Raw genomic sequence first — 72,089 nt, 5'->3', positions numbered from 1 at the left:
ATCGGTTAAATTTACTTTAAGGTTTATACTATGGAAAATCGTTTAATCGGTTTTGGTTTTGAAATTACTAGAATGAGAATTAGATTAGATTATGAAAATGTTAGAAAATATTCTGATTTAAGAATGAATTTGCAAGATAGGAACGTTTAGTACTTTTTAGAAGAGTAAACGAATGTATTCGTTTGCATTAAGCAAAGAAAACAACTTTAAACTTTGTACAAATTATAAAGATGAAATAAATGACGGAACCTCTAATTAATTGGCTTTGAACATGACAAAACCCTTCCGGGAGAATTGCCCTTAATCAAATTAAAACTCTTTCGAGATAATAATTTGCCTAAGTGTTCAACAAAGTTTCCTTGTAAAGATTTTGGATTAAATACGTTTTAATGAAAACACCAGCAGTCACTTTAGTGGATTGGTTACCATAAGTGCTGCATAAAAATCTATCGAATAGAACGGACTTTATTAAATGAAATATAAATTGATACAAGTTTACAGAGAACATGGAGCATGGAAACATTCGACGGCTTGCAAGTGAACGGGTTGATCAATCCTTTCCTTGGGTTTCGTTAGAGTTTGTCAGGCTCAGGGGCGGATCCTCTACTCAATCTTCTCGTTGAATCTTCGTAATAGAGACTGGGTCGGTCTACTACCAAAATGAAAACTAAACTGGAACAATGTCTAAACGCTACTAAACTTGTTATTATTGAATAAACAATGTGTGTACAGCATATTGCTTTTTACAGAATCGAAATCTAACTTCTGAATCACTTGATTCAGAATTTCTGCATAAATTCTACACTAATCTCTTTTTTCTACATATCTTCAACTCTCCATCAACTCTTTATTTATATATGTTGAAGAGTCTTGATTGAAGTGTCGTGTCCGTTGTGAAGGATCGTGTCCGTTGCGAAAGGACGTCTTTATCCACCCGAACGATCGCGTTTCGTCAAAAACGAAAGTGTGTAACTAGGCTTCTAAAATCTCCTGCTCGTACCGAGAATGGGGGAGCATCAATTGGTCTTTAAATGAAGGAAGGAAAATCTGGGGAACGCGTGTTGCGACCGTGAATTTGGGGGCCGCGGTCGCGGCACGGAACGTTTTTCGGTTTTTCCAGCTTTCGTTCGCGTCCTCGATTTGGCGTTATTAATTTCTGTCGTCTTCGACTCCTTTTGTAGGGTTTTTCTTCTGTTTTTGAGCTCTTTTCGTTCCTATTTGGATCTTACCAAATATTTATGTACCTTACAAGAAAGAAACATATTCGAGAGTAAAAGCTTCCTAAACAGTTATAAATAGCATAAATTCGTAGCAATATTGATGTAATTAACGATGATATTTTAGGTATATTTTGGGCTTAACAAATCTCCACACTTAATCTTTTGCTAGTCCCGAGCAAAATTTCTCTGAATTTATTCTCTAACTAATCTCTTTATAAAAATAAAACATATATCTCTGTATTACCTTTTGAATTAGTTAAGCCGAAAAGACTTACTTCGCATGGCAAATTTATACGCAAAACATCAAACTAACTTAGTATAAATACGATATATCATTCGTCTTGTATTTCCAATTTTGAATTGAAGCATTCGGGATGATATAAACACGCATGTTATTGAGTCTTTCGTCTCAAGGCATTTCAAAGCACAAAATTTCGTTTCCCAAACCTAAACTAATATGTGAGATATATTAAATTTAAATAAGTACTTGGGTTAATTTATTTGCTTAGTTACGCCCGAGATAAGGGTGGTCTTGATCGTAACTTTATACGTATTTTATTGCTTTGTGTTTGCTTAAGAGGTACCGACCATGCCATGGGTGGACGCAATCATTACTTTAAACTTATACACGCTTATAATTTTTGCTTTAAACGTTCCTTTCATACCTCGATTGTGATAAGGGTGGTCGCAACCGTGGCCAAAAGTAAACGGTACTTAATTATTCTTCCCTTTCATACCTCGATTGTGATAAGGTTGGTCTCAATCATGGCCAAAAGTTAAGAATTCAACTAATTGATTAATTAATATGAATTATAAAATTGAATTGTAAATTGGGAAAAAGAAAGATAGCACATTCATCCTATGTTGACTTAAAATTCAACATGTATTATGGCTAAAGTTTCCTTAAAAACTTCAATTGGTGTTAATGTAAGACGAAATCAAACCGAGCTAAAATTGTTAGTTCAATTTAATGCCTATAAACCTAATTGAAAACTTAAAATAAGATTTATTGTATCATGAATTGCATGATAAAAAATAGAGATTGAAATAAAGAATTTATTAACTTAAATACATTCACTCGAGACAATTTTACTTAAAATAGTATCGGAGATTTGAAAAAAAATTTGAAAAATATTACCCGTATAGAAATATTATTTCTAACGATAATGATAACCTAAAAATAATCATAAGTTAAAATATTTTTAAACATGTGAAAATATAAAGTTTTATAAAAATAATGTTAAATAAATTGTGTTGCAATATATGTTGCATTAACCTAAAACAAGTGTTGCTTTTGAAAATGTTGCTTAAAAATTATTTATTCTTATTAGTTGCATAAAAATTTATTCGTTGCAAAAATAAAATGATATATGCAATATCTCCTCCCACACTTAAATTGGACCATGTCCTCATGGGTGCAAAAATAAGGGAGAAAACATAAAAAAATAAATACGAAATAAGGCATATGAAACAAAGAATTGAAATTGTAGCAAATTAAATATTCAACATAAAATAAAAAATAAAAAAAAACGGAAAATTGTACCAAACAAAGGAAAATGAAAATTGTACCAAATTATAACAAGATAGAAATAAAATGAAAGAAAACAACCTATTCTTGAGGTGGGGAATCCGGAGGTGTAAGTGAAGTCTCCACATTTCGGCGTCGGAAAAAGGAAAGCATCCGATGCCGAGTCGATCGATGCTCACGCCTCAAAAGGTTGAGGTTGTCATTCACCACCATATTGTTTTCCACCAAATCATCAATTCTCAAGTTCATTTGATGATTGTTGGAATTCATTTGGTTCAAAATCCGCCGCAAATCCACCAGATCATCCGTTTGAGGTGCTTGGGGTTGTGGTTGAGCTTGGGGTTCATCTTCTTCTCCTACCGCCTCTCCGCCGCCTTCGGTACCTGCAAATTGAGAACTTGAAGCGCCACCACCTATAGTGCCACGAAGGTGGGCAATACGGGAGGCATAAGAAATAAAGACGGGGGGACCTTGTGGTAGCAATAAATGAGCTCGCTCAAGAGCCGAGATATCCAAAAGTGGAACATACCCACGGTAGGTGGACATGTCAAAATCAGCCAATTCACCCCGAGCTCCCAACACAATAGCAGTGATAAAATTACAAAGAGGGATCTGAATGGTAGTAGCCCTCGAAGCACGGAACAAATTATCGAACAACATACCAATGCTATCAATCCTCAAACCTTTAAACAAGCTATCCAAAACATATAAATCCCGAACTTGAACCTTTGAACTCTCAACACGGCCAAACAATGAGAAACTCAAAAATTTGTGAAAGAAGAACACACAATTGTCCTTAATCAACTTGCTTGATGTGTTCTTGGAATTAAAATAGTCTTGGTCCAAAAGGAATTGCCAAACCGCATCATTATCAAAATCTTTAGGCTTATCATAAAAATTAGAGGTAGGGAAACCAAACATATTTCCCATTGCATCATAATCAATGGTGTATGTGATACCATTATTCCTAAAAGAGATTGAGGTTTTCTTCTTATTCATGGTCAAAGTGACCAAAAATTCCACCACATATTCATTAATACGCGAAAAACGCATATTAACGATTTCTTGCCAACCTAATGCCTCAATAAAAGCATCAATTCGAGTAGAGAAATTCAATGTTCTTACCGAATGGAAGTCTAAGAAGTGCATATCCACAAATTGGCGGTCGGCTTGTGAAAAATGTTTGAAACGAGTGGCTTCTTCCTCTGAAGCGATGTCAAAATAAGCTCCACATTGAACCCGAAGGCGATTAGCTTCCGTAACAGCGGGCTTGTTACCAACACGCTTAGTCCTAACCATGGTGATGGTGTTTAGTGTTTTTAGGGTTTGAGAAGAAGAAGAAGAAGAAGGAATTGAGAGAAAGAGTAAAGCTTGAAGATGAGTTTGGGGTTTGGAATATGGAAGTGATTGAATAGAAAAGAGGATAGAAATTGGAGTGAATAGATTGGGAAGAGTAAAAGTAGGTTTTTGGGGAAGAGTTTGGAGTAAGGGATTGGGTAAAAATAGAGGTGATGTGAGGTTTGTGTAAGAGGTAGGGTTATATAGGGTGATTAGGTGATTGTATAGGTAGAATAGGAATAGGAATAGGCAAAAATTTTGGCAAAATCAGAATCAATAGGGCATAAATCACGCGTGTCGCGACCGCGAATAGCAAAGCCGCGGCACGCGATTTTCAGAGAATTTTTCTACTAAAATTCGTCCAAGTTTGCTGCTCATACCAAGAATTATTAATTCTCGGTAGAGAATTAGTCAAAATGGCCTATTTGGGTGCCTTTTTACATGGTTTGTGCAAATTTGTTGATGATTTGGTTCCTGAACTTAATATAAAGTGTCCCTGCACTTAAAAACTAAAATAAATGACATTAATTGCAAGGAAACTCAAAGGTTTAACCTTAATAAATTGAATTAAATTGTAATAAATTGGTTTATGAATAATTAATGAAACTTAAATGTCATTGATGCATATAAGTTAAGAGAATCATATTAAGTGCATAATAAGTGCATATAAATATATATTAATTATAGGAACTTAGTCAATTGAATGAATTAATGTTTTAAACTCAATGAATGAAGTTTGTGAAAATTGGATTAAGTGTGAATATATGTGTTAATTAAGAAAACCATGATTTGTTCAATATTATAGATTTTATATAGATTTAACCATGATTATATAAGAAATGTAATAAAACATATATCTAACCTTGTAAAAAAATAGTAAATGAACTAAAATAGATAATTCAACTTACTTGTGGCATTGTCATATAAACAAGAGACGCATGCTAAAGCTACATTCAGATGGGCTTATAGATCCAATTGATCCTGAATCATTGGAAATATGCGAATCATGTTTAAAAGGTAAAATGACAAAGACACCCTTTAACAATAAAGGTGAGCGTGTATCAGACACTCTAGGACTCATTCATTCAGATGTATGTGGTCCTATGTCGGTCCAAGCAAGAGGAGGATTCAGATACTTCATAAGCTTCATAGATGACCATACTCGATATGGTTACATCTACTTGATGAGGCACAAATCAGAAGCTTTTGACAAGTTTCAAATGCTTCAAGAATGAAGTGGAAAATCAATTAGGAAAGAAAATAAAGACGCTTCGATCCGATCGAGGTGGCGAATATCTTTCTGATGATTTTCTGAATTATCTAACTGAATGTGGGATATGCTCACAATGGACACCTCCCTATACACCACAACACACAACACACAAAATATTTACAAAAAGAAAACCTATAAACCTAAACTATTCTATATACTCATCCCTATCAAGTGGGATATTTCTGGCCTTAATACGATCAATTTGAAACTGCACGAAAGTTTCACGTTCCGGTGCAGACAAAAAGTGAGGCCCTGCTCGAAAGACACGTTTTACAAGTCCTTCGTGCTCGAGAAACTCATAGTCAATTGTCGGGAAGAATTCATCATCACTCTAGGGAACATCAATGGTACCCTTTGTACCAAGAATTATTCCACAGATTATATTGTCGAACCCAATCTTTTTATCCTTGGATCGAGAAGCGGCGACAAGACCCTCCATCAGAATCTTTGAAGAATCTACTGCATTTCCCTGGAATATATCTCCAAGGACATAAAGATCTGTGTTACGGACCACACTACTGAATGTGCGCCCAAATAAACTGTGACATAGGAATTTGTGCAAATACAGCATGGAGTTGGAGCGAAAAGAGTGATTATAGGCGAGTTTTGAATTGAATCGCCAGAAACCAGTGAGCATTCTCCAAATGTCCGAGGATGTCATGTCTCGTCCAGGATGACGTTTGATTGTATCCCTCGGGGGAAAACCAAACCAAGCATGCAACTCAGGATAGCCGAAAAGTAAGGATTTCGCCTTCCCGATGAAAACTGAGACGTACTCGTCGTTTATTAGTGAAACGCACGGTACAGAAGAATTCGAGTATCTAGTCGCCTATTATTGGAAATCGCATTTGGGCGAATTTTGTCCACCCTAGGCGTTCCATGTAGCGGCTCATGTCATCTGTCATGCCTAATTGGCTATTAAGAAATTCATCCAAAAGATTTTGTAACGGTGATTCCAATAACGCCTACCTTCATCGTGATTGAAGATAGGAAAAGGCGCCCCATATCGCTTGGATAAGTCTGGGCGTTTATTGCTTGAGGCAGCCTTGTGCCTTGAAGTTTTGTATTTGGTAGGCATGGTGGTTGTTTGAAAAAAAACAAAGTTTCTGTTACTAAATAAAAATGGTGTTTTGAAGAAATCAGAGTTCTGATAAAGATTAAAAGAATTGTAACAGAACTTGAATCCTCTAGGATTAATTTATAAGAGTTTTAGATGAAAGGAAGTGTCGTTTTAATCATGAAAAGGTATAAAATGACACCTTTCGGAAATGAAAAAACTTAAGGTTTCAGTTGTCAAGAGGTTTGTCGAAAGGTTTAGGTTGATTCAGACCTGAGTGTGCAGGAATTACGCGTGTCGCGACCGAGAATAGCAAAGCCGCGGTCGCGACACGCTGATTTCCTTGCGGAAATCAGGCATCGTAAGCCATGTCCTGATTCACGGTAGAGAATTTATAATTCTCGGTAAGTTCAGAGAAAATCTAACCTATTTGGACAAATCTGAAAAATAGAATCCTCGGCAGAGAATTCCAAATTCTCGGCAGAGAATTGCCTGAAACTTCAATTTCATTCTAATTTCCTAAAATTAACTCTAAAATCATGAAATAAACATATTTTATGCATATAAATCATAACATAAAGTTATCTAATCACAAAAATTGGCATTTGAAAAATAAAATAAAATTAAATTAAATTAAATTAAATAAAATGAAAAAAATATAAAAAGAAAACAAAATAAACTGTGATCGAAAAACTGAGTGATTTATACGTTAGAAAATCTTGTTACGAACGAAATCTCTAGTTGTGAAATATTTTCGTAATAGATTTTACATCGATTACCATTAACTTTGAAACGAATTCCGTTTAGACCTTCCAGTTCTAAAGAACCATAATCGAATGTTTTGACGACTAAATATGGTCCTATCCATCTGGACTTAAGTTTTTCTGGAAATAAACGAAGTCGTGAATTAAATAACAGCACTTTATCCCCAACATTAAAGTGTTTGACTTTAATTTTGGCGTCGTGCCATTTTTCACTTTTTCTTTATAAATTTTTGCATTTTCATAAGATAGATGGCGTAACTCATTTAAATCGAGCAAACGTTTCTTACCTGCTTGTCGTAAATCAAAGTTAAGTTCCCTAATAGCCCAATAGGCTTTATGTTCTAATTCGACAGGCAAATGACATGCCTTTCCATATACTAAACGGTATGGAGTCATTCCTATTGGTGTTTTAAATGCAGTACGGTATGCCCATAACGCATTATTTAGTTTACAAGACCAATCTTTTCTTGAGGATGAAACTGTTTTCTCTAGAATCCATTTGAGTTCTCTATTTGATATCTCCGCCTGACCATTTGACTGAGGATGGTATGGCGTTGATACGCGGTGGCGTACTCCATATTTTTTCATAAGCGTTTCAAAACTTCGGTTTATAAAATGAGCACCACCATCACTAACGATGACTCTTGGACAACCAAATCTACAAAATATATCGTCAAGAAAATTAACAACTTTAGAATCGCTCGTCGGGGTTGCAATTGCTTCAACCCACTTTGAAACATAATCAACGGCGACTAATATGTAAGTTTTACCATTAGAAGGGGGAAAAGGTCCCATGAAATCTATTCCCCACATATCGAAGACTTCAACTTCTAATATGGTTGTAAGGGGCATCTCATCTTTCCTTCCTAGATTTCCTGTTCTTTGGCACTTATCACAACGAGTAATAAATGAACGGACGTCTTTAAACATCATAGGCCAAAAGAAACCACATTCAAATATTCTAGTTGTTGTTTTGGTAGCTCCATTATGTCCTCCATAAGAGCTAGAATGACATTCCGACATTATGGATTCATATTCATTTTCACCAACGCATCTCCTAATTATCCCGTCACCACAAGTTTTGAACAGAAAATGATCTTCCCAAAAATATTGTTTAATGTCGAAGAAAAATTTCTTGTTTTGTTGGAAATTTAATCCTTCCGGAACAATATTGGCTGCAAGATAATTAGCAATATCTGCATACCAGTGTGACATGACGCTTTTCATTTAATAGAGATGTTCATCAGGGAAATCATCTCGTATACCGTTAGTTTCACCTATGGGACCGTTCTCATCTTCAAGTCTCGATAGATGATCGGCGACAAGGTTTTCTACTCCCTTTTTGTCTTTTATTTCTATATCAAATTCTTGTAACAATAAAACCCATCTAATTAGACGTGGTTTTGCATCCTTCTTAGCAAATAAATATCTTAATGCTGCATGATCAGTGTAAATAATAAATTTCGAACCTAACAAGTATAACCTAAACTTATCACATGCAAAAACTACATCTAACATTTCTTTCTCAGTGGTGGTGTAGTTTAATTGTGCACCAGAAAGTGTGTGACTAGCATAATAAATGACATGAAGTTTCTTATCCTTCCTTTGTCCTAAAACACATCCGACAGCTAAGTCACTTGTGTCACACATAATTTCAAATGGTAAATCCCAATCAGGTTTAGCAATAACAGGTGCACTGACTAAAGCTGTTTTTAATGTTTCGAAAGCTTTAACGCAATCTTCATTAAAATCAAAGGTAGAATCTTTCATGAGTAGATTAGTGAGTGGTTTGGAAATTACAGAAAAATTCTTAATAAATCTTCTGTAAAAACCGGCATGTCCTAAAAATGATCTTACTCCATTAACAGTAGTTGGAGGGGGTAGTTTCTCTATTACTGAAGTTTTTGCTCTGTCCACTTCTAATCCTTTTTCAGATATTTTGTGACCTAAAACAATTCTTTCGTCAACCATGAAATGACATTTTTCCCAGTTTAATACCAAATTTGTTTCTTCACACCTAGACAAAACTTTATCCAAGTTTTCTAGGCACGAATCAAAAGAATCTCCATAAACTGAAAAATCATCCATAAAAACTTCCATGATATCTTCAATGAAATCATTAAAAATTGCAGTCATACAACGTTGAAATGTTGCAGGTGCGTTACATAGACCAAAGGGCATTCTCCTATATGCAAATGTTCCGTAAGGACATGTGAAGGTTGTTTTATCTTGGTCATCCGGGTAAATATATATTTGAAAGAATCCGGAGTAACCATCTAGAAAACAGTAGAAATCGTGACCAGCTATCCTTTCGATCATTTGATCAATGAAAGGAAGAGGAAAATGATCTTTCCTAGTTGCTTTATTTAAATTTCTATAATCTATACAAATCCTCCAACCAGTGGTGGTTCGTGTAGGTATTAATTCACCTTCTTCATTCCTTACAATTGTTATGCCTCCCTTTTTAGGTACACAATGGATTGGACTAACCCATTCACTATCCGAGATAGGGTAGATGATTCCATTGTCCAGAAGTTTAGTAATCTCATTTTTTACTACTTCTTTCATATTCGGATTTAGGCGTCTTTGCCTATCCGCTTTAGGTGGCTTATCTTCTTCTAAGTGAATTCTGTGCATTACGATGCTCGGATTAATACCTTTTAAGTCTGATATTTGCCAACCCATACTTCCTATCCTATTTCTAACAACTTCTTTCAATTTCTCTTCTTGGACTTGTGTTAATTTGTTAGAGATAATAATAGGTAGAGAATCGCCTTCGCCTAAGAAAGCGTACCTCAAATGACTTAATAATTCTTTAAGTTCTAATTTAGGTGGAACTATAATTGAAGGTGGAACTGGTCCATCTTCTCGAATTAAAGGTTCTGGTTCCTTATCTTCTAGTTCCTCACTCATTATAGGTTCTATTATTTCTTCTTTTTGAACAATGTCATTTACACATTCTTCAATTAAATCAAGTTTCATACATCTCATCGCTTGATTCATATCAAACTCAATCTTATCATCGCCTATTCTTAAAACTACTTTCCCTTCCGACACATCAACTAGAGCACGTCCCGTGTTCATGAACGGTCTACCAAAGATTAGAAGACAATTTACGTCATAAGCAAAATCTAAAATAACGAAATCGGTAGGAAAAATAAATTTGTCAACTTTAACTAAAACATCATCAATTATACCGTATGGTCTTTTAGTGGTTTGATCCGCTTATTGCAAAACCATATTGGTACGTTTGATGTCTTCTTCTAAGCCTAACTTATTAAAAATAGATAATGGCATCAAGTTAATGCTTGCTCCTAAATCACAAAGACAACTGGGAAATTCAATATCTCCCAATTTACACGGAATGGTAAAACATCCGGGATCCTTGAGTTTTGTGGGCAAATTACTTGACAGAATTGAACTACAATCTTCAGTTAGCGAAATGGATGAAATTCCTTCCCAACTGATTTTCTTCGAAATTAAATCTTTGAGGAATTTACCATAATTGGGAATTTGTGTAATCGCATCCATAAATGTTAAATTAATATGCAAATTCTTAAGTTTGTCTAAAAATGTTAAAAGTTGTTTGTCATATTCCTTATTGCGGACTTTGTGTGGAAAAGGTGGTTTGGGTACAAAAGTTTTTGTACTAGAGTCAATTGGTGCATCTTTTTGTTTTAATGTATCTTCTTTGGGCTTTGATAAATCAGTTCCAGGTAAAGTTGAATTTCCGGGCATTTCCGGGCCTGAGTAATTTTTCCCTGAACGAAGAGTGATAGCCTTAACATGCTCTTTCGGATTTTCTTCCGTATGGCTTGGAAGACTTCCCTCTTTGCGGGATGGAATTGATTTAGCGAGTTGTCCAATTTGAATCTCCAAATTATGGATGCTGGATGATTGGTTTTTAATAAGCTGATCGAATTTATTCTCGATCCGTTTAAAACCATCGTCGTGATTACTTATTTTTTCGCTCATAGCATCAATAAATTTGTCGATTTTAGAAGATAAAGTGCTAATCGTATCTCTTGATTGATTTTGATAATTAGCAGTACAATTTTGATTACCAGTAGCATTATTATTATTATCTCTCCAGTTAAAGTTAGGATGATTTCTCCATCCAGGATTATATGTATTGGAATAAGGGTTATTATTTTGGTTTTGCCCTTGGACAAAATTTACCTGTTCAATTTCACTCATACCTTCGTAATCCACATCTGTTTGGATTGGCTTACCATTAGAATCACACGGTGCTATAAACCTATCAATTTTGTGCGATAAGGAAGAAAATTGGGCTTGCAACATCGCTACTGGATCAAGATTCATTATACCTTTAACTGATGAAGTAGTTGAGGATGATGGTTTCGCTGATGGTACGTGTCCACGTTCCGCGGTCCACATACTGCTGTTGATTGCCATTTCCTCCAAAAGTTCTCTTGCTTGGGCAGATGTTTTCTTCATGAATAACCCTCCAGACATAGCGTCCAATGAACCTCTAGTTGTAGGATTTAGTCCATTATAAAATGTTTGCATTAAAAGTTCAGCGGGCAATTGGTGGTGTGGGCATAAATGTTGAAGTTCTTTAAAACATTCCCAAGCCTCATAAAGAGTTTCATTATCATTTTGAGAAAAAGATGTTAACTCTTTAATGACTCTTGCGGTTTTTGCTAAAGGAAAAATTTTTGATAAAAATGCTTGGGCTAATTGCTCCCAAGTCTCAATTGATGCGGCTGGCATAGAAGTTAACCATTCTTTGGCTCGATCCTTCAAAGTAAAAGGAAAAAGGCGAAGTTTGATTGCTTCTGCAGTTACATCAGTAATTTTAAAAGTGTCACAAATTTCTAAGAAATTTGTCAAATGGGTATTAGGATTTTCGTTAGGTAACCCGTAAAACGTTACATTATTTTGCAACATATTAAGCAACACATGCTTAATTTCAAAATGATGTGCATTAATTTGGGGTCTAACTATATTGTTTGTTACACCGGCCACTCCTGGCCTAGCGTAATCCATAAGTGTGGCCATAACTTCTAGCTCGGTAATTTTAGTTTTTATTGGGGTTTTGTTTTTCTTTTTCTTTTCTTTCTTGTTCTTTTTAAGAGTTCTTTCAATTTCTGGGTCAATAGGATCTGGTGACGTGCCCGAACTTCAAGAACTGCGCATGAACTTGAAATTTTGCACGAACCGATACTACCTAAAAAAACAGAATTTGAAAAATAAATATGTTAGTAATAGAAAATAAATAAAATATAAAAGTTTGAATAAGTATGAATAAACCTAGATTCGTAATAAAACACGAAAAATTTAAAATTTTGTCAAAAATTTAGGTGTTCCCCGGCAACGGCGCCAAAAACTTGTTGAGCGATTTTCACAAGTGCACGGTATACGCTTGTAGTAATAAAAGATATCGATCCCACAGGGAACGTTTTTTTAACAAAACTTATTTACAATCGGTTAAATTTACTTTAAGGTTTATACTATGGAAAATCGTTTAATCGGTTTTGGTTTTGAAATTACTAGAATGAGAATTAGATTAGATTATGAAAATGTTAGAAAATATTCTGATTTAAGAATGAATTTGCAAGATAGGAACGTTTAGTACTTTTTAGAAGAGTAAACGAATGTATTCGTTTGCATTAAGCAAAGAAAACAACTTTAAACTTTGTACAAATTAGAAAGATGAAATAAATGACGGAACCTCTAATTAATTGGCTTTGAACATGACAAAACCCTTCTGGGATAATTGCCCTTAATCAAATTAAAACTCTTTCGAGATAATAATTTGCCTAAGTGTTCAACAAAGTTTTCTTGTAAAGATTTTGGATTAAATACGTTTTAATGAAAACACCAGCAGTCACTTTAGTGGATTGGTTACCATAAGTGCTGCATAAAAATCTATCGAATAGAACGGACTTTATTAGATGAAATATAAATTGATACAAGTTTACAGAGAACATGGAGCATGGAAACATTCGACGGCTTGCAAGTGAACGGGTTGATCAATCCTTTCCTTGGGTTTCGTTAGAGTTTGTCAGGCTCAGGGGCAGATCCTCTACTCAATCTTCTCGTTGAATCTTCATAATAGAGACTGGGTCGGTCTACTACCAAAATGAAAACTAAACTGGAACAATGTCTAAACGCTACTAAACTTGTTATTATTGAATAAACAATGTGTGTACAGCATATTGCTTTTTACAGAATCGAAATCTAACTTCTGAATCACTTGATTCGGAATTTCTGCATAAATTCTACACTAATCTCTTTTTTCTACATATCTTCAACTCTCCATCAACTCTTTATTTATAGATGTTGAAGAGTCTTGATTGAAGTGTCGTGTCCGTTGTGAAGGATCGTGTCCGTTGCGAAAGGACGTCTTTATCCACCCGAACGATCGCGTTTAGTCGAAAACGAAAGTGTGTAACTAGGCTTCTAAAATCTCCTGCTCGTACCGAGAATCTTAAATTCTCTACCGAGAATGGGGGAGCATCAATTGGTCTTTAAACGAAGGAAGGAAAAGATGGGGAACGCGTGTCGCGACCGTGAATTTGGAGGCCGCGGTCGCGGCACGGAACGTTTTTCGGTTTTTTTAGCTTTCGTTCGCGTCCTCGATTTGGCGTTATTAATTTTTGTCGTCTTCGACTCCTTTTGTAGGGTTTTTCTTCTGTTTTTGAGCTCTTTTCGTTCCTATTTGGATCTTACCAAATATTTATGTACCTTACAAGAAAGAAACATATTCGAGAGTAAAAGCTTCCTAAACAGTTATAAATAGAATAAATTCGTAGCAATATTGATGTAATTAACGATGATATTTTAGGTATATTTTGGGCTTAATAGTCCACCATCATCTTGGGAAGAGGAAGTCGGAACCCTCTCTCTACGTGACTACAATATACGGTTAGAAAGCCACTTGGCGGACAGGAGGGACGTTGATGAGCCGCTGCTAATTGAGTCTCATAGTTATTGATCCATAGGAAGCGAATCACCAGATCCGCTAGATCCGCGGCACTCATACGAGACGAAGTGGACTCCGCCCGGGGATTCTTTTTCCTAGGTTGGGCAGAAGAAGAGGCCATTGTCCCCGAAAAACGCCTAAAATCTACGACCGGAGCAATACCGGTGGCCGAAGTAGAAAGAATTTGACTCCTAGTGGAACGGGTTCGGTAGCGATTACACGCCGAGTTACGCAACTCAGCTAAATCGGAGCTAACTGTGTCCTCAGAGGAAGATGAATTTCCCGATGATGAAGTGGTCCAACTAAAACTAACTACAATTTCAGGAGGAGGGGTCAAATTAAAAAGTTCAGAGGTTGATATAGAGGATGACGAAGAACTCCTAAACATTCAGAAAAAAATAGAATGAGAAAAGATGAACTTACATGTAAGCGAAAGCTTTGAAGGAACCCTGAAACTCCCAGAAAAAGCTTCGAGCAATGAAAAAGTAAATGGAGACGAAATGGGAAAGAGAGAGAAAGAGAAGGAAGAAGAAGGCGTCTTCTCTTTCCTTGGACAGTGCGCCCGTTACACGTGTCACTTTGCGATTGGCATCGAACGAAGTGCTTATTAATGCAGGTAGTCATGACGGCGCGTAGAAGCTCAAAAGCCCTAAAGGACTTTAAGGGAACTTTGGGGGGGCTTCTGATAACATTGAGATATTATCCCGAGGACCAAAAGGGATATTCACCTAAAGAACGCCGCTGTAGATACCGAGTCGGAGGACCTGTGACGAAAACCTGTAAACAAGACAGTCGAAGCGGGTGATTCCGGAAGTTTTAAAAACAAAAATATATAATAAGAAGAGAAGAGTTAATGTGAGTCGCGGACGTCAAGTGGACGGCTCGCGAGTGCTCAGTGACGTCGTGCGAGCACCTAGCGGCAGCCGACGCGTGTCCAACGTCAGTTGGACGCACGTCCGGCAGCGCGTGGCGCACGCTCGACGACCGTTGGGCGCGCAAGCCCGGCAGCACGAAGCACACACTCGACGACCGGGGGGCGCATGCACCCGACAGCGTGAGGCGCACGCCCGATGGCTGCTGGGCGAGCGCGCTCGGCGGCCACCGGACGAGCGCCTAACAATGTCGGGCGGACACCCGACGATCATTGGGCGAACGCCCAATGTCCGTTGGGCGCACGCCCAACGACGTTGGGTGGACGCCCAACCACCTTTGGGCGACGCCCAATTTTATTTGGGCGTCGCCCAGAGTTCCGGGGATCCGTTGCCTATTTAAGACACGGATCCCAATGCATTAAGGAGGACTTTTTGGGAGGAGCTTCTCACTCTAGACATTTTTAGAGAGAGAAAATCTTTTTTTTTTGGGAAAAAACATTTTTTTCCTAAAAATTCCAAATTTCCTAAAAGTTAAAATTTTACCAAAAACACAAAAACACCTGAAAAGCACGATTCGTGGGATCAACCGACTTCAACCGTCAATACCGAACTTGAGGTATTATCTGAGGACTAGACTCGTTTTATTTTATTTAATTTATTTCTTTTATTTATTTATTTTTATGTGATAGTTTTATTTATTAGTTATTTATTTATTTTATCACGTTTTATTTAATTTCGCGTATTTATTTAATTTTCGTCTTGTATTTGATAAACGTTCGGTTTTGTTTTTAAATCAAAAACCTCGTTTTAATATCCCAATACGAACCGTGATCCGATTAAAATGTAGTCCGGGTATTAAAAACGTTGTAATTATAAGTTTTTGAAAAGATGTTTTCGAAAAACGTTTTAAAATAAAAACGTCGTTTTAGGAAACTCCGTTATAGACTATGATCCATTTTTGGTAGTTCGGAGATCCAAAACGATTGAATTAGACTTAATTTAAAGCTTTTGAATGAATCTGGAAAGTCTTGGAGTGCTGCTGTAATTCTACATTTTCTGCCACTAACAGCATATTGGCGACGGATTTTCCGTCGGTAATCTGCTGGAATCCGAAAAACACCATTTTTTACCCATTTTCTCAACTTTTTGGCATTTCAATCCCTTATATACATATGTATAATTATGTAATATGTTGGTAAAAATTATTTTTGAGACATTTGCTTAATGATTATCTATATACTTATTTATTTTGTATATTTGATTATGATTTTCATTGATTTGGTTTTGTATATACATATATATAGTTTTTGGGTTATTTGGGTTATATTAGTTATTATTAGATGAAACTATTTCGGGATAAATGTTGTTTTCCTATTTGGGAGTTTTGCCCGTTATTTTCACATATTTAGAGTAAAAATGTATTATAGTTAGTATTTTCATTATTATTCCATATATGTTTGTTACATAATATTTTTACTTATTCTTATTTTATCTATAGATATATCATTATTTTTGGCTAAAAATGTATATATATATATATATATATATATATATTCTTTTCCTTATTCTTTAGATACTTAGGTGTATATATTTTAAATCGGTTTTCATTGGGTAAATTTTGGTTTAGTTGGTTTATTGTTGTGATTATGATAATATTAAAGGTTAATTGAGTGAAAGGGGAAAATAAAACACAAAAAGAGAGTTTAATTTGCTTATTTAAATTTAAAGTTTTCTAGATATTCTTAAAGTGTAAATAATGTTTTCTTGACCTCTTTAAACCATTTCTTAAAATCATCACGTTTTAAAACCTTAATCCGTTCCAACGACGTATTAAGTGAGCCTTGTAATTAAAATCGTTTTTATTGTAAACAATAGAGTTTTGAATCGTTTTCTTAAATGGTTTGTACAAAATAAATTGACTTGTATGCTTAACCACGTTTTCTTATTAAGGCTTTTATCTCAACATTTTCAAACGCTCGAGTCGTTCCAACGGCGATTCGAGTGAACGTCATCAAACGGGGTTTTGAAACGTACCTAAATCGTTCCAACGGCGATTAAGGTACGAACCATGTAAATAAACTCGTTTTTTGGGAAGTGAGTTTAGTTTAGAAGTTAGTGTGCAATACGAAGCATAAATCACATTGTAAACGAATCAATTTTTCCTTCTTCCCCTCTCTCTCCTATCTTTTATAAATTCATGCAAAATGTGTGATTCTTTACCAAAGTGGCTTTCAATAATATATGCTCAAAACGGTTTTCAAAATGAGAAAGAAAAGGTTTCAAATGAATTTTAAACTTAAAGAAATATGCGATTAGTCCGTTATCGCCTAACACGCTGAGTAGGAGGCCGGTGGTTCATAACCGGGCGATGTTGGGGTGCCTAGTAGCCTTTCTCCGGAAAGGAGCTAGCCTTCTCGGCTCGTACCTAAGTTTCCCGAACCCTCACCGGTCTCCCGCAAGGGATCGGTGTTCATTTTCCCATTCGTGGGTGGCGACTCTTCCATACTCCGAGCTCCGGTCCTGCCGAGCAGCTTGATTCCATGATTGGTTGCTTTCGGCGCCAATCACCGCTTACGTCGCCATGAGGTGTCCACCCTCCGGTCCGCCCGGGAGATTCGGTCGCGGCACCTCGTCTAATAAGTGGCGACTCTGCTGGGGAAGCGAGAAATTTGATTTCGGAAGGCGTGTATTAAGCCCTTAACGGGGACGGATCGTATTATTTCTTTTCGTATGCATTCATACGCATTATTGCAAACCTTTTGGGTAATTTCCGTGAAACCTCTAGCGAGAGTCCATTCGTCGCTCAAAAGAGGCTAGTGTAAGTTCCCCCTTACAGTAAGGCGCCAAAGGGTCCCCATCCATTCGTTAGGGGCGAATTTGTGCGGTCCTGTGAGGTCCCGCGATCAGCCGTGTCAGCATATAGTAGCCTTAGAAGTTGCCATAGGATTACCCGTTACCATTTTTGATGTGATAAATGAATCAGTTCGTGTTTTCAAATCGCCATGATACATGTCTAATCCTAAAATAGATAAAGAAAATGAAACGATACGTTAATATATGCTCTCGAACCGATGTACAAACTACCCAAAAATATCGAAACGATTCGAACTAAAGACGACTTAGTCATCTCGTATGAATGAACTTGTGCGACCCGCCTGGTCCCTTTTCGTGTCCCGAAGAAGGCACATGTTCAGGAAATACGTTGTGACGTAAGCATGTATTAGTACGAATCAGTTTAGCATTAAGGATAGTTATATCTCGATTCAAAAGACTATATTAACGGTAACCGTTATTCACATTCTTTAAATAGGTTGGGATAAAGCGAAATTATGACGAAACGAAAACGAAGAACATTTCTGTTTCGAATGACCCCGCTGTAACGTAAAGAGTTTCGCAAACGTAGCCCGTCCCTTCCGAATAAAAGATGAGCTCTTGCGTTATGCCTTGTGTCATTCTTAAGAGAAATGGACGTGTCCGCAAAAGTGACTAAGAAAAATAAAAGCAAAATGAACTAAACGACCAAAATCATTATGTATCTACGATATATGTCAATCCTGAGAGTAGTTAAAGAAAATAAACCAATGTCGTTGCATACGTGCCTCGAACGGGTGTATGTCCCGTTTAAAATCACGAAGCCGAATTAAGATAAAACGCATAATTGCGCCATATGGACGAGACTATAGGTTTGAACTAACGACTCGATCATTTCGACCGTTACCAAAACTACAAGAAATATGGCCCGATGTGCATGTTTGCTTAACTCGTGCCTAAATGAAAAAGAACGATGATATCCTTGCTTCGAATAAACATGCGATTCAACGAAACGTTGATTTTTCTATAACCACACTAATGTGATATATCCCGTAGATTGGAAGGAATAAAGAGTTGTTGATAGCCAAAAGATTACCGGACGCTCAAATAAGACTCGCCGTCTTTTCACGTAGCCGAAACGAGCAAACGGATTCTTAACGCTAAAAACAAAAACGTTACGCGATGAGTCCGTTCCTTAAATTCAAAAGTGATTCCATCACAAAATAAACACGTGGTTACGTCTCTCGATAGATCCAAAAGATCCTGTTGTAATCCAAAAATCGAGACACGAATCCACACGAATAAAAGGGAACGAGTCATTGTCAATAACGAATGATTGGACTAAAAGAATAACTCGTACCACGTCTAAAATCCGAGGCGCGCTCAAAGGGAGTCAAAACCCGAACTAATGCGTCTCGCAAAATGACAAAAGATGAGTTATTCCGAAAGGACAATCCAACTTGGTCGATATCTTAGTCACTGAACGTTGATACGTCAAAACGAACTGTATTGTCTGATGGATGATTTACTTTTCCGCAATAATCGACGGCATTACGCGTCCCCTGGACCGCAATGTGAGCCCAAAACCAAAATCCTAAGAAAGAGACTTAGACCATCGAGTGTGTAGAGGAATAAGGGTGGAAGAGAGATGTTGTGATACGTGTAATTAGACTAACGTTTGTTCTTCTTATCTTATATATCCGTAAATAAACGCACACACCACAAATCATGCATATAAAACCATGCATACATACTAATGGATACTGTTCGCGCAGACGTCACCATTAAGCGATTGTGGTTCCGGGAGAGCAGTCGGCTAGTTAAGCAGTTTGATCAGTTACAGATTGACAGTTCCGAATCGACAATTGTGGCTTCTGATTCGTCTTCATCCGGGTATACTCCTTCTTTCGTCAGTATGTCTGCAACCGACGAAAAAGTGGCCGGATTGGAAAACTCTGTGAACAACATTAATGAGCAGTTAGCGGTAATAGCGGCCCAGATAGCTAAGCTAGCAATGAAAGATGATAAGAGTGGCAGTAAGCACGCTGAGAATGAGGTGAACGATGGCCCTCGCTTTGGGAATGAGGATGATTATCAGGATATATCCGAAAACAGCTGGAGAAAGAGAAAGCTAAGGAAGAGGAGTGGAAGCAACACATCATGCAGGAGGTGCAGGATCTACTTGGGGGAAGTTCCGGGAGTCAGGACTTTTATAATTTGAAGAATTGTTTATCGGCAACTGCTTTGCCTTTGAAATTCCGGCTCCCTGACATGAAAAAGTTCGACGGAACTGAGGATCCCACCGCCCACATGAATCAGTATGTTGCTGTGATGAAGCACACGATCCTGACTGAGGATCAATTCCTGGGGCTGTTTAACACTTACCTAGAGGGGGCTGCCCTCTCATGGTTTCATGCGCTGCCGATGGTAACGAAGAAGGATTGGAAGGAACTAGCGAAGTCATTCATCGCTCAGTATAGCTTCAACACCATGCTTGAGGTCACTTTGAAGGAGCTAGAGAGCACTAAGCAGCAGTCTGGGGAGTCATTTTCCGATTTTGTAAGGAGATGGAGGGCCAAGGCCGCGGTTATGAAGCAAAAGCCGCTTGAGCAGGATCAGATCCGAATGGTAGTCGGTAACACATTGCCGTATATTAAGAATGAGCTGCGGTATATGCCTTTCACCGATTTCAATCGGATGTATAGTGGTGCCTTGACAGTTGAGGGGGATGGGGAACCGAAGAAAGCATATACCAAGTGGACGAAGTCGGGATATAGTGCTGGAGGGCCAAGTGCGAGTACAGAATTCGCAGCAGTAAAGGTGCTTCATCTTAACGCTATTGAGAAGAGACAGTTTGCCAAATTTGATCAGACCTACGCAAAAGTTTTCGAGCGATTGCAGAAAAAGGGGTTGTTGAAAGCTCTTACTCCTTATAACAAAGATCCGCCCACTCCGCAGATACAGGCTAGAGGATATTGTGAGTTCCACAGTAGTTATGGGCATACTATTGAGAATTGTGAGAGGTTGAAGCACGAAATCCAAGATTTAATCGAGGAGAAGAAGATAGCTGATCCTTCTTCAGCAAACCCTTCCACTAGGCATAATCCATTGCCTAATCATAGAGTGAGCATGATCGGAGTCGGTCTGAAAGAAAGTATAGTGATTGGATCCTTCGAGGAGGGTGAAGATGAGTTGTTGGACTCCGATGAAAAGAGCAAGGTAGGAAAAGGTCTATATGTGTCCTTCCTTGGCGAGGAACAGGAGGATGAACCGATGGAGGAAGGGTTGGACGGTGGGGCACCGTATGATGAAGATAGTGCTGAAGAGACCGGAGAAGGGTCGTCTCGGACTATTGTGCCAGAATTGGGTCTGTTTAGTGGTGGAGGGAATCCCGAGGTGCACTTGCGTGAATATATGCATGATATGTTTGTTGAATCCTTTGGGGTGGACGAGATTGCTCAGTGGTTCCACCATTCGCTAATAGGCGAGCCTTTGGGGTGGTTCCACTCGTTACCCGACTCTTGCAAACATGATTGGGACCAATTATCAGATTTATTCTTAGAAAAGTACCAAAGAGCTGAGGACAGGACTGCAGAGCACTTTGCGATGCAGATTGGACCAATCAAACGTCCGTTACCAAGGGTCAGTAAGTATAATGGTAACAAAGATCCGATGGAACACCTTCATTTCTACTTGTCGGCCATGGCGCCTTTGGGTTTTAAGGAAGAAGAGATCACCAGCTTGTTCTGTAATTCATTGATGGGTGAGCCGTTGATGTGGTATATGTCACTTCCGATGTATGTTAAGACCGATTGGGCGGCAATGACGAAGAGGTTTATCAAAGAGTATACGGTGTGGATGTTGGCTGATCAAACCCCGGACTCCCCCTCTTATGAAACGCCCGAGGCAGTGTTGGCAATGCCTATGTATGGTGGATACCAGGATCCTGTTGAGCATGCGAGGTTATTTCGCAACCATATGTATGACGTCGGGTTCTCGCAATGTGAATTACATGAACATTTCCTGGAAACCCTAATGGGAGAAGCCTTGTTGTGGCACCAAGGCCTATCAGAAGAGGAAATGGGTCATTGGATACCGTTTAGGAGTGCTTTTGTGGCGAGATATGAGATGTATGTTCCATGGACGGGATCCCTGGAAGATCTGGATAGGATCAGGCAATTCCCCGAGGAACCATTCGTGGATTATGCTAGGAGGTGGAGGCACCGGTATGAGCAGTGTCACGAAACAATGAGTGATAAGGTGCAACTTATGTGCATACAGAGATGAGCTATTCCGTTGGCGGCAAGGAGGATGAGTAGAGTGTCCCTCCGGGATTATGATGATCTGATAGGCTGGGCATTGTATGGATCGGCGGATCCTTTTTATTTGAATCCGAACGTTCCTCACATTATGGATCTAATGATTGTAGACATTTGGGAAAGTTCCTCGGACGAGGAAGATGCTAATCGGAGGATTCCTATCAATATTTGGGAGGAATCTGATGATGAGCCGGAAATCGCCGTCATGACAAGATCAGGTCGAGTGGCCGAAGGAAAGGCACCTATGGTTGAGACTGAGATAGGGGAAGGGTCGGCTCCTAAGCCCGATGACCAAGTTCTCGAGCAGTTGAAGAAGACACAAGCTAAATCCACGGTGTGGGAAGTTTTATGCCATTCCAAGTACCATCGTGAAAACCTGATGAAAGAGCTGCAGAATTTGGTTATTTCTACCGATACTGAGCCGACAGACCTAGTAGGGGCAATTATGGCTCGAAAGAAAACTAAAATCACGTTTACCGACGAGGATCTCCCAGAAGAAGGGAAGGCTCACAATAAGCCTTTGTACATCCGAGCAGAAATTAATGGGAATAAGACTAGTTGTGTGATGGTCGATGATGGATCGGCTATTAATGTTTGCCCGTTGAAACTCTTGTCTAAGTTGGGAGGAAAGAGGAGACCTGACGGCCTCGAAAACTGTGATCAGGGCTTATGATGATAGCCGTAGGCATATTGAAGGGTTTTTTAAGGCCAAGTTGAAAGTGGGGCCGCATGAGGAAGATACAGAGTTCACGGTGCTGGATATCCCGGTAACCTTTGCTGTATTGTTGGGACGCCCATGGTTCGACAAGTTGGGAGGTGTGCCCTCCACGCTCCATCAAATGATCAAGTTTCCCTTCGGGGAGGAGATAGTGACAATCATAGCAGAAAAATTGAGCTCGGTGGCGGCATTGGGGATCGAGCCTCAGCTTTTCTCCGGATTCCAAGTTTCTGGGATCTATGAGTCTAGCATGACCACTGATGTGGTGAAGATGCTGAAGGGAGGCTTCATCCTTAGTATGGGTTTGGGAGCACACCATCAAGGGCTACCAGAATTTCCGGACTTCAAGAGTCAGAAAACCTGGAGGGGTTTAGGATATGAGCAGGGAGGTCCGTCCAACGCGAGTAGTGAAGGAAAAGTGGGCCTAAGGAAGTATTTCGTGAATGAGGGGCATGGACGGGTTTATTCAGGGACCCCCGAGTCGTGGACTAGCACCGAAGGAAAGATTCTACCAGGTTTTGAGATCTTCAATGATGTGACCGACTGGGGCAAAGGAAAGGCAAGCTGCTTCGTCGAGGAGATTATGATGTTAGACTTGAATGCCGAGGAGCAGGTCATCACTATTGAAGCAACTGCGGGAGCGATAGGCGAGCCCAGTACCTCCAAAGCTTATGAGAAACCTGAGAACCCTGATGATGAAAATTGTATTACTGCTTTATTTGAATCCGACGATGTACTCGCCAATACTATCAATGAAATGAATTCTGATTTTGCTTACTTGCTTGATGTTGATCGTGATCATTCCATGCATTCTCATTCATATAACATGCCTACATTTGAAATCAATACAATAGAAATGTCAACTTTCAATCTTAGCACGGATGAAAATCCTAAACTTATACAAATTGCTCAAGAATTAACTATTGAAGAGAGAAAAGAATTTGAGAGAATAATTAAAAAATACGAAATAGTGTTTGCTTGGATATACGAAGACATGCCAGGAATTGATCAATCAATCGTAACTCACCGTATTCCAACATACCCCGATGCGAAGCCCGTAAAGCAGAAGCTCCGACGCATGAGACCGGAATGGGCAGATAAGATCAGAGAGGAAGTGAAGAAACAGTTAGAAGCAGGGTTCATCGAAGTAATCGATTATCCCCCTTGGGTCGCAAATGTGGTGCCCGTCGCAAAGAAGGATGGCAAAGTGAGAATGTGCGTCGACTATAGAGATCTTAACAAGGCATGCCCCAAAGATGAATTCGCGTTGCCTCATATTGACGTATTAATCGACAGTGCAGCATTAAGCGTCTTACACACGAATGTGGACGGTTTCATGGGCTACATGCAAGTTCAGATGCCCGAGAAACACAAAGCAAAAACCTCGTTCACAACTGAGTGGGGAACATACTACTATAGGGTGATGCCGTTTGGTTTGAAAAATGTCGGGGCAACTTACCAGCGAATGGCTACCGCACTGTTCCATGATATGATACACAAGGAGGTAGAAGTTTATGTGGATGACATGATGGTCAAATCGGAGACAAGAGAGGGGCATTTTGCTGCACTCGAGAAGTTTTTGCCCCGAATTGCAGAATTCAAACTAAGGTTAAACCCGAAGAAGTGCTTCTTCGGCGTTTCATCGGGGAAAATCTTAGGCTACGTAATCGGAAATAAGGGAATTGAAGTAGATCCTGACAAAGTGAAAGCCATACGGGAAATTTCGGCACCGAAGAACGAGAAAGAAGTAAGAGGGTTTCTGGGGCAGGTTCAGTATATCAGCCGGTTCATAGCAGGACTCACTGCAATCTGTGAGCCAATCTTTAAGTTGCTATGGAAAGATCAACCCACGATTTGGAATGATAAGTGTCAGCAAGCTTTGGAGAACGTCCGGAACTACTTGTCTAATCCACCAGTGCTGAGACCGCCTAAACTGGGAAAACCGCTTCTCCTCTATGTGGCGATCGAGGAGCGATCTATTGGGGCAATGTTGGCCCAAGAGGGAGACACCGGTGTGGAGCACGCGGTGTATTATCTGAGTAAGAAGTTCCTGGAGTACGAGCTTAAGTATAACATGATCGAAAAGACATATGTGGTAGTGGTATGGCTAACCAAGAAACTACGGCATTATTTTCAATCGTATAAAGTGATCATTATTTCCCGGATGGATCCCGTGAAGTATATGTACCGAACTCCGTCTTTAACAGGGAAGTTAGCCCGATGGTTGTTGCTTTTGTCCGAGTTTGATATTGAGTACGTAACGAAGAAGGTTATCAAGGGGAGGGCCGTAGCAGAGTTCCTGGCCAACCAACCTTTGAACGCGGAAGAGGAAGAGATAAGCTACGATTTCCCCGATGAGCACTTGGACGCAATAGAGGTTATACCATGGAAAATGTTCTTCGACGGAGCAGTTAATTCAAATGGAGCCGGTGTAGGAGTGCTACTTATCTCACCAGAGGGAGAAAGGATCCCGATGGCAAAGAAGTTATCCTTCCCTCTCACCAATAATATGGCCGAATATGAAGCGTGCATCTATGGGTTGGAGTCACTAGCAGCACTAGGAGCATCATATGTTGAAATTTGGGGCAACTCAAAGCTGATCATCGAACAGGCACAAGGAAACTGGGAAGTGAGGGAAGAAAGGCTACGTCCATACCTAGACCAGCTCGAGGGGTTGGCACAAAGATTCAAGGAATGTTTTTATCATGTTCCTCGAGCACAGAACCAGGCAACGGATGCTTTAGCCACTTTGGTGTCATTTTGGGACAACCCTCAGAACCTTGCCTCGAAGCCGTTGGTATTGAGGAGATCTCACAAACCATACTACGAAGACGTAATGCTATTAGGGGCAGATGAAAAGCCGTGGTATTTCGATATCGTGAACTTTATGAAGAGTGGAACATACCCGGCAGAGTCAGAACTTAGGGATCAAGCTGTGATTAGAAGTTTAGCTCAGCAGTTCGTCATCCACAACGACTTACTTTACAAAAGGCACATTGACGGGTTACAACTAAGGTGCTTGGATGCGGGAGAAGCCCGCGAGGCAATGGAATCAGTACACTCAGGAATTTGTGGGACCCATATGGGAGGAGCGGTGTTAACAAAGAAAATCATAAGGCAAGGCTTCTATTGGCTCACCATGGAAAAAGATTGTAACGAGTATGTGAAAAAATATCACGATTGTCAAATCCACGGAGATTGTAGTCATCTACCAGCCATGGAATTACATGTGTTAGCACCTATTTGGCCATTTGCATCCTGGGGCATTGATATCATCGGTGAGGTAAGGCCTAATGCTTCAAATGGGCACAAATTTATTGTAGTCGCCATTGATTACTTCACCAAGTGGGTAGAGGCAGAGTGGTTTAGCAAATTGGGATCCAAACAGATGAGAAAGTTCATTGAGAAACACTTGATCACCAGGTTCGGAGTGCCTCATCACATGATTACGGATAACGGGGTCCAGTTTCAGGGGGAAGTAAGAAGTCTCTTCCAGGAGTACGGCATTGAGCATCATAGATCTTCCCCTTATCGACCACAAGCTAATGGGGCGGTAGAAGCAGCTAATAATAATCTTAAAAGAATTCTCGTAAAAACAGTAGAATCACATCGGAATTGGCATGAGCAGCTCTAGGAACTTGGGTCAGGTGGGAGAGGTACAAAGGAACTATAACCAAATCCCCGGGCCAACTCATGTCTAGAAGGGGAAATCGGAGCTTCTTTCGGTAAGTTCAAAAAGAATGTAGATAATGATAATTCCTTCACATCTTTTTCGCCCTTGGACTAAATCATTTTGTCTTTTATAGTTGTATGCCCGTCTGCGTACTTTGGAAAATGGACTCCTTCAGAACGTGGCGGACAGGGCAACCATTGAAAGGTTAGAAAAAGAGATAGCGAATGCCAATTCCACCATTGCCTCTGCAAACGCGGATCTTGCTTCCGCCAGAGCGGCTTTAGTTCTTCGGGATGAAGAGATTAAAAGTTTAAAGGCAACGATGGCTTCTGATGCCAAAAGCCATGAGGATGCTCTCGGAGAAGCTGAATACACGGCGGGTGTACAGGCGTTTTACTATGGCGAGATGCTTATGGCGTACTTCTCCCTGGCCCATCCCGAAGTTGACTTTACAGATCCTCTGCTCGCCGTCCCCGAACCAGAAGACGTGGTGAGGTTCAACAAAATGCCAGATGTCAGGGAATACCTTCGCAATTATGTACGGAAATGGATGAAAGGACCCCCGCAGGAGACCAAACCTTCTCCCACAGTTGTGGCGGACAATTCTGAAGAGATGCCGCCCAAGGTAGGTACAGAGCCCATTCTTGATTCTGTCCTTCCACCGGGTCCTACTTCTTCGAAGGATAAGGAGGTATCTCCTGGTGGCGGATCTGTGACTGTGGAGAAGAAGGATCCTCAAGCAAGCATCATAGGCGAAGGAAGCAAAAAAGAGGATGCCCCTATTATTATTTAGTTTTTGTTTAAAGATCTTTTTGTAAAAAATCTTCTAAGTACAATCTGGTTAATCCTTTACGCTGTTATCTATTTATTTTACTCTTACATTTACGTAAAGAAGTACTTTGAACATAAGCATGTTTAGGATTTATGTTTGGAGTAGGTGGCCAGCCATACTCCATGGTATGAACCTTTGTGAAGGTTTGAAGCTGTTTTATTCCTTCTTAGAGGAAGTAAAGCTGCCCAGGGGTTCAATTTGCTACCTATCTTTGAGGTGAAATGATCCGCCCGCAGGACTTGTGAATCCCTCTCTGGGAGGGATAAGAGAGTGTAAAGACCTTGCGTCCAAGGATCGTTTTAACTCAATCGGTGATCAGGATCCGCCAAGTGGCGGATCTACATTGAATGTGGAGAGCGTTGGATACCCCCCTTCTTTTTAAGACTGGAATATTGATATTGCAGCAGTAAACTATAAAAAGAACATAGATGATAAAACCAACAATGTTTATTAATGGGAGAAACACCTTATTACAGCAAATAGGTCTTTATAAATGAGCCTCGTTAAAACCTTTAACAAGAAAAACCACATGGGAAAAAGCTTGTTAAAGGAAAAAGAGTGCTCAAGACCATGAACATACTTCATTTTTTAACAAAGTATTTGCGGAGGTTTTGGAGATTCCACGTGCGTGGCAGTGTATTGCCCTCCATATCTTGTATTTTGAATGTGGCCGGTCCAACCTTGTCTACTATCTGGTATGGACCCGTCCAGTTCAGCCCCAACTTGCCCTTGCCTTCTCGAGATTGGACTTTGTTAGTTTTGCGAAGCACAAGATCTCCTATCTTTAGATCTACAAGCTTGGCATTTTTATCATGGTAAGCCGCGATTCGCTGTTTGTATGCTGCCATGCGTACATAGGATTGGTTCCTGCGATCCTCAACCTGATCCAAACGCTCCCTTAGTCGTTTGTTGTTGTCCTCTTCACAATAAAAGGCTACCCGATCACTGGGGACTTGTATCTCAACTGGGATCACGGCCTCCACTCCATGAGAAAGGGCAAATGGTGTTTCCCCAGTAGCTGTTCTTGGAGTGGTACGATAAGCCCATAAAACACTTGTAAGCTGATCCGCCCACTTCTTGTCATGCTCTCCCAACCTCTTCTTTATCCCCTTAACAATTGTCCGATTGGTAACTTCGGTCATTCCATTGGACTGAGGATAATAAACGGAGGCGAATCTGTTCAGGATGCCCAACCCCTCACAGAAAGCCTTGAATTTGCCACAGTTAAACTGTGTTCCGTTGTCAGTGATGATGGTATGTGGAATGCCATATCTTCCCACGATGTTGTCCTTGACAAACTCCACCATGTATTCTGCTGTAATAGAGGAAACAGCCTCGGCTTCTACCCATTTGGTGAAATGGTCTACTGCCACTATTACGTACCTCTTTTGCCGGCGAGTTGGGGGAAATGGGCCAACGATGTCTATTCCCCAGAGGGCGAATGGACGTCCCTCAATGATTGGCTTTTGGATATGTTTGATAGTATGTGACTCATTTGCATGAATCTGACAATTGTGACAAGATTCTACCAAACTCTGGGCATCTAATTCAGCTGTGGGCCAGTAGAAACCTGCTAACCTGGATTTCTTCAAGATCGTGGCGGAAGCTTCATGTGACCCACAGGATCCCTCGTGTAGCTCCTTGAGGATCTGCTGCCCTTCTTCTGGTAGAATGCATTTCAGCCAAGGATGACTAAAGGATTTTCTGTAAAGACCATCATTGATCAATGAGAAATAGGCTGATCTCCTAACTATCCTTCGTGCCTCTTCCTTGTCTTCAGGTAATGATCCATTCAGCAGATATTGGCGGACGACCGATCTCCAATCACCCTCCACCGTTGTGAGTAGGGACACTTCTTCAGAGGCAAATGCTGGAGCCATTTTTACTTCAAAGGGACAATCCGGGTCCGCCCATTTTTCCTCACAGGAAGCCATTTTGGCCAATTGATCAGCCTCTGTATTGGATTCCCTTGGTATGTGAATCAATTCCCACTTAGTTTCTTTAACTTCAAGGTGATCCAGCAACTTTTTGACTTCTGCTACATATTTGGCCAGAATCTCGTCTTTCACCTCGTAATTCTTGATTACTTGGTTGACCATTAGTTTTGAATCGCTATATATCACGATCCGCTCTAGGGTGATTTCTTGAAGTAGACGTAATCCCAGTATCAGAGCTTCGTACTCAGCAGCATTATTAGTGGCATGGAAATTTAATTTTGCTGCGTATCGCAATCTTATGTAGTGGGGACCTTTGATCACAACTCCCACACCTGCTCCATCCGCCGAGGAAGCTCCATCAGTGTACATCGACCATTCTTCTAACGGAGGCTTGGGATGAGATATCCCTTCGTCAGTGAATTCATTCACGAAGTCCGCCAGGACCTGACTTTTCAAAGATGATCTGATTTCATACCTTACATCAAATTCGCCCAGGCGAATCGCCCATTCCATCAACCTTCCTGAAGTGTCCGGCTTCTGCAATACCTTTCTCATTTGTATATTGGTTCGAACTATTACAGTATGCGCCTGAAAATATGGCCTAAGGCGAACTGTCGTGGTTACAACAGCCAGTGCCATTTTATCCAGCTTTGAATATCTGGTTTCAGCGTCTTTCAAAACTTTACTCACGTAATAAATTAGGAATTGTTGGCCATCTTCTTCTCGTATCATGACTGTGCATACGGCTTTATCCGTAACCGATACGTACATGTAAAGATCCTCCCCTTTCAAAGGTCGGCTCATCATGGGTGGCTCTGTGAGGAACCGCTTGATTCCTTCAAAGGCATTTTGACAATCCTCATTCCACTCGAATGCTTTTTGTTTCTTGATGACTTCGAAAAAAGGCTGACATCTACAAACTGAGCAAGAGATAAACCTGCCCAAGGCTATGATACGTCCGTTGAGGCGCTGTACTTCTCTGGTATTCTGGGGCGCTTGCATTTTTAGGACTGCTTTGACCTTGTCAGGATTTGGGCTGACTCCTTTTTCGCTGATCATGAATCCTAAAAACTTCCCATATGTTGCCCCGAAAGTGCATTTCTCTGGATTCAACTTGATGTTGTGGTGCTGAAGTACGCCCAATACCTCCTTTATATCTTCTGCATGCCTTTCTACAGTTGTGCTTTTAATGATCATATCGTCTACATAGACAAAATAATTACCGCTCTTATTGTCCGCAAATATCTTGTTCATCATCCTCTGATAGGTAGCACCTACGTTCTTAAGCCCGAAGGGCATGACTTTAAAATAATAAGTAGCTTGATGCGTCATGAACGAGGTCTTAATTCTATCTGAGGGCTCCATGGGGATTTGATGATAGCTTGACTTCACGTCAGTAAAGGAGTACATTGCGTGACCGGCAGTTCCATCTACAAGCATGTCTATGCATGGCAAAGGATAATTATCCTTGGGGCAAGCTTTATTGAGATCTGTAAAGTCAATGCACATGCGGTAAGATCCGCCAGCTTTCTTGACTAGCACGACGTTCGCCAACCACTGTGTGTAGAGTACCTCCTCAATGGCATCTGCCTTCTGGAGCTTGGCGATCTCTTCCTCTATCACCTTTTGCCTTTCCGGACCATGGTTTCTCCGCTTCTGAGCCACAGGAACTGCATCTTTATCGATGTTGAGATTATGGGTGATCACATCTGGGCTAATTCCTGGGAGAACTTCGTCCTTCCATGCAAAGACATCTTCAGCTTCACAAAGTACTTTGGTGATTGCATCTCTGATCTTGCCCCGTAGCCCCTTAGCTATTCGTACCTGCTTCTCCTCTGCCATAAAGTACATTTCGGTTTCGCCTAAGGCCATTGTGACACGCTCCTCTTCATCTTCTTCCTTAGATTGAGGGCGAATCATTAAGGATGCCGAATATGTTTCTTGGGCCACCTTTTGACAACCTTTGACCATCACACCTCCCTTGACCGTGGGAATGTAAAGTGTCAAATGGCGAATAGAGATAAGAGCTACAACTTCGGAGATAAAAGGTCGTCCGAGGATAATGTTATAAGCTAATTGTCCATCCAAGATCGAGAACTCCAAATCTCCTCTCCAAACTTGATCATTATCAACAAGCTCACAATCCAAATTAACTTGGCCTTTCGTCTGAATGGTATGACCTGTCACTCCCAAAATGTCAACCACCGTCGGCTCCACCTGGACGGGATCAATCCGGAGTCTGGCGAATGCTCCTCGGGTAATGACATTACATGAACTTCCCGTATCAATCATTACCCTCTTCATTTCCCAACCTTCAACCATCATGGTGACGACCAGTGCATCTGCATGGGGTGGAATCTCAGGACCTGCGTCTGAGAAAGGGCGATTTAATGATGTCCTATCAAGGGCGGTCGTCTTCGCCTTTTTCGATGCTGGCTGATAACCAGGTCCTCCTGCTATGACATTGATGGTACCCTTTCCTTTCTTCTTTGGGTCCTCCTTGGATCTATCCTCTTCTTTTCCTTCAGCTTGGATGAACCGATCCAATTTACCTCTTTCAATGAGTCGTTCAATTTCTCGAGCTAACTCCCAGCAAGCATCCGTATCATGGCCATTTTTCCTGTGATACTTACAATAATTTTTAGGATTTTTACCTTTATTGGTGTACTCCCCCCCTTTTGGCTCGGGGTATGAAATGCTCCGCTTGTGCTGGCTGTTCTCAATCCACATAAGAACTTCACTTTTAGAGGCATTGAGAGGTGTGAAGGAGGTGACAAACGTTGATTTATTCCGAGAATCCCTTCGTTTGTTCCGAGAAGAAGAATCCTGACGTTTGTCCTTGTCCCGGTCCCGAGGACGAGATTCGCCTCTGTCCTTTTTTGGTGATGATGGCGAACCTCGGCGAATGTCATCCACTTCTATAAAGTCTTTACAACGCTCCATTAACTCTGCCATGCTGGTGGGCTTTTTACGAATGAGATCCTCTTGCAAACTTTTACAAGTAGTGTTTCTCACAAAACACTCCACAGCTACGGAGATATCTACATCAACGATTTGTATACACAATTGGTTGAAAGTGTCCACATAGTCTCGGAGGGGTTCATTCGCCTTCTGCTTTAATTCAAAAAGCTTTCCAGATTTCACCACTGCAGGAATACAACCAGCAAATTTAGCACAAAATTCCCTGCTTAATTGATCAAAGCTGTTTATTGATCCTGGAGGTAGAGATTGAAACCACAAATAAGCTGGACCTCCCAGCGTGGTGACAAACATTTTGCAGAGCACGGGTTCGGTGGCTCGATTGAGCCTGGCCAAGATTCGATATTTCGAACATGAGCTTCCGGATTATCTTTGCCTGTGTATATTGCAAGATTAGGAATCTTGAAAGCTCTGTCGGTTTCCTCTGCCTCGATCCAGGCTGCAAAAGGCGAATCCCTATGGGCGAATGGATTGTGCCTAGCATTTTCTTCGTTCATTTGGAGTACTAGGGCCCTCACTCTATCATCAAAATTCTCCGGATCCGCCCTAGGGCGACCCCTTCGTGGCGATCTACTTGGAGAAGAAGAAGAAGAAGAACTTGAATCAGACGATGGATCTGATGGCGAATGTCTTCCTGCATTACCACGTCCGCTCCCTCCTCTTCCTCCACCATCTCCTCCACCACTTCCTCTGCCTGGGGGAGTTGGACCATTTCCTCCTTGCTGGCCTCCAGACGAGGTGCGTCCAACAGTTCCTGAAGATGGATGTGGCGGTGGTCCACCTATATGAGATGTTTTTTCTGGCCTTTTACTTCTTCTACGACCAGTAGATGGAGGTGATCTGCCACGGCGTGGGGATCCTGCTTGCTTATTTTTATCCTTTTTATGCTTTTTACGAATGGGCTCCTTAAATCCTCCAAGAGACGAATTTGTCCGCGGGCGCCTAGGTACATTTGATCCATCAAGATTAAACCTTGGAATCTCCGATCCGCCAGGAGGGACCGTATCATTCCTTCGACTTCCCTCGCCAGGAAATAACTCCCTGATAACCGGTCGTCCGCCACCCGATGTCGTAGTAGTTATCATGGAATCAATGTTGTGAGCTTGAAGGAATGAAGAGCTATGGGCACCTGGTCCCAGACCAAAGTTTAATGGAGGTAAAGATGAGACAGCTGACGTAGATACCGTACTCCAACGAGGAGGAAGAGTCATGAACGCCCGGAGGCGGTTCCCAATTTCAAGCCCATATCGTGCCTCGATATCCCGAGCACACATATCGATGAAAGAAGCAGTGGGCATGTTTCCATCGATATTTGTTACAGGAGCAGTTGTGTTAGTGCGATCAGCACTAGATGGTGTAATTATCGGTGATTCAATCCCAGAGGAGGGATTTTGTCCTCCATCGGTCATGATGTTTCAGTGTGAATGAAAAACCCTTTATTTGATCAAGGATTCCACCTTCACCGCACCAATTGATAACAAGGGAGAAACTTCTGATCGGAGCTCGTCCCTGTGGGGGGCGTCGTTGGGTTCGACGGGGGAAACTCCGATGCCAAAGTCAGTAGAGAATATGAAGAATAAACTATATTGAAAAAGCTTAGAGAATATAGAAAAGTCTGAGTACCTTGATAGCCTAGAATGGTAGGCTATATATAGTTGAGAAGTTCGTAACCTCTAGGTAACTAGAAAGTCCCCATTAATGCTCATTTAATGGCGGTTACAAGTTACTCTTAACCTGGCAGGTAAGACAGTTAATGATCCATTTAATGATCTTTTATGGCCGAGTCGGCGGCCAGCCGTTACCAATGTGAATGGAGAGATTCGCTTTAGAGATCCGCCAGCGGATCTCCTAAAGCTAGTCCAGGGAGATCCGCCAGCTGACTTCCTTTGCTACGTGGCATACTTAAAGGCAGATATCTCTTTTGGTCCTCATGATAATATCTCGATGTTATCAAGAAACACTTGATCACCAGGTTCGGAGTGCCTCATCACATGATTACGGATAACGGGGTCCAGTTTCAGGGGGAAGTAAGAAGTCTCTTCCAGGAGTACGGCATTGAGCATCATAGATCTTCCCCTTATCGACCACAAGCTAATGGGGCGGTAGAAGCAGCTAATAATAATCTTAAAAGAATTCTCGTAAAAATAGTAGAATCACATCAGAATTGGCATGAGCAGCTCCCACTCGCGTTATGGGCTTATCGCACGACAGTTAGAACCTCGACTGGGGCAACGCCGTTTTCCTTGGTATACGGTGCAGAAGCCGTTCTCCCAATAGAGATCGAAAAGCGATCATTGAGAATTGCAGTGGAAGTAGAGATTCCCGAGACAGAATGGGTGAAGAAGCGATGTGAACAGTTAGCGTTAGTAGACGAGAAAAGGATGGAAGCCCTTTACCATGTGCAGTTATATCAAAGAAGGATGGCTCGAGCCTTCAACAAAAAGGTCAAGGCTAGCCCTATCAAAGAGGGAGATTTGGTGCTGAAACAGATCCGCATGACGTACACCGACCCTAGGGGCAAGTTTAAGCCTAATTGGGAAGAACCGTTCTTCGTGAAGAAAATCCTGAGCAAAGGGGCGGTGAAGCTTACCACCGTGGACGGCATGGAGTTCTCCAAACCTACCAATCTGGATAGGCTTAAGAAATACTTTTCGTAAAAAAAAAAAGAAAGAAATAAAAATTCCCGATAGGTTGAAAACCCGCAAAGGGCGACCTATGCAACAATCAGGGACATCCCAATGGGTGAAAACCCGAAAGGGCACTCATTTGAAAATTCCGGGATAGTAAAATGAGAGATGAAAAATAGCTGGGATCTGAAAACCGAAAAAAGGCAGGTCCTGGTAACAATAGTTATATCTTGAGCAATTACAAAAGTAATGTATAAGCGGCTAAGTATTTCTGTTGTTCGTAAATAAATAAAGGCATGAATATATTTGAAGAGAATGATTGGAATCATCATAATCTACTGAATGCACGGTAATATGAATCATGAGTTATACATTTCTTACTTAACTTTTCACAATAAAAAGCCTACATACTATCCACCCCACTCCCTATACATCAGCTATACATCGGGGTAATCCTGATAAAAACTACAAAGCCATACATGACAAGCCTAATAAGGAGGGATATCCCAGTAGTCCTCAAAATCCCTCAGATGCGACGCCCGCTCCGCAGATAGGGCCTCCTCGGCGACTCGAAGTCTCTCCTCGGCGACTCGTGCTCTCGCCTCAGCAGCGAGGCGTCCGGTAGTCTCCTCTCGCGCCCTCTCCTCAATAGCAAGGCGTCCCGTAGTCTCTCTCCGCATCACCTCTGACCAGTGGTCGTTCCTCTCTCGGTAAACCTGGCCAACCCTGGCATTGGACTCCTGCACCGACTCACTCCGTCTCCGCTCATGTGCGTGAAGGTCACTGTGGAAAAAAAAGAAAGAAAAAAAAAATATGAAAAAAAAGCAACACTGGCAGGAATAGAAATCATACATACATATATGCATACATTCCACTACACTAAAATAAAGTAATGATACATACCAGATGGTCAGCACAGCGCAAGCTGAGTCGATCTCGGAAGTAACCAGACAGCCCCACGTAATCGGTGCAAGTCTCCCTCGAGGTCTGGGAGGCGTCTGAGGGATCAAACGGTACCCTCGACATAAAGACAGGAGGAGCCATCTCGACACCGGCGTAGGCCACCCCGGACTCGTCATAATAGACAGTCGCAAAATCCCTCCCAAAGTCCGGGATGGGTACGCCTAGAGGGGACCTCTCCGGTCGGGCAGCGCTAGAGGACTCGCCAACATAATACGGCGGCTCGCTCGCAGATGTCTGAGCTCGGGCACCGTCGAAGAAATCTGACAGATGGGCACTCCTCCAGGAACCCTCCTGCAAATAGAGACACAATAAATACCACTAACTATCTCGGGAATAAAGATAAATAGGGCGAACCACTCACCGGGACCTCCTCCCGACCAAAGACTACCGCGACAGCCTCCCGCGAAAACACGTCTGCTACAGGGTCCACCTCCATCGCCACTGCTGGGGCATCCCTCGCACTCAACAAGGTCGATAAGTAGAGAGCACGGCCTCCGGCGTGAACCCACACCTCTCTACCAACAAATCGGCGGGTCAAGTCCTGACGAATGACCGACAAAGGCATGGTCCGCACCGCGAACATAGAGACGGGGATCTCGCCTGGTGACCAGTGCGAGGCCCTAATACCAGTGATGCCCCGGTCGCCTAAATACCAGGCCCGCACGTAAGGACCGATAAGCACACACTGCTGCTCCTGGATGAGGGTAACATACGCGTAATCGGGACCGAAGTCAAGGTCGTCCCACCTGAACTTAATCTAAAAACACAAAGAAAAAGTCAGGTCTGATCAAACAAGAATCTAGCACGACTAGAAGATATTTACATGTCCCAAAGTCCGCGAATCAATCCAATCTAGGAGTTGCGCCACCGTCGGCCTCTCCTCGGTACCTAAATCGAACTCTCTCCATCGAGCCATGAATGGGGGCTTCGGCACCCGTGGCCTGCGCCGATGCTCGCTAGGAAGAATCCGCCTCTCGTAGGCCCAAACCTGCTTGTAAAAACAAAGGTTACGAACAGAAAGTGCGGAGAAGATAAAAAGGGCGAGTCAAGGATGCACCACGTACCAGTAGAGCAAAAGTATAGCCGCCGAAATCCTTGCGCTTCCGGCAAGTCAAATCCAAAAACTTGTACAGGAAAGCTAGACCCGCTCCAGCCCAATCATAGGACGCCACCGCATCCATATCGCTGAAAGCCTGAATAAGACCTGCATGAATCGTCCCGCTCTTGGTGCGGAAGATCGTCTCGCTCAAAGCATATATCAGGAAGCTGCGGACAGCCAGATCGGTGTCGTCAGTCCCGCAAAAGTCCCTACGACTCAAAAGCCCCGAGGTAGTGATGAACTTCGCCGGGGTGGACTTGGCACCTGGATAAACTCCTGGCCCAATCAAGGCAGCCAATCTAGTGCGGTCAACTCGCGGGCGCATCGCATCGAAAGAAAAGGGAACCGGAGTGCTACTCCCCCGCAGCCCGGTCAGTAAGGAGAAATCTCTGGGCGAGATGGTCATCTCCCCGAAGAAAGCTGGAAGGTGTGGGTCGAGTCAACCCATCTCTTGCATAAGGCCCATAGGCCAAAGCGGTCACACACCCCATTGGCGCGGGGTAACACTAAAATAAAGGGCTCAAAGCCCAACTCATGCACACGGGCTCTCGCCGCGGCGCCTAGTATAGAGTACCATGTGTGAATATCCACGGTAGTCCCAGAAATGCCGATAAACTGGAAAGAACAGAACAGGTAAGTTTAAGGGTTATTCCTAGGCTTCCATCTGATGAAAGCACGTTAACCTAGCTATCCTTTCAGTCAAATCTACCCTAGAGACATCTTGTCAATTTAGACCGTCATTTGGTGAAATCTCTCCCTTAGGGTTGTCTGTATATGATTTGATTTATTCATTATTCTTTGGTCTATTCGCATGCATTGTTCAAATTTTTACTATTCTCGTGCATTAGTCAAGTTTTTACTATTCACGTGCATTAGTCAAGTTTTTACTATTCACGAGCACTAGTCAAGTTTTACTATTCATGTGCATTAGTCAAGTTTTACTATTCACGATCATTAGTCAAGTTTTACTATTCACGTGCATTAGTCAAGTTTTTACTATTCACGTGCACTATTCATGTTTTACTATTCCTGTGCACTATTCACGTTTTTACTATTCACGTGCATTTTCACGTTGTTACTATTCACGTGCACTATTCATGTTTTACTATTCACGTGCATTATTCACGTTTTTACTATTCACATTTTCACTATTCACGTGCACTATTCACGTTTGTTTTTACTGTTGGCATGCATTGATTCGCATTTTTACTATTCACATGCATATAGTTCGCATTCTTACGAAAAGATAAAGTGTTACTTACGAGCAAAGAAATTCACGTTTTCTAACTAAAAGTCTTCTAAGGCAATCTAGAGGTTAGCATGCAAATCATGTTCAAGTAGGGATACTAAAGCCTAGAATTTTAGTCGAAGGATGAGGAAGTAAGAAAGTACTTACCTGGGTACATCGGGTCCAGCTCAGATGTGTTGCGGGGTTCTGAAAAGGGTCCACTTGGTCAAGGTTCACAAAGCCCGCCTCCATGCCCTTCATGCCATCATATTGATCCAAATCCATCCCGAGAATGATCCAAATCAAAGTTTAGAAACAGAGAGAAGAGAGAGAAGGTGTGGGGTTGAAATGAAACCCCACCACCTTATATAGGAAAGGGGAATGGCATTCCCGTAAAAAGTGAAAAAGTTACGATGTGACATAAAGGTAAAAAGTAAATAATCATTTACCAGGTGCACATACCTCCGATTTGCAGTCTGTTTTAGCCTGCGCTTCTCCCAAACAGTGACCAATACTGTCAAGATAAGAACTCCAGATGATAGCCAATTTTTACAGAACAGTGGCACCAGTCAAAATACAGATGACAGTCAACAGAAAAATAATTGTTAGTTGGAATCATTCCGGACTAAAAAGACGTTCCTATCAAACCATTCAAACCTCCAAGACACTAGCTCCAACAAGAAAATACAGACAACAATGTTGTAAAAGAATTCAGAATTGTTAAAAAGAAACTCTGCTTTTGAGCCATGTTTTACCCACAGTCGTAGACTATGGTCGCTTTTGAGCCATCTTACCCTCGGTCGTAGACTAGGGTCGCTTTTGAGCCATTTTACCCGCGGTCATGGACCAGGGTTGCTTTTGAGCCATTTTACCCCGGTCGTGAACCGGGGTTGCTGTTGAGCCATTTTTGCCCGCGGTTGTGGACCAGGGTCGCTTTTGAGCCATTTTACCCCGGTTGTGAACCGGGATTGCTTTTGAGCCATTTTTACCCGCGGTCGTGGACTAGGGTTGCTTTTGAGCCATTTTACCCCGGTCGCGAATCGGGGCTGCTTTTGAGCCATTTTCCCCCCGGTCGTAGGCCGGGGTCGCTTCTGAGCCATTTTACTCGCAGTCAACATAGGCTAAGATCCAAAAGAAGAACATCCACCGATGGCTGATTCAGAGGCAAGGCTGGCAAGAATCGAAAACGACGTCAGAGCGCGCAGCGCGAAGGTCAGGTATTCTCCCTCCTACTCTTTACGTGTCTTGTACTTTTATATGCTTTACATTGCATGTTTTGCGTTAGCAAAAAACGTTTTCAAAACACACACATCACTGTCAAAATAGGAAAGTAGGGGCAACTATAGACACCGAGTCGGAGGACCTATGATGAAAACCTGTAAACAAGACAGTCGAAGCGGTTGATTCCGGAAGTTTTAAAAACAAAAATATATAATAAGAAGAGAAGAGTTAATGTGAGTCGCGGACGTCAAGTGGACGGCTCGCGAGTGCTCAGCGACGTCGTGCTAGCACAAAAACACAAAAACACCGGAAAAGCACGATTCGTGGGATCAACCGACTTGAACCGTCAATACCGAACTTGAGGTATTATCTAAGGACTAGACTCGTTTTATTTTATTTAATTTATTTCTTTTATTTATTTATTTTTATGTGATAGTTTTATTTATTTATTTATTTATTTATTTTATCACGTTTTATTTAATTTCGCGTATTTATTTAATTTTTGTCTTGTATTAGATAAACGTTCGGTTTTGTTTTTAAATCAAAAACCTCGTTTTAATATCCCAATACGAACCGTGATCCGATTAAAAGGTAGTTCGGGTATTAAAAACGTTGTAATTATAGGTTTTTGAAAAGATGTTTTCGAATAACGTTTTAAAATAAAAACGTCGTTTTAGGAAACTCCGTTATAGACTATGATCCATTTTTGGTAGTTCGGAGATCCAAAACGATTGAATTAGACTTAATTTAAAGCTTTTGAACAAATCTGGAAAGTCTTGGAGTGCTGCTGTAATCCTACATTTTCTGTCACTAACAGCATATTGGCGACGGATTTTCCGTCGGTAATCTGCTGGAATCCGAAAAACACCATTTTTAACCCATTTTCTCAACTTTTTGGCATTTCAATCCCTTATATACATATGTATAATTATGTAATATGTTGGTAAAAATTATTTTTGAGACATTTGCTTAATGATTATCTATATACTTATTTATTTTGTATATTTGATTATGATTTTCATTGATTTGGTTTTGTATATACATATATATAGTTTTTGGGTTATTTGGGTTATATTAGTTATTATTAGATGAAACTATTTCGGGATAAATGTTGTTTTCCTATTTAGGAGTTTTGCCCGTTATTTTCACATATTTAGAGTAAAAATGTATTATAGTTAGTATTTTCATTATTATTCCATATATGTTTGTTACATAATATTTTTACTTATTCTTATTTTATCTATAGATATATCATTAATTTTGGTTAAAAATATATATATATATATATATATATATATATTCTTTTCCTTATTCTTTAGATACTTAGGTGTATATATTTTAAATCGGTTTTCATTGGGTAAATTTTGGTTTAGTTAGTTTATTGTTGTGATTATGATAATATTAAAGGTTAATTGAGAGAAAGGGGAAAATAAAACACAAAAAGAGAGTTTAATTTGCTTATTTAAATTTAAAGTTTTCTAGATATTCTTAAAGTGTAAATAATGTTTTCTTGACCTCTTTAAACCATTTCTTAAAATCATCACGTTTTAAAACCTTAATCCGTTCCAACGACGGATTAAGTGAGCCTTGTAATTAAAATCGTTTTTATTGTAAACAATAGAGTTTTGAATCGTTTTCTTAAATGGTTTGTACAAAATAAATTGACTTGTATGCTTAACCACGTTTTCTTATTAAGGCTTTTATCTCAACATTTTTAAACGCTCGAGTCGTTCCAACGGCGATTCGAGTGAACGTCATCAAACGTGATTTTGAAACGTACCTAAATCGTTCCAACGGCGATTAAGGTACGAACCATGTAAATAAACTCGTTTTTTGGGAAGTGAGTTTAGTTTAGAAATTAGTGTGCAATACGAAGCATAAATCACATTGTAAACGAATCAATTCTTCCTTCTTCCCCTCTCTCTCCTATCTTTTATAAATTCATACAAAATGGGTGATTCTTTACCAAAGTGGCTTTCAATAATATATGCTCAAAACGGTTTTCAAAATGAGAAAGAAAAGGTTTCAAATGAATTTTAAACTTAAAAAAATATGCGATTAGTCCGTTATCGCCTAACACGCTGAGTAGGAGGCCGGTGGTTCATAACCGGGCGATGTCGGGGTGCCTAGTAGCCTTTCTCCGGAAAGGAGCTAGCCTTCTCGGCTCGTACCTAAGTTTTCCGAACCCTCATCGGTCTCCCGCAAGGGATCAGTGTTCATTTTCCCATTCGTGGGTGGCGACTCTTCCATACTCCGAGCTCCAGTCCTGCCGAGCAGCTTGATTCCACGATTGGTTGCTTTCGGCGCCAATCACCGCTTACGTCGCCATGAGGTGTCCACCCCCCGGTCCGCCCGGGAGATTCGGCCGCGGCACCTCGTCTAACAGCCGCGTATTGATCCTCCAAAGAGATCCGACTGGCGGATCACCAATGTCCCATCAAAAGAGACCCGCCAACGAACCTATGAGGCGAATCTCCTTGAACACTCATTCGCCATTAGAATGGTTGGGCCGACCCGGCCATAAAGACCATTAATGAGCTATCAATTAGCTAACCGCCGGCTTAAAGGTAGCTTGTAACCGCCATTAATGGAACATTAATGGAGACTTTCTAGCTACTGAAAGTTACAACTTTCTAGCTATATATAGCCTACGTCTCAGGCTATCAAGGTACACATTCATTTTTACCCTTTGTCAATTCAGTTTGCCCTCTTGTTCTTCTTTACTGACTTTGGCATCGGAGCTTCCCCCCGTCGAATCCAACGACGCCCCCACAGGGACGAAAGTTAATCAGAATTTCTCCGCGTGTCATCATATATGATCATACAATAAGCTGCATTCCAGTTCTCTTACGAGTATCAAGAAGAGAAAAAAATACTTCCTCAAGTTCATCTATAGAATATATAGATAAAACAGTTATGTGTATTTTGATAGGTTATTTATACATGTTTTAATAACAAGCAATTTATGTAGTTTTTTTATGATTAGTTTGTATTTGCAAATTTAAATATTACCATTTCGACTTTTTTTTGTAACTTTGTTAATAATAAAATAAATATTGGAGTGTCTACTCTTTCTGATCCCCCTGGTTTTATCTTTCCTTTTCTTTTAGAAGATAGGATTGGGGTTAGCTTTCCTAGGCTAATCCCTTGTTAGGTGTTTTTGTGTTTTTTCCTTTCCTTTTCCTACCAAAAAAAAAGGTCTGATGTGATAATTAAATAACGAATTAAATAATAATAAAATAATATGTTTAAATTTTCTATTAAGTAAAAGTAAAATTAATCTTGTTTGATAAGTTAGGGATAAAATTGATATTGTTTGGCATTATAATATTTCATATATTACAGGTAAATACACACTTTTATATAAACAAACGTTGGGTAAATTTGCATTTTATAAAAAAAATGGAAGAGGTGGAATCAATCTTTAAAGATGGTTACTGTACAAAAATAAAATAAAAAGGAATACTACATCGTCATCTCCTTTCAAAAAAAAAAAAAAAAAACATCATCATCTCCCCGAAACTTGTCATGAAAATAGGTTGGTTCCTAAAGTTTACAAGTATCAAGGGATGGCAACGGATACTATACCCGCGGGTACCCGGCACTACTCGACCATAATGGGACTACCTGTATTCTGTATAAAAGGGTATGGAACGGGTATGGGATCAAAATCATTACCCGTTAGGGTAATGGGATGGGTATGGAAAGATCCCCGGGGTACCCGTTACCCGTCTTAAATTTTTTATATATTAAAAAAATATTATTGTGTTTTGGATGTAAGATGTGCGATTTGAATATTAAACTTTTGTTCTTTAACCATTAAGTGATACCACTAAACTATTTTATTTTTATTGATTAAGGTTCAATTTGTTCAATTTTTAAATCGATGATTTATTAAATTTATACTTTGTTAAATTTGTAATATTTTTTATTTTATTTATTGATTCTTAACGGGTAAGGGTACCCGCGGGTATCCATGAATTAAATGCGAATGGTATGGGATGCAAAACATATACCCATTAGGGTAATGGGAATGGTACGGGTAATTAAAAAATAAAAGGATAAGAGTTTGGGATTGGCACTACCCGCGGGTACCCTACCCGTTGCCATCCCTACAAGTATCTCATTAGTTCCTTGAATTTTATTATTTCGTATCACCAACTCTTTGAACTTGTCCATAAAAGTATAGTAGCTCTCTGAACTTTATAAGTGTCTCACCAACTCCCTAAACGTGCTTATTTTGTAACAATTAAAGATAAAAAAAACCATAATATTAACGCTTCATTCATTCGGTCTCTCAAACCTACAACACTAATTTTTATATTAGGTTGAAAAGTAAGAGAAGAGAAAAAATTCTTCTCAAATAGATGAAGATGTATTTTTAGAATTTAGATTTAATAGGTTTTTGTATTTAGTTGTTAGAGAATAAGCAAGTTTAGAAATTTAATATATTTTTATAGATAAATTGAGTTGGTGATACAAAATAATTAAATTCAAAAGGCTGGTAAGGCAATGTAAAGTTTAGGATTCCAATCTATTTTTATGATCAAGTGCTATGTATTAGGTCAAAGAAAAATTACCGAATAAAAGAATATTGTAATAAATAAAAAAGGCTTAATACCTTTCTAGTTGTTCAAGTTGTCTCAATCTTCAAATTTAGACTTATGACAACTAACCCTCTTAATTTACTTATTTCGAATAAATAACCTTTTAAATAGGTTATTTTAGAAGTTTTTTTCCCTTTACTTAATGTATCACTAGATTAGTTAGATGTAGCAACCGGTAATTTGAAATCTTTTTATTACTTATATAATATTATGTTGAATGTTTTTTTAGGTTTTAGGAGTTATTTGTTCTAAATAAGCAACCTGATGAGTTATTTGTTCCAATTGAGTAATTTGAGAGGCTATTTGTTTTAAATAAGCAAGTTGAGGGGGGTTAGTTATCACAAGTCTAAATTCGAGATCAGCTGCAGTATTGAAACAACTTGAGGGGACTGCTAAGATATTAAAAGCCAATAAAAAAAATTGGGTTAAGGTGCAAAAATACCCCTAACGTTTTGGGCCAGGAGCAATTTTACCCTTAACGTTTAAAATGGTGCAATTTTACCCCTAATGTTGATAAATTTGATGAATTTCAGACACTATTATAAAACACAGATATTTTTGTTCATTATTCTGCGCCAATTGCATAATAATTCGTTCTAAAAAAAGGATTTCATGTTTTTTCTAATTTAATAATAGAATTTGAGATTAATATTTATAAATTCGGTGGGTTTTTTGAATTTTTTTTGTCTATCCGTACAAAAAGACAGTATATTTTTTTATTTTTTATTTTTTTGCACATCCCAACGAATGTTTGTGATTTGTTACTAATAAAATGACATGTATATGAAGTGTAGATAACAATATTCATGACCGAGAAGACGGTTTGATAAATTATTTCTCAAATTGACACAATTTATTAATGTTAGGGGTAAAATTGTTCTTGGCCTCCAACGTTAAGGGTAAAATTATACCATTTTAAATGTTAGGGATAAAATTGCTCCTGGCTCAAAACATTAGGGGCATTTTTGTACCTTAACCCAAAAAAATTAGTGGATTACTAAACCCAGCCATGAATTCCCATCCCTAGCCCCATGAAAAGACCAAACTACCCTTTACCTAAATTTTGAAAAAACACAAAACCTCTCGAATGCCCTACACACTCTTTGATCAAATCCGGACTAATTTGTGAACCAAAACATGGAGTGTAACAACAACCGTAAAGGGAAAGCGAAAATAATAAGATTTACCGTTTTTGTTTTTTGATTTAAGCTTAAAAATTGAATCTGTGGGTGATTTTTTAAAAACGCCGGAATCGCAGTCGGGCGTATGAACATCACGCCCGACCTATGGTTCCGGCGTATGAATATCACGCCCGACCTGTGGTTCGGGCGTGATGTTCATACGCCTGCACCATAGGTCGGGCGTGATGTTCATACGTCCGAGGGGTTTTAATTAATTTAATTAATTTTTTGTAATTTTTAGTTTGTTTAATTTAGTTTAACTAAATTTTTATGTTGTAAATTTTATTTTGTTTAATTTAGTTTAACTAAATCTTTATTTTGTTAATTTTAGTTAAATTTTTATTTTGTTAATTCAGGTATTTACGGGTTAAATTCAATAGCGGACTAATTTTTTTACGGGTTTAATTCAACAACGGACTAATTTTTTTTATGTAACAGGTATTTACGGATTTAATTCAATAGCGGACTAGCTATTTTTTTTTGCTCTCCCGACACGCGGGCGTGTACCTATCACGCCTCACCTTGTGGTCGGGCGTGATAGCCCCACGTCTCACCGTGTGGTCGGGCGTGTAGCGATCACGCCCAACCACATTGTGAGGCGTGGGGCTATCACGCCCGACCACAAGGTGAGGCGTGATAGGCACACGCCCGCGTGTCGGGAGAGCAAAAAAAATAGCTTTTTCCTCCCCAAAACCCATGAAAGGATATTTTCGTTCTTTCACGGGGCTAGAGGTGGGAATTTGGGGCTGGGTTTAACACCCAAAAATTATTTCAAAAGAACCCTAACTTGAACTATTACTATTTACGAAGACCGTTCCTTCTCCTTCCCTCATTTGTGATGCCAAAAAATTCAAAAAAACGAGCGTATCTTTCTCTATTGGATGAGAGTAATGGAGTATAGTGATCGACACCCAATTCCTTGTTCTGAAGATGTTTTTGGTAATTCTTCTTCACATTTCTTCATTCAATTCTCTCTGTTGGGTTCGAATCGAATGTTCTTAGGTTTTGCTTTTTCAATGTTTTTGGTATAAATTTTATCAGTCCTTTCTTAGTTTGTGATTGATTGAGTTATGGTTATAGAAAGATTAAGCATTAAATCTGGAATTATTTGCTTTCAATGTTGGACTCAGAAATCAAACGATCAAAGAGAGATACACCACCTGCTCACTTCATTTTGAAGATCAAATCGTTCACACAGTTATCGGAGATTGTCAAAAAGACTCGAGATGGGAAATACCAATCTGATGAATTTCAATCTGGTGATTACAAATGGTAAAACCAAATCAATTCCTTTTTGTTACACATTTCTCATATCAGTTAATTACTGACAGATCTTTTAACCTCGTAGGCAATTGGCTCTGTATCCTAATGGAAATTTGAAAGCAAATGGGAAAGGTCACATTTTCTATGTATTTGGCATCAACAGATCGAAAAACATTTTCTAGTTCTAGCCATGTTAATGTGCTTCTCAGCTTTTTCGTTTACGATCATATTCGAGATACCTACTTAACCATACATGGTTGGTTTTACTTAAATGCAATCTTACTTTGGGACGGAGTTAATGGAGTTAAATGAGAGTAAGGGAATTAGGGGTTATTTCATGGAACCGAGCTTGAGCTGATAGTTAAGGCCCAATCATAGATTTTATATTAATCTCTGATACACCCCACACGCAAATATCCCTTGGGCTTGCAGGGTGCACAACAGAGACTCATCCCACCATGTGTTTTAATTCCACAAATTAATGAGGTTGTCGGGACTCGAATCCTCGACCGTTTGGTCCTAGAGGCTCTGATACCATGTCATTGAACCGTTTTAACTAAAAGCTCGAGCTGATAGTTAAGGTCCAATAGTAGATCTTATATTAATCACCGACAACCGTAGTGTCTACCAACTTATTTACATTCTCTAAACTTAACTTTCATTTTGCATTACCTCCTTTAACTCTCACCGTCGTTAACCTCGAAATGCTTTTGATCTTGTCATTGGATATGGAGGCTTCATTGATATGGTTCAATTAATTTTATGCAGATGGAAAAATTAAGCGTTACAATGTTTTAAGAAGTGAACATGGTTTTGATCAACTGCTCCCACTTGCCATGTTCAATGATCCAAGCAATGGATATGTGGTTGATGATTGCTGCGTTTTTGGTGTGGAGGTTCATGTTATTCAAAACACAGCTAAAGTGACTGAGTTTTCTCTTATAAAGGATCCTCCTGATGGAACCTTCACTTGGAAGATTGAAAAGTTTTCAACTTTGAAAAATAAACGGCATTACAGTGAAGTATTTAGTGCTGGTGGATATAAATGGTACCATCTCTAACTCTATTTATTGATGCAAATTGTTTGGAATCTAATGAATGAAACTGATTATCAGGAAATTGTCGCTATACCCTAAAGGACAATTTGAGAAAGACCATGCTTTGTCCTTATATATAAACTTAATAGCTAATAAGGCAACTCCTCATCAAGCTAATGTTTATGTGGAATATGAGTTCTTGATAAAAGATCAGGTCAATGGGATCCATAGCGAGTATAAAGGTGAAGAAATTCATATTTTCTATTATCCTTAATGATGTTTATGTTTATGCATCCAAATATGAAACTGAGTTTTTTTTTTTTTTTGTGCAGATAGTGATTGGTTTGGAAACTCAACCAATTGGGGTTGGGGCTACAAAAGTTTCATGTTGCTGAAGAAACTCCATGATGCATCTAAGGGATTCCTAGTGAAGGATACTTTGATTATTGAAGCTAAAATAACTGGCATATCAGTTTCTCAAGATTTGATCTCCTAAAAATATGTGGCAATGGACCTTGTCTTTTGGATTGAAGTTTTATTGTGTTTGTATGTTTGGATATAATTTTGTTTTTCTTATCATTCCAATGGAACTTTTTGATTTAATGATGGTCGTTCTTTTTGTTACAAAAAAGTTTAGGGAATGATAGGTTTATCATTCTCAAGTTCACGTAATTCACTCAAGTTAAGCTTGAGAATCCATTTTTGTTGATTCAAGGTCAAAACCTTCACAATTATTTCTCTTAGCTCACTATTGATCTGTATCAAATGGTATAAGAGACTTACTTTTTCCTAGCAAGAAACCTCTTTGAAGCTACGATTCAACCAAGAGTTGAATCGAACCAAATGGAAGTAGTCTAGAAGTAAATGTAAGATCTAAGATAAGAAGCTCGTGTTGAATCCCAACCCTAGTCGTGAATCTTATAAAATGGAGTAGGAAATGCCCTGCCACTCTTAGATCGGACAAGAGGAAACAACGTAGTACCAAAATCAATAACCAACTACATCAAGCTCAAGGCTTTTGTGGAGGATCTTAAACTCCCTAAGCATTGCGATGTAATAGACATGAGTCCTTGTTTATTTGACAAAGAATTCAACAAGGATGAGGACATGTACAATGAAAAGGATGATTTTGATTAAGGATTGGGTAATTTTGAGCCCATGGGAAAACTTCGATTTTTATGTATTGGAATGCTCACGATTATGCAAAACATGGGAGAGGTCCCAAAGGCAAAGGAGTCCCTAGAGGGGTCTGGTCATTTGAACTAGCCAGACCAATATAAGACAAAGATGAGACCTTTGGCTCAAAGTGGATCAACCAATATTTGGAGGTCTACATATTGAGGGCTTTCTAGATCGGCTAATAAAGATAGAAAGTTCTTCGAGTAAGCTGAAGTACCAAAATGTAAGAAGGCGACGCGTGTTGCTTAGCATGTACAAGGAGGAGCTTCCATTTGGTGGGATCGAAGTGTCCAAGATATGAGGTGGAAGGGATCCAATCAGATCATGGCAACATATGAGAGCCATGATGTGGGAAACGATTTTACTGTCAGATTACGAGTAATATATATTCTAGTCTTATCAACGATGTTTAAAGCATGCTCAGAATGTCCTGAACTCACAAAGTCGAAGGTCTAGAGAGCTTCACACAATATGGGAGGACTGCAATCAACTTCCGAGAAAAGATCGACATTCAAATGATCCAAAAGAATATTATCAGTCAGACAACACTAGAAATATTTGGTTTAATGCCTGAAACCCATCCGAGTCCATACAATATAGGGTGGCTTACAAGCATGGGAGGACCCTGAGCCACTTAAAGGTCTCGGGTACCCCTCACCATCAGGAAGTATTCAAACAAGATATTGTGATGCGGTGAATATGGATGTTATGTGTACTATAAGTTTATAACGATAAAAATTGTTATTATGTTAGTAAAAATCAAAGTTCAAGGACTATATATGTTCAACTTTAAAGTTCAGGGGCTATAGTAAAAGTAAATGCTAAGTTTATAGGCCATTGGTGTAATTTACCTTTTAAAAAACCGCACACAAAAGCCCGTGAGCTTTGCTTTTACTTTGAGGCTCTTTTTACTATTGGGCAAGGTGACCACTCCAATAGTAGATTATCTTTCGTTACATAGAAATGATATTCTAAACAACTTTAAATCTTAAAGTTTTTGGTATTGAAGTCATTTCGATCGGTGTTGTTTGGTTAGGGGAGACAAGGTGATTATTTAGAAAGAAAAAACCACGAAAATAATGATCTGAAAAATAAGGGGATAACTTCCAAATTTACCCCTATCGTTTTTGAAGAAGTGCAAATTACCCTTAATGTACGAAATAGTACAGTCAAAAATCAATTTTGCCCATACTTAATAGAAAATTTAAACAGTTATTTGACTGACACATCAGATCTTTCAAACAAATTAATCGATTTCGTGAATTTTGATAGGTCTTTTATAACCATTTTAATAACATGGTAAACATTTTACGCAATTTTTTTAGATTAACTTGTACGTGGTTAAATATTGACATTTTGGTAGGTTGTTTGTAACTGTTAGTAACAAAATAAATATTTATTTTAAATATAATTGACATTAAAAAGATTTGATGTGACAATTGAATAACAAGTCAAATAATAGTAAATCAGTCTATCTAAATTTTCTGCTAGGTAAAAGAAAAATTGATCTTGTTTGAAAATGTTAGGGGTAAAGTTGCATCATTTTATATTACGAGTAAATTTGCACTTATCTAGAAATAATAAGAAAAGTTCGGATATTATCCCAAAAATAAATAAAAAAACAGTAGATCAGAATGAATTTGGTTTTAAACAATTTTAATTTTTAAATTTTTCTATTTTAAGATAAGCGGTCAAAATATATAAAGAATGGATAAGGTGTAAAAATACCTCTAACATCTAAAATGGTGCAATTTTTCCTATAACATTGACAGCTAAGAGCAATTTTACTTCTAACGTTCGCAAGTTGGGTCAATTTAAAACATTATTATAAAACACATATTTTGTTTTTTATTATTCACCAATCTAAAAAAATATTTCATATTTCTATAATTTATGACAAATATTCCGCACATATTCGTCAGTAAACTGTTGCCAACGCCAGTAATTTATGTGGGCCATGCCAAACTTAGCGACCGGTAAAGTGGTCGCAAAGCATCTGTCACTAACTTTGCGATGAGCCTTTGCGACCAGAACCGTAATCGCAAATGTTTGTGATCGCTGGTGAAAACGGGTCGCAGATATTAGCAACAGGTTACTTAGCGACCGAATGTAATCGGTCGCTAAATGCATATCTCCGATCGCTAAAATGCATTTGCAACCGAAATATCAGTCTAACACACTGTTTTCAAGTGTAAATGAATGCCGACCATATATTGCATTATACTGAAAGTCTGAAACAAACAAGATCAATTCATGCAATATATATAGTACTAAAGGTAATCTTGGAAACTTATAATCTTCCTTACACGTCACTATAACACATCTCTACGATAAACATCAACATACACAAAATCTAAGATAAACTTAAAACAAAATGCAAAATAGAATCTATCTTATGCAAGTAAGGTCATGTTCTTGAACTGAATGTTACTGAACTGAATTGAATTATAATCATAATAAATAATGATAAATTATAATAAATAATGATGAATTATATATAAAGAATACTAAATTATAAAAACATATAAAGTATCTATATATATATAATTTATATAAGTAATTAATATAATAAATAATAATAATTTATATATAAATAATGTTAAACAACTGACTGAATGCTGTTGAATTGAACTGAAATTAAGTGAAAAAGAATATGGCCTAAGAATAGATCCATGGCTACCCATATATATATATATATATATATATATATTAGTGGAGGTTGAGAGAATTTATAAGAAGTGTTTAGTAGGGGTGTTCAATGGTCGGTTTGGTCTGAAAACCAAGCCGAACTGAAATAACCGAAAACCAAATAGCTTCAAAAATAAAAACCGAACCTAACCGAACCGAACTGATCGAATTATTTTAGTTGGTTCGGTTCAGTTATTCGGTTTCCTTACATTAAAAATTTTCATTAACAATTATTTCTATATAAGGTTAATATTACACTATTAATGATGTGATAGTCAAATAACTGTCAAATCACTCAGTTCAAATCAGACATTGTTAGGAGTAAAATTGCACAAATTCATAGTTACGGGTAAATCTGCACTTTTCCAAAAACATTAGAAGTTCAATGTATAATAAATGTAGATATAGAAAATATAAAAGAATACTATAATTGTATTAAGTGAGTTTTGGTGTATTTAGAAGTTCAATGTATAATAAATATACATATTAGAAATACAAACGAATATTCTATTGTATTTATTTAATGTTTATATGCAGTCCTAAAAACTGTATATGTCAAAACCGATTTAATAATCTTCTATTTTTTAATAAAATTTAATGAATGCAAAAAAAAAAAAAAAAAAAAAAACATACTCCATCCAATGTTAACTTGGTCACCCTGTGTCAAAAAAAGCACTACAAGAAAAAATGTAATTAGCAACTGAAAATATGGCTGCTAAACCGGTCTCTAAAAAGATTTTGCAACCAAAATAAATCAGTTGGTAATTATTAGATTGATCTTTAAAACCAGATCTAGCTTCATGATAGCAATATTTACAACAAACAAATTGAGGGGTAAAATTGTATTAGAGAAGAGAGTTTGAGATGGCAGATACCAATCCTATCAGAAAATCAAAAACTTTTGATGAGATCGACAGTGAATGATTAAGGGATAAAACTGTAACTTTACTTTTTATTTTTTGCACCATTTTTAGCATTGGCGGTAATTTTGCTGCCCAAAATTCACAACCAATAACGACAACTTGCCGAATTTTGCAACCTAAATATAGTTCTCCTCTTTGCAATCAAAGATGATGCATTGTAATCATATTGGTTTCTCTTGAGATTCACTTTAGGAAACTTTAGAAAATTAGTTTCTCCTCGAGGTTTACTCTTGGAAGTTGGTTTCTTCGAAGTTCACTTTAGGAAGTTGGTTTCCATCAAGCTTTCACTTTAAAAAGTTAAGTTTTCCTAAAGTTCACTTTAAGAAGTTGATTTCCCTCGAGGTTCATTCTAGAAAGTTTGTTTCTTCTAATGTTCACTTTAGTAAGTTAGTGAACTTCGAGGTTCACTTTAACAAGTTCTAAGCGAACGGATGCATGAAGAAAACATAAAAAAAAATGGTTTTCTAAAATAAAAATTTATCTTTAGTTCTTTTAAGAAAAACTAAAAAGTTTACTAAAAAGAAAAACTCATCCCATGAAAAGTATACAGTATGCATCAACAAAACTTTATTTTTGCTCCAAACAAATATATAAATATGTAATTACATAAATTGATATTCGATACACATATTAATCTATTTATGCATGGTCAATTCGACAATATTTAACAAATCATTTTAGGCTTAAATAAGACCTGTTCACGGGCACGGATCTCTTGGACCGAGTTTAAACAAAAAAAAGACCTTACGCCTAGGTCGGCCTAAGTTCACTTATTTTTCGGACGGGTTTAAGATTGATAAAAATAGCACGGTTATTGTTCAAAATTAAGGGCGCCTAGGCCCCGTCTAGGCGCTCAAAATCGAAAATCTATCTCAATTTTCTCTGATTAGTCCCATTAGATGTTGCTCCTAGGCGATATTTAGTCATTTGGGTTTTGCCTAGACCGCCTGGATACTGTCTAAGTGATGAAGAAGAGAAGTATTTTTATTGTTTATTTAATTTTTCTTTATTATAATTCATTTTTTAGTTTTTTTTTATAATATGGTGGTTGAAATGTTAATGTTTGCATATTTTTAAAGATATATATTATAAATATACGTATTTTTCTATATTAAACAATTTTATTTTATTATTTTAGATAGTATAATACATATTTTAATTGAATTTATATAAAAATTTGTTAATTAACAAGTAAAAAATATAAAAATATAAATCTCCGATTAATCCTTAAAGGTCATGTCCGCCCGACTAACATCTAACGTTTTTCACAACATTGAGCACAATCCGACCTACCCACTAATGTTAATTAGTAAATTTATATATTTATATATCACTATTTAAAATAAATTTATTTGTTATTATTAAAAATTAAATATATATTTTTAAATTGGCTTATATGGTTAGATTTGGTATTTGATTGTTTAGTCTAAGCACACCTAAATTAACAGTGCGCTGAGCATTTTTCATAAAAGCCTGTTGGACCGGCCCATGAACACGTCTAGGCTTAATACATCCCTAGCTCTATGTACTTATCCAAAAAAAAGTCAATTGGCCTTATACTTTTAAAATGTTCAATCTACCTCATGAACTTGTTTAAAGTGACTTATTAACTCCTTAAAATCTACGTGGCGGAGTAAAAAGAAATTTTGAAAAAATTGAAATATGCACACTTTAAGCAAGTTCAGGAAAGCTAATAAATCATTTTAAAAAAAGTTTAGAGAACTAATAGGTATATTTAAGCAAGTTTAGAAGGTAAGTATAACTTTTTTAAAATATAAGGCTGCAATTGATTTTTTTTTTTTTTTTTTTTTTACAAAACAGGGGCTAAATTGTATTAAACCAATCATTTATAACTGGACTAATCTTTAATCCATGGATTGATCCTATATACAAATGATACTTAATTATACTAAATTATGATCTAGCGTCTCTAACACTTTCTATTTTGTTGGGCTTAATAAATTAAGTGTTCTAAACTTGGTAAAAAAAAAACCCGAAAATAATAAGTTACACATGATTAGACTAACTATTTACGACTATTCTTTTTTTTTTTTTTGGTAGAAAAGGAAAAGAAAAACGAACAACAACAAACTATCCAGGAATTAACCTAGGGAAGCTAACCCCAATCCTATCTTCTAAGAGAAGAGGAGAGATGAAACTAGGGGAAACATGAAGGGTAGTAACGCCTAAAGTCCCTTCATGGCCCGCCGCCGCCAAGCGATCAGCAACACGATTCTGCTCTCTAAAAATGTGTCTGAACTCTACGAACTCAAAGGAGGAGCAAAGCCTTTTAATAGCTTTGATGAGGTTGCGACTGTTAAGACCCATAGAATGATTCTCAGAAATCATTTTGATTGCTTCCAAATTATCAGACTTCGCTGAGAGCCTCTTAACACCCAGCCTTTTAGCAAGATTGATTCCAGTAAGAATAGCGTAGAGCTCCGCAGAAAAGGAAGAACCCAACCCTAAATTCTGGGAGAACCCAGAAAGCCATTCAATATTCTAAAAAGAATTTTTTAAAATGTGAATACATAAAAATTAAAAGTGGTTTTAACATCAAATAGAAAACTGTTTTTTTTTTTTAACCAACAAAATAACTATATATATTTGACAAAAAATCTGAACATGATAAAAATAACAAAAATAAAAAAATTATATAACTGTAAAATAAAAATCAAATGTAATTTTTTTTTTTAAAAAGACTACCTAGGAATCTCGGTAGCCGAGAAACCAATTGGTTAAAAGTTTGATTAACCTCCTAAACTTATTTAAAATGACATAATTAATATCTCTAGGCTCATGGTGGGATTATAAAACAATTATTAATAGCTATTTTAAACAAACAACAAATAACAACATATAGTTAACCAAACAGACTCTAATAAGAATTCAAAGGCATGGACTATAAATGATAATAGACCACGGGATGATTGAATACATTAAGATCCCTCTAAACTTGTCTTGAAAAGATCAATTGACCTCTATACTTTGGAGATATTTTATTGGACTAATTACTAATCTAGCCCATTTGAATGGGTCCATTAACATATTTGACTAACTTTACTTTTATTTCACCAAATTAGACACTTTCATCCACTTTGAACAAAACTACATTTATTTCAATTCACTTTTTGCCTCAGACTCTCAATGTCTTCTTCGTCATCTCAAACCGACGAAAGCGGCATTACCGTCAAGACTTGAGAGAGAAAAGACGATAGTTTGTAGAGAGAGAAAGAATAGATTATGTTTGTAAAGAGAGAAAAGACTATGGTTTATAGAGAGAGAAAGAAGAGATTATGTTTGTAGAGAGAGAAAAGACGGTGGTTTATAGACAGACGGTGGTTTCAATTTCCTCCATTTTTGTCGCATTTGAGATAAAATTTGTCGCATCTACGACAATTTCGTCACAAATGTAACAGTTGTCGCATCTGCGACAAGATTATTTCTGTCGCAGCTGCGACAGCACAGATGCGACAACTGTTGTCGCATTTGACCAAATTTATGGCAGTATGACAAATTTTGTCACAAATGCGATAAAAATGGAGGAAATTGAAACGATACCGTTACAAATGAAGAAAGAAGCAAGACCAACGAGAAAAATAGGCGTATAAGTTAAAAACATACTGTTTCAACTGTAAAGCTTCATCTGTTTAGTGTTTCTTTTCCAAAATTTGAAATACTTCAATAATCTTAAAAATCGCTAACGATTGGTATCAGAAACCGAAGAACATGAACTAAAGAAAAAGTTGAAACGGAGCAGAAGAAGGAGGGGGGAGCAGAAACAGAAGTCGAACGGAACTAGGAGTATATTTGTCCAAAAGAGATGAAAGCAAAGTGGGTCAAATATGTTAATAGACCCCTTCAAGTTGGTCCAGATTTGTAATTTGCCCTATTTTATTAACCCATAAACTTACTCAAAGTAGCCTATTAGCCCTAACTTAAATGAGTTATTGACTGGCTAAACTTACTTAAACTTTTAAAGTAACCTAGACCTTCAACTTAGTTAAAATAAGGGATAATTACTAATATGACCTAATCAAGGACCCGAATTTACATATCTAACCCACCTTGCTTCCATTTTACCAAATTAGACATTTAAACCCATTTTGGACAAAACTACCCTTATTCTTATATAACAACCATCTCCTCTTTCCCTTTCATTTACTTTCACATTCTCACAGCAAAATTCATTAACTCAACCCAAGATTTAAGCACATCCATACCCCATTCAAGTTCATGTAAGTATCATTTCTTCATTTTTCATACACATTACTAGAAATACACAGTTGGTATTCGAATGCATCTGTTTGAATCTTGATATTTTTCGGTTCCGCCATTGTCGCCCGATGTGTCGCATTCTGGTGCTCAAATGCGACACAGAGAATCAAATGCGACAAGGACTAACATAAAGCTTGTCGCATTCATAGCCATGTCGCATTTGCGGTCGCATTTGGCGGTCGCATTTGATGTAGCATGTCGCATTTGGCGGTCGCATTTTGGTATAGCTTGTCGCATTTGCGTCGCATTTTGGTGTATCATGTTGCATTTAAGCATCATTTACATATGAATTGGCTTTAATATGTTTTGATCACGTGTCCATTTTACTAAATGTAGAAGTATGTCAACCAAAGAGAGGTGTACGTGTTTTTTATCTTGGAACGGACTGTGGACCACAGAAGGAACTGTGATGACATACGTGGGTGGTAAAGCGAAGTTGTTGGTTTTGCCAACAGAGATTGACTTGCAAAAGTTGAAAGAGAAAGTTTATGGTGCACTTCGTGTTGATTCAAATTCGTATGATCTTCAAATGTCCATGCAGGCGACATATGGTCCAAATAAACTGTGTGGTGGGATAGCACATATTGATGACGATGAAGATGTCATAGGATTCATAGAGTATTGCCGAATGAATCTGATCGATTTGATTCCATTGTATGTTACTCTAAACATGCGAACAACAGAAGCTTCAGTATTGCGACCTAACAAGGATGGACATGTTAACAAGGATGGACATGTTGGTCAAAGCAAACCAACGGAAGTAGTAAGTAATGATCCCACCATCGAACTAGATGCTCCTATACATGGTAAGGATGACAACGATGGTGGAAATGGTATCGATTATCAGAACTACAATAATGATGATTATCTGAATAATGATAATCATGATCATTATGATGAGCATTATGATAATGATTATTGTTACGATAATGGTGACAATGTGGAGAATGAAGATATCACTCTGAATGAAATTCCTGTTAAAAGTGTTCATGAAACAGCTAAGCAATCTGCATGCGTCCAACGTATCCCATATGAGGATGGTGATGAAGATAGAATGAAAAGGATGACTGATCCATTTCGATGGTGTCCAAAGCCATGTGATGCGCCCGTGAATATGATTGCACCTAAGCAATCAAATGGAAGGACTACTTTGAGGGTCAATGATATATTTTCAAACAAAGTTGAATTGCAAGATTCACTTGAAAAATATGCAATTGAAAATTCGTTTGAATGGAAGGTTTACAAATCAAACAAGTCTTTGTTTGAGGTGAAATGTAAGGATGTGGACAAATGTAAATGGAGGGCTAGAGGGATCGTCATTCCAGGTTCCAATTTGTTCAGGCTTTCAAGAATGGATGGTATGGACATGCACACTTGTGAGAGAGATCAGATATGTCCGCACCATAGGCAAGCGGGGAAACGTGTTACAGGGATACTACTCCGAAATAGGTTTGATTTGGAAAATCGGGTGCATCGACCAAAGGATATTGTTTTTTATTTTGAACGAGATTTTTCTGTTAATCTCTCTTATATGCAAGCTTGGAGAGCAAGACACTGGGCATTGGAAGCGCAGAGTGGTTCGCCGGAAGAATCGTTCATGTTGTTACCGGACTACTGTGAGATGTTGAAGAGTACAAATCTGGGAACCGTGACACATATAGAGACAGATGATGGTGATCAATTTAAATTTTTCTTTATGGCTGTGGGTGCTTCATTGAGAGGTTTTAAACAACATATTCGACATGTCTTAGCCGTTGATGGAACTTTTCTAAAAGGTAAATATCCCGGCATATTATACATTGCAGTTGCCATTGATGGGAACAAAATGATCTTTCCTATTGCATTTGGTGTTGGCCTGAAAGAAAGTAATGAATCATGGCTTTCGTTTATGAATAAATTGAAAGAGTGTCTGCACGATGTTGAAGATCTAGCCATTATATCATATCGAAATCAGAGCATTATACATGCAGTTAATTTGGTTTTTCCTAATGTTGTACATGGGGCATGCGCTCGTCACCTGCAACAAAATGTGAAGGCCAAATTTCGTGGAATTCGTAAGATAGATAAGGCGTTTTGGAAATGTGCAAAATCCTATCGGGTATCTGATTTTGAGGAAAACTTTGCGACACTTCGTTCACTACATTCTGGTGCTACCGACTATTTACTGCTAGTTGGAAAAGAGAAATGGTCACGTGCATTCTTCTGTGGTCGTCGGTATAACATTATCACCACGAATGTTGCAGAATCATTCAACGCGTTAATGGTGGAGGCTAGACGTCTACCAATAACAATGTTGGTTGAGTTCATACGCATGACACTACAGAAATGGTTTTACGAGAGGCGTACAGAAGCAGGTTATAAACGTGTCTTTTATTTTATTTTATTTTTATCATACATAACTATTTATGAGATTAATATGTTTCTGCAGAAGAACGTGTGGGGTATTTGGCCAAGTTGCCGGAAAAAAAGATGATAAAGCGTGTAGGGGCAGCAGTACGTTGTTCGTATTTCCCTGTGGATAATCACACCTTTCAAATCGGTGATCGGGTAAAAGGGGGACTTGTTGATTTAAATGCAGGAACATGTACATGCAGGAAATGGCAACTAGCACAATTTCCATGTGAACACGTATGCAAAGTTGCTTCCAAACATAGGATGGACAACGCCTATAGGTGGGTGCATCGTTACTACACCAACGAGTCACTTAAGTTGGCATGGGGTGACTCGATATATCCACTTGGTCACCAATCGGAATGGAAAGTGAACGAGAATCCTATGAAGGTGCTTCCTCCTAAGAAGGAGGGGCGGTCTGCTGGTCGACCAAAAGGTCAGAAAAGAAGGCCATCCGTGGGTGAAGATGTAATTCGCACAAGGTGTAGCAGATGCGGGAGCATCGGTCATAATCGTTTGAATTGTCCATCCATGCTTCCAAATACTACACGGCTTCCTAGTGTAATCTCAAGTTCAGCAAGTTGTTCTAACACTACTACCTCAAAGCATCTATGACCCAGTTGATTAATATCATTTGTCATTAACATTATTCTTGTTTTAAGACTTTATGATTCTATGGGGCAGCCAACTTTACCTTGTTTTTCAGAAAAATCGTCGCATTTGAGTGTTGAATGCGCTCAAATGCGGTTCAGAAAATTCCCTTTTGGAATATTACTATCGCATTTGAGCACACTCCAGTCAAATGCGACAAGGTTAGCAACAAACCTCATCGCATTTGAGTGTTGAATGCGCTCAAATGCGGTTCAAAAAATTCCTTTATGAATATTACTTGTCACATTTGAGCGTATTCCAGTCAAATGCGACAAGGTTTTTAAATGAGACCATAGAACATAATAGACTTACATAAATAAAACATAATATACAACAAAAAACATGATATTACACTATCATTTGAAATCTAACAATCGTCCATGAAACAACTCAACTACGAGGCACAAACGGAAGAAAGTGCCATCCGTAGAGTTGTATGGATATACATATGAGTCATCGTGCGGGAGATCATGTAATCCACTTAAGACTTGTGCGTTTATGCAAGTCCAAACACCACAGTCATTTGAGCCGGACATTTGTTGTGGCACCCCTGGAACTCTAATCCAAGTGATCATCCGTCTCACATTTTCACGTCCATCTACAAAATAGCCGCTCAATTCCATGACTCTAACAATGACTTGTAAGGGTGTTTGGAGGAACGCATCCAAAGGTTGCTCCGACATGTTTGAGATAAGGCTGTCATATATGTGCAGGTGCATAGACCGCAACTCTAACACTCCTAGGATCCAGTGCTCTTGCTTGTAGTTGATCGGAATGAACACTCTTTTCACTGTGTGCCAAGGGCGAACAAAATTATTTGTATCACCTTTTACTCTTTGTACGAAATAGTCTTCACTATCCCAGTTTGGCTCATTAAACCCCTTCACATACATGGCTTGGCCCATTAATCCAACAAAATCTGTATCAACTGTAGTCCATTCTGCATCCACCTCAGTTTGTACTGACTGTCGTCTCAGTAAATAGAACCAACCAGTGATATGCTGCAACATTGATTATGTAAACCTTTAATACTATAGTAAATGACACCTAATTACAAATGAAAAGGGAATATTGGATAGATGAATGTTACCTCGTTGCATATATACGTCCCAACGGCCCGAAGGGTATTGAAAAACTTTGCATCAAGCAGGTACATATCTAAACCACCCAAACGTATTCCCTCAGTTGATTCAGGCCCGTTGAGCCGCGCATCTAGCTCCTCTATCAAACATGCATCTATTCGGTGGCGCTGATCATCAACATTACAAATAACTGGTCTTTCCTCAAACCCGCCAATGTATTGGCCACCATATAAGGCTAATGGATTGGTGTACTGTAATGGATCGGTGAACGGTGAATTCAAATACTTGCTCATCTTAGGAACTCGTTTACCTTTTCCACCTGCTCTCCCTCTACCTCTAACTCTGCCTCCACCCCGGGTTGGAACTTTACCTCCTCGGGTTGGACCCTTATCTTCACCTTTTATGGCAACCACCTACAAAAGGAAAAACATGGTAATGAGCTTATCTCCTTGAAGTTTCAGGTAATAGCCTGTCGCATTGGAGGTGAATGCGCTCCAATGCGACAAACATTCAGGTAATAGCCTGTCGCATTGGAGGTGAATGCGCTCCAATGCGACAAGCATTCAGGTAATAACTTGTCGCATTCCATTTGAATGCGCTCCAATGTGACAAGCTTTCATGTAATAGTTTGTCGCATTTGAGCGCATTCCATAACAAAATGCGACCCAGAGATACAATTTCATGTATAAATTCAACCAACTTCTACCTTTAGGACTTCTTGGACTTGCTGAAACTTTGGTTCAACCTCTTTTGGCACTTCATGGACAACCTCCCCTACTTGGGAAACTTCCTCAGGAACAGAATCATCAAGATGGACAACTTCATCGGGCACAGAATCATCTAATACGACAATAACCTCACCGCCCTCCTTCTGAACGTTTCCATCTTTACTTGACTCCTCCTGAACCATAACAGCTGCCTCCTGCTCCTTTCCATCTTTACTAGACTCCTCCTGAACCATAACAGCTGCCTCTTGCTCCTTTCCATCTTTACTTGGCTCCTCTTGGACCATGCCTACCTCCTCCCGAACAATACTGGGCTTAGCCTCCTCATTCTCCCGATTGGTATTGGGTCGACCCATCGCCATTAAGTCTTTTATATCCCCCTCAATCAATGATACTCGGTCCTCTAGGCTGTCCAACCTACTACCGACCTTGCTAAATTCTCCCTTGCACCACCTATGATGCCTATCAAGCACATCCGTCAGAACTTTCTGAAGTTGATTTATCTCGGTCGTTTGTGACCGTGATGCAATGATATATCTATCAACTTCATCATCCCCTTCCTCATCATCTTCATCATCACCTCTCTCTTCAACATGTCCCTTCTCACCATCACCCTCATCATCATCCCCCTCCTCCTCATCCCTTTCCTCCTCCTCATCTTCAACCTTCTCCTTACCTTTCTTTATTTGGGCAAATATTGCATCTATATCAGCTTCTCGTCCTTCAACATGGTCCACCAAATATGTGTACCAATCGAACTCTTTCTCTTCCTTCTCGACCACAAGACGCGCGTTTGGAGGATCAACAACCTTACATTGCAAAAAAAACTATCAATGTATTGGTAAACAAATACAAAATAAATTTAAACATACAAATCTCATTCCACTTACAGAAAACGTTTCTCTGACTACTTTGTTTGAGGGGACTATTCTCTGGGTCCATCTCAGCAAACGTGGAAGTGGGTTGCCACTTCTCCTTGTGTAATATGCACGAGTCACATTCCACAACTCAAGAATCCAACTCTGCAAATAAGAGGTATCCCTTGATAAGAATTATAACCTTGTTGCATTCCATTTGAATGCGCTCGAATGCGACAAGGTTAGCAACCCAACCTTGTCGCATTATATTTGAATGTGCTCAAATGTGACAAGGTTAGCAACCCAATCTTGTCGCATTTGAGCGCATTCAACACTAAATGCGACACAGATGTAAGTTTGGTGATTGAATTCGGGCGCATTCATACACCAAACATATATACACAACACAAATCATACCTAGAATACGTGTGCAAATCCGATCAGTTGATATGGAACACGTTTCCTCTTTCCCGCTGCATTTGCCTCTAATTGCGTCAATCTTTTGCTAATGGCCCAGTCCAAGAACCTATATGTCTCCTCCCAAGCCAACGTCCCCATGGAAACTCATTAAACAGTCTTGGATAATCTGCAAGATCCAAAACCCAATCCTTTGCATGCCTATCGTTAGCATTATCCAGTACATTGCCATGCACAAAGTACAACATGACAATCATCACAGCATCTTGGTTAAATCTGTCAGTCGCATCCTTCTTCTTCCATTGTATACTTTGCAAAACTTCCAAGAAGTTAATGGTCGTTATTGTCTCGTATTGCTTGAAGTACTTATTTCGCAACCTATGCGACATCTCTAATTCATACATTCTTTCCATGAATTCTCCCATGTTTACCCCAAACCTTAAACCACTTATCAGGCCAAACTCCCAATCTCCAAACCGCATATCAACTCCCCTCACCCTGAATCACATCTCTCTGTGTTTACTTTCTTTATGTTTAATCTCCCGCGATAGGACATGATGAACTATTCCAGAAGAGAAACCAGCAACCTTCATATCCAAATATTGACCAAAACATGTTTTCTTATACATTTCTAACTGCTTTTCACTCAAATACTTCTTTATCATGACCCCAGAATCCACATTAAACCTCACTGTTACTTGAGCATCCGAATGAACCGCCTTGGGATATTTGAAAATGGAACTATCTCTGCCTTTTTTGGATTCCCTGGGATCATGCTGTAACAATTTTAAACATACACATATTAAATTCACTAACAAATCTGACATATTCTATGTATAATTCCTTGTCTCACTTACAATTTTGTCGCATTCGTCCCTAAATGCGCTCAAATGCGACAATGTTTAAGGGTGTAGCTTGTCGCATTTGAGCGCATTTAGGTAACAAATGCGACACCAAGTTCACATATAATTCCTTGTCGCATGTGTCGCATTTAGGTAACAAATGCGACCATATTTACATACAGTTAACATTCGAGCGCATTCGAGCGCATGCGAGCTTATTTAATCTTCATTAATGGCGGTAACAACAGGGAAGAAGATGATGCATGCTTACCTTATGCTTCGTCCGTCCTTCCTCTTCGCTTGCCGCCGCCGTCGCCTTCCGTTTTCTCGCCATCCTCGCCGTGCGCAGCAAATGAAAACGGGCCGCGAGGTAGGAGATGAAAATCAAAATGAAAATGCAGAGAAGAACGGCCCGGATTATATATAGTGATGAATTCAAAACGTAAAATGCAGTTGAAACACACTAAAACTGAAGAAGATGAACCACAATGAAATTGAATGGGAAAGGTCAGGTGAGGAAGTCGAAGTGGAAGCAGCGGGAGGTAGGAGATGAACCTTCAAACTAAAATAAGGGTAGTTTTGTCCAAAATGGATTTAAATGTCTAATTTGGTAAAATGGAAGCAGAGTGAGTTAGATATATAAATTGGGGTCCTTGATTGGGTCAGATTAGTAATTATCCCTTAAAATAATAGATACTTCCCCTAACACTGCCACGTAGCAGTAGAGGTTAGTCATATCACATCAAGCAAATTCAGGAGTCCAATTGAGTTTTTGATCAAATTCAAGAGATTTAAGATGTACACAGAAACCTTAAACAATGTTCTCAGTAACAAGATCCTTGTGCACTTTTGCCAGTAAAAAAAAAAGGTAAAGTTCAAATAAAACCACTGTGGTTTCAATAATTTTCAGATAAAGGACTGTGGTTTACTTTTTGTCAAAACGAGGACTGAGGTTTTCAACTTTAGCAAAATAAAGACTGTCGTTTACTTTTTTCGATTGATACTATTAAAATCACCCTTAACAACTTCAAAAAGGACATATTTTAAGAACTACTAATATTCTAAGCAACTTTAATTCTTCAACTTGTTTATTTCGAGATTATTTAGATGATGTTTGGTAAAAAGAGAGAACGTTAATGTTTAGAGAGAGAAAGTTCCAAAAAATATGATTTTCTAAAATCGAAAATGTAGTTCCATAGAAAATATGACATTGAACAACTTTAATTCTTGAAAATTTTCATTTTCAGGTCGTTAAAGATAGTTTTAATAGCATTATTAAAAGTGTGAAACCTCAGTCCTCGTTTTGACAAAAAGTAAACCACAGTCCTTTATCTGAAAATTAGTGAAACCACAAGGGTTTTATTTGAACTTTCCCCAAAAAAAAAAAAGATCATAATCCATCCTTTACAACATCTTTTCCATAGAGAATGGAAAGTACAAGCTACTGCCATTACAAAAACTAAAAATTTCTGCGATTACAAACTCAACATAATACATGAATCTTATGCATCAAATGCAGAAATACACACACAAGCCCTACCACATATATAACTGAATAACTAAAAATACACACACAAGCCCTACCACATATATAACTGAATAACTAAAATTACATAGTCATTGTTAGATCTAGACTTATTAGAATCTAATAAGCTTAGATCTGACAGTGACTAGACAAATTGATCAGTGACCAGGTCAACACTAATGGATAATACCGCGTAGGGAAAAACTCTTTTAGTGTAATGTAGAGATGAGAATTAGATCAAGTACCCCATCCATGGCCAAGGCCATATGCATCCATGTAGCCAGGTGAATGGATATGATGGTGATCATGGCCATCATGACCGTGACCATGACTGTGACCGTGACCATGACCATGACCATGATGATGTTCCCCTGCTTTTGCTTCATCAAGCAATTTCTGGATATGGTCTGGTATGGGTTCCTCTTCATTTTTTCGATCTGATTTTGGTAAGGAGGATACGAACTTCACTATGTTCTCACCTAGCTCATCTGCACCATCTTCCTGAAATCACCCACAAAAGGAATCAAATGAGATAAAACTGAAATGTAGGGATTGAAATTTCATAGCCAAAAGTTCAAATTTGGACCCGTACTAGGCACAATTTGTCGATATTTCAATTAGCAAAACCATATTATAATAAGGCGCATGGTCAAGCTATGTCCTCCAGTATATTTCGGAACCATCAAATCAAGGTAAAATTTTATTAAAAAAATCTGCGTAAATGCGCCAAAATTGAAGTAGATGGACCAAAAGCACAGATTGTGCCAAGTACAAAACCAAATATGCTAAAATTGAAGTAAATGAACCAAAACCACAAATTGTTTCAAATATAGTGACTAAATTTCGATTTGTTTCCTAGTCATATAGTATCAGAGCAGCAATAACGAAAACGCACATGAAGCTTTGTAAAAAACTCAATGATTTGCATTGCTCAAGAAATGTTCTTCAAAAGAAAAGCAGAAAATTAAGCAATGCATGAGAGTTAATAGAGCAATCCCATCTAAGATACTCATTGGAAATAAAACAAACAAATTAACTTATTCTCTATATAATGAGGATGAGGATAATGGTTTTTGAAGTAGGGGTCTGACATGTCATAGTCGTGTTATGTTATCTATACATTTCACACCCTTCAATGACATGGAAAGGATGAAAAATGATAATCGTGTCAAACGGGTTGTGTCATTCGGTTTGTCATTGTAAATCGTGTTATCGTATCAGGAATTGCTAACCCTATCTTCAAGTAGGCAAATAAGGCTCAAACTGCAGGCTGCACCAGCCTTGATCCCGACAGGAATGGTTGCTCAGTTCCACATAATATCATCCCGAACATGGGACAGGTTTGAGCTCAGAAAAACATTACTTGACACATAAACAAACGCATCAGAAGCAACAAATTGGTGCATATTATTCTCTTCACAGATAAAGTAACATATTAATCTCCAACATATTGGTCCAACTCACCTAATTCGCCGATCTTCAAAAGAAGGGGTGTCAAGGAGACAGTAGGGGATGAAGATTGAAGAATAGGTATATCAAGACCAGACTTTTCACATTTTCCTAACATCATCCAAAACCCAATTTTTAGCTATCTTCTAGGAGGAAGCACTGCTAAAAAAAATTTGATTGATCAGGGCAACAACAAATCTATGCTTTTTCATTGCAAGATAAGAGTAGATTTTGTTCAGAACTTGGATTGTTTTACAAAAATCTTATACTCTCCGAAAGGTTTTCCATTAGTGCAAGTTTTTGATACCGATACATTTTGGAGAATCACACATATTAATCTGATTTCTGATATCAGCTCATCCTCAATCGTGTAGATGATTGTGATCCAAGTGAACCAATGAACAAGGAAAACTTGAAAGGAAATTCATGGTAGAGATTCTTTGTCAATTACCTTCCATATAAGGAGCAGAAATTACTGTCTTTAGTCAACTAGACTGATCAATACTATAATCACAAGTTTTATGGTATTCATGCTCCTATACAATCTCGGCTGATTCTAAAAGCAAAATGGTTTAATTTAAGTATTGAATTACTTAGAATCAATCACACAAGGCATGGTTATGAAAGGCGCAATGCGCACTGCGCAATAAGGTGCAAGGGGTCCTAGAGCCTAGGCGCAAGACTTAGGCGTGTGATTGAGGGAACAAGGCACGCGAAAGAAAAAAGATATATTAAATCATAAATAACAACAATTAACATTTCTAAAATGCAACATATAGTAAAAAACAATGTAGTTTCTAAATTTGCGCATCCGGCTAGGTTCTGAAAGGCGCACTCAGGCATGAGCTTCTTGAACAGAGCCTGCCTTTTGGCTTCTTAGGCAACATGCCTAGAGCCTAGCGCCTTTTGAGCCAGAGGAGCGTCATTGATAACTATGACACAAGAGAAATTCCAATATAGTAAATCTAAATGCAGATTAACATCAACAATTTCAGCAAAAGACTAAAGAACATTTCATTTTCCCAAGAGGTGAAGTGTACTAAATGATAATAGATCCTTACCTGAGGCCACCTTCCGCCGGAGTGCCAAACAAATTTTGCTTGTGGAAGTGCCTCAGCCACCTTCTGACCTTCCTGACTCCACTCTGTTGACCAAGTATTAGACCAAATCACCTGAATTGGAATTCCCTTTATCACATCCAAATTGCCCCATTCTGCTACACTAAAGCTAGTATTCAACTTCTTTCCAGTAGCCAAAACAGCTCTTCTCCCATCTCTTCCTTTCAGCATAACTCTATGAGCCTCCGAATCGAAACCACCAAACCCCTTAGAACAATACAACTGAATCAACCTCTGGTACACTAAATTCGAACCTAAAACAAGCTCTCTAAGTACAGGCATTTTCAAAATCCACAAAGGCAAAGCTGGATTTGACATAGTATCTAAAATAGTGATACTTCTTACTCTATTTGAGTTCTGCAAAACCCAATTAGCCACCATTGTTAAACTTGAATCATGTAAAACCAAATGCACAGGAGCTAACCCTAATGTTTCAATTACTTGCCCTAAAACTTTACCCATTTCTTCACTATCCAAAACAATAGGCTTAACAACACTTTTCAATTTGCTATAATGGGAAATAATTTCTTGATAAGGAAGCTCACCTGTCTCAACCATGTTATCAAAAGCCCAAAAAATACCTTTCTCTTTAATCAAAGCATACACATCGGAAAACCTCTCAAAAACCCCATCTCCTCTCTCTTCAAGCACCTCCATTGATTTATCAGAGAAGCCATTCCCAGGCAAATCAAACGCAACCCCATGAATCCCTTTGGAGCCCAAAATGTCAATTACTTTCCTAAATGAAAAAGAACTAAGACCTAACCCATGAAGGATCACTAATTTCTCAGTCTGACCTCTGTTCTCGCTTTCTAATGCGAAAATCTCAGTGGCTTTCTGGGTTTGGGCGAGCTGGACCTTAATTACACGGCCTTTAGAGTAGTGGTGGCGGAGAGGAGTAGAAAGGGAGAGGAAGAAGGATCTAGGATCTGATGAGGAAGTGAAAGAGTAGAGTGTAATAGTTGAAAGAGTGATTAGAGATACTGAAAGAGTGAAGTAGAACCAGAAAGTGAATGGGCTAGTTGGGTCTTGTTTGGGGGAATCTGATTTGGGTTTGGAATTGGGATAGGGATTGGGATTGGGATTATCAGGTGGCAAAGTTGGTTCCTTTTTAACGTTTCGATGCCGAAGTTGGGGCTCTGGTTGTTGTTCTTCTGTGATTATCGCCATAGATGGAAGTTTGAAATCTGGATCAACTGAAGATGGTGAAGGAAAAGAAGTTTGGAAAGGTCATAGATAGTCATTACGAAATTGAAAAAGAATAAAGTTCCACTTTTTGAAACGGCTTAATACATTTATTTAAAATAAGTTTCTTTTTGTTTTAGGGAAAAAAAAACATAAGCCTCCTAAAGTTATTTAAAGTGATACATTTTGCATAAAAGTTGTATATTTTTCAATTTATTAAAATTTACTCTTAGTTCTAGCACATGCACACATAGGGCTGCAACTCAGCCGAACCGAGACCATGGGTAGACTCGGCTCAACCTCGAAACTCGTCAAGTCTGGAATTTTGAAGTTCGTCAAGCGGCTCGTTTTGAATTTTATTTTAAATAGTTTTGAATGTGGGTTACTAAACTCAGCCACTAATTTATACTTCTAGCCTCTGGAATAGACCGAACTACCCTTTGCACTAAATTTCAAAAAACCCAAAACCTCTCAAGAACCCTATACGATTTTTACTCAAATCCGGACAAATTACTGAACCGAATCATGGATGGTGACAGAAACCGTAAAGGAAAAGATAAAATGGTAAGATTTACCGCTTTATTTCGTTGATTTGTAGCTCCAATTGAATCTGTTGGTTATTTGAAAAAATTCGCCGGAATCGCAGTCGGGCGTATGAACATCACGCCCGATCTGCGGTTCAGGCGTATGAGTATCACGCCCGACCAGTGGTGCGGGCGTGATAGCCACATGCCCGTACCAGTGGTAGGGCGTGATACTCATACGCCCGAACCACTGATATGGCGTGATGCTCATACGCCCGCCCAGTGGTTCGGACGTGATTCCCTTATGCCCCACGTTGTTTTTGTATAAAAAAATATATTATTTAACATTTTAGTATTAATTTAGTAGTATTTATTTTAGTATAATGTATTATAATTTTATTAATTTAGTGTAATTTATTATTATCATTAGTATTAATTTAGTAGTATTTTAGTATAATTTTATATAAATTGAGTATAACTTTAGTATAATTTAGTATAATTTTAGTATAATTTATTATAATTTTTTTTTTTTTGGTAGAAAAGGAAAAGAAAAACGAACAACAACAAACTACCCAGGAATTAGCCTAGGGAAGCTAACCCCAATCCTATCTTCTAAGAGAAGAGGAGAGATGAAACTAGGGGAAACAGGAAGGGTAGTAACGCCTAACGTCCCTTCATGGCTCGCCGCCGCCAAGCGATCAGCAACACGATTCTGCTCTCTAAAAATGTGCCTGAACTCTACCAACTCAAAGGAGGAGCAAAGCCTTTTAATAGCTTTGATGAGGTTGCGACTGTTAAGACCCATAGAATGATTCTCAGAAATCATTTTGATTGCTTCCAAATTATCAGACTCCACAGAGAGCCTCTTAACACACAACCTTTTAGCAAGATTGATTCCAGTAAGAATAGCCCAGAGCTCCGCAGAAAAGGAAGAACCCAACCCTAAATTCTGGGAGAACCCAGAAAGCCAGGCGCCCCCTGCATCTCTAAGCACACCTCCAGCCGCAATCTTACCGTTACTGAGGCAGGAACCATCAGTATTCAGCTTCACAACCCCCTCTCTTGGCCTGCTCCATCCCATGAGATGGACATCACAACACTGAGAGGCTCTGGCAAGGGACTCTCCTTTGAAACTATCGATAATAGAGAAAAGTTTTTTCGAGAAGAAATCAGCTAAGTTTGTCATAAAAACAGTTTTATCTCCAAAAATCTCCTCGTTTCTCCATTTCAAACTTGGTGACAGATAATAGCAAAGAAAATGTCACCATGCTCCATGTATGGAAGCAACTTTCCTCTAACACCATCAGAGAACCAGTCGACCTCAGAATGTGCCATGAAGGAAGAGAAAATATGGTGTGGGAGAATTTTCCTCCAAACCTCTTTACTATTAGAGCAATCTCTAAGAGCATGGCACAAAGTCTCAACATGGCCTCTGCATCTACTGCAAGCTCCAGAATCAGCCAAGTGCCTTCTGTGCCTATCCGAATTAGTAAGAAGCCTGTCCTTAACGCCCAGCCACAGGAAACTCCTAATACAGAAAGGAACTTTAAGGGTCCAAATCGACTTCCACACATCCGAGGGAGGATCAGATCTAAAGAGAGAGAAAGCTTCAAAGGCCGATTTGCAAGAATAAACTCCATTGTTAGTCAGCGCCCAGCAGTGCCTATCCAAGTCTTCCTCTTGATTACTCACCTTCACTCCCCGCATTCTAAGGAGAGTCTCAAGGCTAAAGAAAGTATCAAACTTTGACCAGATCCAGTCCCCTTCCGAGTCAACCACATCGGCAATCCTCCAGTTGCGTATATCACTAGGCGGGGGGGGGGGGGGGGGGAAGAACACACCTCAATTAACGGTTTATCCCCAATCCAGTTATCAAACCAGAAACTAATGGACTTACCATTCCCCACCTCCAGGCCAACTCCCGAGCAGAACTCATCAAACACAGCACTAAGTCCTTTCCAGAGGAAGGAACAATTAGCAACTCTCTCTTTCGGGCCCCCGAAGATTTTGTCTTTCCGATACTTACCACAAAGGAGGCGAACCCAAAGAGAGGAGGGGTTTTGCCACATACGCCAAAGGAGTTTCATTAATAAAACTTTATTATTGTCCTTTGCTTTCCTAATACCCAGACCCCCAGAATCTTTAGGCTGGCAAACCTCACTCCAAGACATAAGATGGATCTTCTTGCCCTCCGCAGCTTCCCCCCACAGGAACCTACGGTTAATCTTGTCAAGATCATTAAGCACAGGATCCGGAAGCTTACAAGCCTGCATGATGTGATTGGGAGAAGCACAATTAACAGATTGAATTAACGTGAGGCGGCCAGCGAGAGACAGAGTCTTGGCTTTCCAAGTGGCACACTTCGAATTAGCTTTATCCAAAGTCTCTTTGAAGGAGCCTTTAGACACACGCTCACTGTGGAGGGGAACGCCCAGATACTTCCCAAGAGAATCAGTAAGAGGAATACCTGAGAGATCACTTAATCTCTTACAGACTCTCTGATTCATATTCTTAGAGCACATCATCCTAGATTTCTGGATATTAAGCTTCTGCCCGGAGGCCGAACAAAAACAATCCAGAATATCCATAATGACTCTCAACTGCTCCTCATTACCCTCAAGAAAGATAAGGACATCATCTGCAAAGAATAAGTGAGTCACCTGGGGACAGAAGCTGTTGATCGCCACAGGGTGGAAACTCCCATTATCAATCGCATCCTGAATCAGGTGAGAGAGCCTCTCCATAGCAATAACAAAAAG

The 72,089-nt window shown here is 39.0% G+C and overlaps 2 protein-coding genes and 1 non-coding gene across 3 annotated transcripts; 2 read left to right on the top strand and 1 right to left on the bottom strand.

Moving 5' to 3' along the window:
* The first annotated feature begins 11,726 nt into the window (after window positions 1-11,726).
* On the top strand, window positions 11,727-11,833 carry LOC136207628 (small nucleolar RNA R71). Its single transcript, XR_010676759.1, has one exon. It is a non-coding gene; the product is annotated as a small nucleolar RNA R71 (small nucleolar RNA).
* A 34,211-nt stretch (window positions 11,834-46,044) lies between these two features.
* On the top strand, window positions 46,045-47,998 carry LOC136205299 (ubiquitin C-terminal hydrolase 12-like). The gene is made up of 6 exons (XM_065995832.1): window positions 46,045-46,135; window positions 46,327-46,468; window positions 46,545-46,591; window positions 47,228-47,507; window positions 47,575-47,738; window positions 47,829-47,998. Exons 1-6 carry the CDS (start codon window positions 46,078-46,080, stop codon window positions 47,990-47,992), a joined length of 855 nt encoding a protein of 284 aa, XP_065851904.1. The 5' UTR covers window positions 46,045-46,077; the 3' UTR covers window positions 47,993-47,998.
* Window positions 47,999-64,952: 16,954 nt separating this feature from the next.
* LOC136206263 (protein AUXIN RESPONSE 4) lies at window positions 64,953-68,883 on the bottom strand. Its single transcript, XM_065997246.1, has 2 exons — window positions 67,565-68,883; window positions 64,953-65,555 (listed from the first exon to the last, which is right to left on the bottom strand). Exons 1-2 carry the CDS (start codon window positions 68,789-68,791, stop codon window positions 65,292-65,294), a joined length of 1,491 nt encoding a protein of 496 aa, XP_065853318.1. The 5' UTR covers window positions 68,792-68,883; the 3' UTR covers window positions 64,953-65,291.
* Window positions 68,884-72,089: the final 3,206 nt, after the last annotated feature.

Source organism: Euphorbia lathyris, chromosome 9, assembly GCF_963576675.1.
Source record: "Euphorbia lathyris chromosome 9, ddEupLath1.1, whole genome shotgun sequence".
NCBI lineage: Eukaryota > Viridiplantae > Streptophyta > Magnoliopsida > Malpighiales > Euphorbiaceae > Euphorbia > Euphorbia lathyris.
Note: the sequence above shows the minus strand (reverse complement) of the source record. Positions and strands in the feature narration are given on the sequence as shown.

Coding starts and splice junctions, on each gene's coding strand:
- LOC136205299 (XM_065995832.1), top strand. CDS start 46,078: ATGAGAGTAATGGAGTATAGTGATCGACACCCAATTCCTTGTTCTGAA. Junction 46,136..46,326: donor TTGTTCTGAAGATGTTTTTG/GTAATTCTTCTT, acceptor TGTTGGACTCAG/AAATCAAACGATCAAAGAGA. Junction 47,739..47,828: donor GATCCATAGCGAGTATAAAG/GTGAAGAAATTC, acceptor TTTTTTGTGCAG/ATAGTGATTGGTTTGGAAAC.
- LOC136206263 (XM_065997246.1), bottom strand. CDS start 68,791: ATGGCGATAATCACAGAAGAACAACAACCAGAGCCCCAACTTCGGCAT. Junction 65,556..67,564: donor CCGGCGGAAGGTGGCCTCAG/GTAAGGATCTAT, acceptor GGGTGATTTCAG/GAAGATGGTGCAGATGAGCT.